At 37.6% G+C, this 72,089-nt stretch overlaps 4 protein-coding genes across 4 annotated transcripts; all 4 read right to left on the minus strand.

The window, feature by feature from the left end:
- Window positions 1–7,685: 7,685 nt before the first annotated feature.
- On the minus strand, window positions 7,686–8,654 carry LOC125409864 (olfactory receptor 8B8-like). Its single transcript, XM_048449045.3, has one exon. It carries the CDS (start codon window positions 8,613–8,615, stop codon window positions 7,686–7,688), a length of 930 nt encoding a protein of 309 aa, XP_048305002.2. The 5' UTR covers window positions 8,616–8,654.
- A 15,872-nt stretch (window positions 8,655–24,526) lies between these two features.
- Window positions 24,527–25,468, minus strand: LOC125409874 (olfactory receptor 8B8-like). The gene has a single exon (XM_048449052.3). It carries the CDS (start codon window positions 25,466–25,468, stop codon window positions 24,527–24,529), a length of 942 nt encoding a protein of 313 aa, XP_048305009.3.
- Window positions 25,469–52,745: 27,277 nt separating this feature from the next.
- Window positions 52,746–55,331, minus strand: LOC125409882 (olfactory receptor 8B8-like). Its single transcript, XM_048449055.3, has 2 exons — window positions 55,316–55,331; window positions 52,746–53,677 (listed from the first exon to the last, which is right to left on the minus strand). The coding sequence occupies exon 2, from the start codon at window positions 53,673–53,675 to the stop codon at window positions 52,746–52,748; it is 930 nt and encodes a 309-aa protein (XP_048305012.3). The 5' UTR covers window positions 53,676–53,677; window positions 55,316–55,331.
- A 9,193-nt stretch (window positions 55,332–64,524) lies between these two features.
- Window positions 64,525–65,466, minus strand: LOC125409895 (olfactory receptor 8B8-like). Its single transcript, XM_048449059.3, has one exon. It carries the CDS (start codon window positions 65,464–65,466, stop codon window positions 64,525–64,527), a length of 942 nt encoding a protein of 313 aa, XP_048305016.2.
- Between the last annotated feature and the right edge of the window lie 6,623 nt (window positions 65,467–72,089).

Consider the following 72,089-nt stretch of genomic DNA (forward strand, 5'->3'; position numbering starts at 1 on the left):
GGATTCAGCCTACTTGGTTGTTAGCCTTCACGATCGACCCAAACTGCCCCTTTGGGTCAATGGTAAATGCTTCGAAGGCATTTTGGACACCAGTGCGGACAAAAATATTATCTCATCGCACTGGTGGCCACGGTCCTGGCCCGTTACCGAGTCGTCTCATGCCCTACAGGGCTTGGGCTACAGTGCAAACCCCACCATTAGCTCCACCAGATTAACCTGGAAAACAGACGAAGGGCAATCGGGATATTTTACACCATATGTCCTCCCCCTGCCATTCAACTTGTGGGGAAGAGACATGATGCAGGGCATGGGATTGACCTTATCTAATACATTTTCATCTCAGGCCCAAGATATTATGATCAAAATGGGTCATAGGCTAGGAAGGGGTTTGGGTCGCTCCCAGCAGGGAATACGGGAGCCAATAAATCCTAAACCTAATGCCGACAAACAGGGCCTGGGTTTTTCCTAGGCGCCACTGGGGCAGCATGGCCCATACCATGGAAAACAGAGACCCCCGTATGGGTTCCCCAATGGCCACTTACTTCTAAAAAACTGGAAGCAATGAATCAGCTAATTAATGAGCAGTTGGCTCTGGGACACATAGAACCATCCACCTCTCCGTGGAATACACCCATTTTTGTCATTAGAAAGAAATCCGGAAGGTGGCACTTGCTGCATGATTTGAGAGCCGTTAATGAACAAATGCACCTCTTTGGGCCTGTGCAGCGAGGACTCCCAGTGCTTTCAGCTTTGCCCAAAAATTGGAGTCTGGTAATAATAGATATTAAGGATTGTTTCTTTTCTATTCCATTGCATCCTGCTGATAGGCCTCACTTTGCTCTTACGATTCCTTCAATTAATCATATAGAGCCTGATAAACGTTTTCAATGGAAAACCCTACCTCAGGATATATGCCTCAGTCCGACCATTTGTCAGATGTTTGTGCAGGAGGCTCTTAAACCGCTTCATGAACGGTTTCCATGTTTGCTCGTGGTTCATTATATGGATGATGTACTTATATGTCATGAGGACTTACAGGTCCTAAAGGAAGCCTACCCACTGCTCGTTAAAAGTTTACAGCTATGGGGTCTTCAAATAGCCGCTGAGAAGGTGCAGATTGCAGACACTGGCCAATTTTTAGGTTCTGTTCTTCTTCCTGAAAAGATTCTGCCTCAAAAAATAAAAATTTATAGGGATGATTTGCAAACATTAAATGATTTCCAAAAATTGTTAGGAGATATTAATTGGCTACGACCGTTTTTAAAAATCCCCTCTGCTGATTTAAAGCCATTATTTGATATCCTGAAAGGAAATACTCATATTACCTCCCCTCGGGCCTTGACACCGGCAGCAGAGGCAGCCTTGTTGCTAATGGAGGAATCCATTAAGGAGGCACAGCTGTGCCATATTGATGAGACTCAACCATTTGCTCTATGCATGTTTAAAACAAGAAAGCTACCCTCTATGCTATGGCAGGATGGACCGTTACTATGGATCCATCCGCATGCTTCTCCTAACAAAAATATTGATTGATATCCCGCCGCTATAGCTCAAATTGTTCTTAAAGGCCTTAAAATGTCTGTTAGTCATTTTGGCAAGCATCCAGAGGTTATGATAATTCCCTATACCTCCTCTCAGGTACAAACTTTGGCCACTGCCTCTGACGATTGGGCCATTTTGGTTACAACCTTTTCGGGGAAAATTGATAATCATTATCCCAAACACCCTCTGCTGCAGTTCGCTGCATGTCATCCCATTGTGTTTCCCCGAATTACATCTTCTGCCCCATTAAAAGACGGGATGACGGTTTATACAGATGGCTCCAAGAATGGTATGGGAGCCTATGTTGTCAGTTCTAAAACATATATAAAGAACTTTTCTGCCACCTCGCCCCAGATGATGGAATGTATGATGGTTTTAGAGGTTCTTCAAAGATTTCCTTGTCCCCTTAATATTGTTTCTGATTCTGCCTATATGATTAACGCTGTTAAATTATTAGAAGCTGCTGAAATTATAAAACCTACTAGTACAATGGCAGCTCTCTTCCAGAGGATACAGGAATGCTTACTAAATAGGAGAGCTCCATTTTTTATCACACACATAAGGGCACATTCGGGGCTTCCAGGCCCAATGAGTTTGGGCAATGACCTGGCTGATCATGCTACGCGGCTTGCTGCAATAGCTCTTGCCTCCCCGTTGCAGACCGCTAAAACCTTTCATGATAAGTTTCATGTTACAGCTGAAACCCTGCACAAACGTTTTTCTCTTACCAGAAAAGAGGCTCACAATATTGTAACCCAATGTCACAGCTGTTGCCAGTTTCTTCCTATCAGACACACTGGCATGAACCCCAGAGGGATTACGCCCTTACAAATATGGCAGATGGACGTAACTCATATCACTGCCTTTAAAAAACTTCAATATGTGCATGTGTCAAATGAATTTGCTCTGACATTATTCATGCCACACCGCTTACAGGAGAAAAAACCTCTTATGTCATTCAACATTGCCTTGAGGCATGGAATGCTTGGGGCAAGCCCACATCTTTAAAAATGGATAATGGGCCTGCCTATACTTCTCAAAATTTTAAGCAATTTTGTGCGCAGATGCAGGTCACCCACATTACAGGCCTGCCTTATAACCCCCAGGGACAAGGTATCATAGAACAGGCGCATCACACACTCAAATCTTATCTACTTAAACAGAAAGGGGGAATATTGACAGAGCTGCCCACGACGCCAAGGGTGGCCATCGCCATGGCTCTGTTCACCATAAAATTTTTAAATTTAAATGATAATGCTCAAAATGCTGCAACACGACATTGTTCGGATCCACAGCGGCCCAAAGATTTGGTTAAATGGAAAGATATGCTTTCTAATGAATGAAAAGGCCCGGATCCCATTTTATTGAGATCCAGGGGAGCTGTTTGTGTCTTCCCACAGGATCAAGAAAGCCCATTCTGGCTGCCAGAGCGATTGACCCAAACAATGAAGAATGATCCACAACACACGGATTCGCCTGAGGACCTGGCTGCTGCTCCTCCTGCCATTTTGCGGATGGATAACAGAATACCGATGGAGGACACTCTCAGCTTACCCGAAGCTGTTACCAGTCAGCCATAGGATGGCGATGTTTCCTCGATTTTTTACAACCAATAAGACTCTCGGGCCCCTCATACCATCCTAGAGATGATTTATAAGCTTGGCCATAGGACTCCAGTCCTGGGCCATGTCTCTCATTCCCCTACTTCAAAGAATGGGTGGGGATGGAAATGTTTTAGAACAGTCCTATGCTATGGATTAATGTTTCTCCTCTGGATGGTCTGCTGACTCAAATCCCAAAATCGTAGGGACAAAATGGTTATTGCACAAGCATTGGCTGCCCTAAAACAGGGGCCTCTACCAATATATGGTTATCTATGCTGAAGCAATAAGGTTTATGCCAACCAGCTCCTGAACCCCTAGGACAATGGTCCATTGCACAGGATGGAATGCTTGGCTTAGCTAGCCCTAAAGGTTGTCGAGCTGAAGAGCATCACACAGAGAATGGCCCTCTCTGAGAGATATGTCGTCCTGCATAAGGGTTTCCTATCATATATTCCCTTTCCCAGAAAAATGTCAGAGGGCAGGCCAGATAAGTTCCAGATGTCATGAACCTAGGGGCAGATTCCATGCAAGCCCATCATAATGTTTTCGCTCTGGGAAATGCGACCTCTATCTTTGCCTTCTGAGGGAGTTGCCTTTCTGCAAAGAAATAAAAAAAGGGGGATACGTTGTCCCGCGCTACCTTCTCGCCAGCAAGAACGACGCGGGGCACTTAGGATACTTTTGCAGTAAAGCTTTAATGCGTCTTGAGAGGGAGAGCATCAGCTTCCAAAGCAGAGACCCAGAATGAGGGGAACCCAGCCCTTATAAAGGAAACAGTCCTCGCTTCTGACGTGTCACTCTTGGATTGGTCCGCTGCCCATTATCCCAGGTGATGCCTCGGAAGTAGGCAGGGATGCAGCGGTAGAGAGTTACCAAGCATGTGCGCTGGGATTAAAGGCGTGTGCTACATCACCTTGAACTCACAGAGGTCTGCCTGTCTCTGCCTCCCAGGCATCGGGACCAAAGGCGTGTACTACCACGCCTTGAGGTTGCAGAGGTCAATCTGCCTCTGCCGCCCAGGCATCAGGACTAAAGGGGTGTACCGCCACACCTTGAGGTCACAGAGGTCAATCTCTACCTTTGTTCCTAGAAGCAATGGAGAATGTGGTCCGGCCCTCCACAATAACCCTTGCCAAATTCAAAAAGAATTAAATTAATGCTACATTAAGATGGTCATTTCTGGCTTTTAGCCACTACCTTGACTTGCTGACTCTATCAATAAGTATTTTTACATTTCAGTATCTCTCATTTAACTCACTGGAACCATTTTACAATAGCCTCTTAAGATGGACTTTGAGCCAGTGAACTGAAATTATCAGAATTATCAGAAAAAAGATTAAATTATATAATCAGAATCATATAAATTACATAATTACAAATAAATTACATAATTAAATTTAAATTATATAATTTATATATAAATTATCAGAAAAAAAGATTAGTCATCAGGAAGTAAATATGATGTCTGTCTTTTGATCATTAGAGTGAGAAATATCATATTTAGTAATTAAATAAGATATTTCCATCATGTATCTAGCTTTGTTTTTAGTTACAAAGCTAAATCTGATTATTATATGTCTATTTAATAAAATAAGTATTTTCCAGAATTAACAAGAAAAATTCATTTATTTCATTAATATTTTGATCATTTCCTTTGCATAAATTTTAAAAATCATTAATATCTCACATTTGAAGACAAATTTTGAAATTTAAAAACTGAGTAAACTCCTTAGACTTATTTTTTATTTTAAAAAGTTTGAAAGACTTCTAATAAGCCTATCCTTCCAATATGGGACAGCTTTTCTTAACAAACTCTTAGTAAAAAAAAAAAAAGCATGTATTCACCTATTCTTTACCGGTCCCCAAAATTGTAGATGAACTCAGATTTGATCAATAGGCTGAATGTTTTCCTTAATATTTTAAAATATGCCCTTTGTTCTTTTCTTTATTTGCTGATTCATGTGTGTTATATGTGAAAATTACATTTGCTTTCTATCTTATGGTTTGAATTGATCTGATAACTATAACAACAAATATATTTTTCGTGAATATATATGAACCTTAAATGACCCCATGTGAATTCCAAGTGTGTATACACAAAAATTCTTCCCCTATTCTATTGCAGCGACAGTGATACCAATATCTATGATCAGTTGCTTCCACTGATACTAGCAATGGCCGCTATGTCAGAACTGTCAGCTGGCTCTAATCGGTACTGAGATGCTGTTAGCCAAGAGTAGTGGCACATGTCTATTATCTCTGTCCTCATAAGACAAAGTCAGGAAGATGACCATTTCATGGCCTCTCTGAGATACACAACACAATCCTGCCTCAAGGCAAAAGTATAAAATAAGAATTGAAAGGCTATGAAGAATCAAGGGTACATTTAGAAAGGAAAGTTGTATGAAATAAGCACTGTTTATATTTCAGGATTATGATACTTAAAACACAATAGGTAGTACCTTTTAACTTTGTATGATTTATTAAATGGGTACCACAACAGTTCTATTACTATCTGTCCAATTTCTTTGACTGAGAGGACAAAGAGTTGAATCTTGCGCAATCCAAATTCAGACCAAACCAGTTCCATTTCACACAGCCTACTGAAGGAATGAAGAGACAGGGCCACAGGGCTCCCACATAACTCCTGGTGCAGGTTCAGCTGGAATCTCACATTGAACCACATTTGTATGTGTTTATCAATAACTAGGAAACATCATCCATTCCACAGAACATGAAAGTTTTTGTTATTTAAGTTTTGTTGTTTCATGAATTTCACTAAAACTTGTTCATGGAACCCGGACTGATTATAAATGAACATCTATTAGGATTCCAAATATGGGGAAGGAAGAAAACAAAGTTCATTATATGATTGATATCAGCTGGATTTTTATTGTGCTTACTGAGATCCATTCTTTTAGCCTGCAAAGCCCCAATTCAACCTCGTGTTGTAATGATTCTTCACACTTGTATACACATCATTCTGCTTAGATTTCTTCTATGTATGTATCTGTGTCTCATAACTATGACTCATGATGGTCAAGATTGTTCCTGCCTTTGAAGCTCAGCTCAACTCGTTTCTCTGTTTAGATGTTCTGAGGGCAACCTTGCATCTGTAAAGTCACCAGTCACCTCCTTAGAAAGGGTCCTGTGACCAAACAACCAAATATGATAAGAATAATAAGACAGTTTTTCTCAGTACAAATACTGACAATTTGCATTAATTTATTCAAAGCTTTGTATGTTATTTTCCCATACAGACTCATAAATATGAAAATCATTTTGCCTCCTTATTAGTTTTTAGCTTTCTGCAATAAGAAGCATCTTCAAACTTCTTCAAAGCTGTATAATTAATTTTTTTTAACCAAAGTCTAGATATCTCTATGTCTAAAATACAGTGGACCAGTACTTTAAATTTAGAACTTCAACAAACTACATCACATTGTGAAGACTTCTGAGAGAGAATGGCAGTAAAATTATAAACAGAAAGAACCATGGGATAACAAATTAAGATCATATAATTTAGCACAAAAACCACAATACTTATATACTGATGAGTAATAAATATCTTAAGTTAAATTCTTTCCAGTTAAGATATAGCATGCCTGCCCTCAAGCCCATAAGAGGAAATCTTAACACAGATTCCCTTTGTACTGAAAAACCTAAAATGTTGTTTTACTTTCAGTCTGCAAGCACTGGAATCACAATGGACTCCTCACTTCCTTTTCACCAAACTGTCAAGGCTATAGAAAAAATAATATATTTAAAAGGGGCATTTCTGCATTCTTTAAAATGCAACTCCCTCCAAATATTTCCATGGGATTATTAACCAAATTATTGAGTCACTATCTCTAAGAATACTGAAATCAGTATCTCAGTGGAATAGCAACATAAAACCTCTAGATGTACCTTGATATAAGATGTCAACACTGTGCTTTGGATGAAGCTTTCTGGAAGAGCACTTGACTAGCAATGAGGAGATCTTGAATAAAACTCCCCAGACACACACTTACAAAAACATAAATATGTATATTTTTGAAAAGACTTCAGGATGTTACCATTTCAGAATGCAATATCATCCAGAGTTTTGTACTTATATGGACATGATTTCTAAGGCTAAAGTGTACCATGCCAGTAGATGGCTGCACTAATGTTTTTATTTTAGTTTTCAATATTAAAAAAGATATATATGATACTGGAAAATTGCAGTATATACTGTTCTCTGTACTCTAAAAGAATGATGACTAAACATCCTTTACTTCTAGATTTTCCTAAATAAATAATTAATTTTGCATAGTATTAAATAATTTTGAGCCCACACTAGTATTTGAATTTTGATATGATTTTACTTGTTTTTACTTTGGCTTTTTTTCAAGTTATGGATTAAATTCATGTAAGCAAATTAAATCTAGGACTTAAATTAAAATTAAATCTACGTAAGCAAATACTCGACTAATAAGTTACTTCTCTAATCCTCTCCTTAGTTGTAAGACACACATACCCTAAGATTTTTCCTTCTATAACAAATACAGATTCTACTTAGGTAAACATGCTTTTCTTCAAAGTTTTTCTCAGTGCAATGTGGACATCCTTATTCCTTAAACTGTAGATGAAAGGGTTTAGCATTGGACTCACAACGGTATAAAAAATGGTAGATATTTTATCTTCATCCCCAGACACACTAGATGGTTTAAGATACATAAAGGCTATAGCTCCAAAGAAAAGAGAAACAGCTACAACATGGGAGCCACAGGTACTAAAGGCTTTTGACCTACCCTCTGCAGAATGGATGCCAAGGATGTTGGAAAGAATCAATGTGTAAGAAATAAAGATAGTCAGGCTAGGTACGATTACATTGACACCCACAACAATGAAAATAACCAATTCATTGATGTAGGTACTTGTGCAAGAGAGCTTCCTGAGAGGAGGTATGTCACACATGTAGTGATTGATGATGTTGCCATCACAAAAGGTCAGACTTAGTACACTACTAGTATTGGCTATGGCTCCCACAATCCCCATCACATAAGCACCCACCATCATCAAGTGACAAATATCATGGGACATGTTGACATGATAAAGAAGGGGCTTACAAATGGCAACATATCTGTCATAAGCCATTGCTGTCAAAATGTAGCATTCGTCAATAGAAAAGAAACAGAAGAAAAAGAGCTGAGTCATACACTCAGCATAGGAGATGGTGTTCTGCTTCACAAAACTCACCAGCATTTTGGGCGTGATGACAGAGGAGTAGCAGAGATCTGTGAAGGAAAGGTTGAAGAGAAAGTAGTACATGGGGGTGTGCAGGTGAGAATTCAAAACAATCAGAACAATCAATCCCAGGTTCCCCACCATGGAGACGACATAGATTCCCAAGAAGAGGAAGAAGAGAGGTAACTGGAGTTCTGACTGCCGTGTCAAACCCAGAAGGATGAACTCCTTCACTGAAGAGTCATTTGCTGAGGTCATTCCTTGCGTTATAACTGTGAGAATAGTATAAAATAGTATTATTAGAATGAGATCTTAGTCCTCTCCAACCTTTACCATGAAAATGAGATTTAGAACCAGAATGGAAGGATAAAGTCAAACTCACTCTTCTCTGTGCCTCTGTTATAGACACTTGAAGACCCTTAATGTCCAGAAATATATAAAAGGTCCACTTCTTTGGAATAATATTGAGGTCACCAATGGCCATTATTACTTCTGCATCATCTCTGTTCTGCTTCTACTTGAAAATTTACCTCCCATTTCAAGTTCAAAGGTAAAATCAAAAGAAAAGTCCCTAAGCATATAACTCACTACTCTCGTAGGGGTATTTTGAGGGGGAAAATCTAGCTTGCCTCCAATTCAACACTTACCTTTGTCCATAGAGAACTCATAAATGAACTTAAAAACTCCTCTCCTTCACCCTCACAAAGGGGCAAGTGAAATGGCACTGATGAACTATAAAGTATATAGCCAAGAAAAATAACTTATTTTCTGCTATTACTAGGCTTGGATTTCTGGTGATAGAGAAAATTAATTTTAGGTAAGTTGAACCAGAGCCCTCATTCCTCAAGATTAAGAAAAGCCATGGGATGGAGACAAGATTTTTTGGTGTCGTCTTTGCCCAGAATGCCTTCTCTATCCAAGAGGTTGGTAAATAGCATCTACTGATGTCACAAGAGCCACTTGTTAATGACTCAAGAGGCTTTTTATGAGTTTGCAATCTTAGGGACCTGATTAGTATTGGAAAATCTTATGTTTTACAGTTATTTTTCCCAAGGGATCAGGTTTCTAGGTACACTGCTTGCAGATGACTTTAATAGTAATAACACTGACTTATTGAATATATCCAGTATTGTTTTGTTTTTATTGTTTGAAAGGTATCTACATATATACAGTGTGTTTTGATTAAGTTCATACCTGATACTTTCCATCCAGTTCCTCTTCTACCCTACCACTATACTTCACATCTTCATCTTTGCTTTTCTCTCACTTTTAAAGCCCACAGAGTTCAGTCAGCACTGACATAATAAATATGTTTGTAGAGACATCTACATGAGGATAAGAAGCCTTTCAAGTGCTACATCCTTGAAACTCACTGTTTCTCCCATTAACCACAAACTGCCAATAGCTCTTCAGATAGAGATAGAACAGCATCATGACCATAATCTCCCTCATTTCTTGAAATTTGTTTGGCTTGATTTTACATAGGTCTTATGAAGACTGATGCAACAACTGTGAGGTCATTTGAGCAGTAAACTTGTAAAGTCCTGAAAACTTTGTTTCAGCATAGTTACCTGTCATCTCTGACTCTAACAATCTTTTCAACCCTCCTTTCCTTATAATCCTGTACACTTGGGAGAAGAGCTATGATGTGGTGATCTTCCTACCTCAAGTTATGGATATCTATGTCAATCACCATCTTCTGCCAAAAGATGCATTTCTGATGAAGACTGAGAGATGCATAATCTATGGCATATATATGTATATATATATATATATATATATATATATAATGGAAATTTATTAAGAGCCAATTTAATTCTATATCCACAGCAGAAAACTCGACAGGGGCACTATCCTATAGACTATGACCTATCTAGTCTCAGGTCATTCCAAGCACTATGCTAGGAATGATATTTGTCTGTGGAGAAAGCTGGAAATCAAAACAAAAAGGGATTAGTAATCCTACAACACGTGTACCAATATAACACAGAAGGTGTATTCTGTCAGGTCAGCAATTATTTTAGCCCTTGGTTTTATAACTAAATAATTGATCATTACTATTTGCCTATAATAACAAGCCTAGGCTTTAGCACTACAGAATATAGACAACAGGGGTGAAGTTTTTAGGCAGAAACAAGCTTTATGGTAGCTTCAGCAACAGAATCTCACCATGAAGTTATGGGCATAATCAAGAGCAGTGGTAATTGCCTTTATTTTAGGGTGCTTATATGGAACAAAACTGGCATACAACTCCAAAAAAAGTAGCCCATTCTTGAATCTCAGTTTTATTTGATAGCCTATGGTGTCGAGGAGGAACAATGCCTTCCAATTAGAGGTAGATCTATTTAATTCATATTTTACACATGAATATATCTTAGGAAGCTCATACAGAAGTAAATATACACACAACTTTCTCAACAGTCTTAATATCAGTTATCTGTCCTCAAACTCCCACTGTATTCTGCCCTCCCATATCCTGTCCCAATCAATTCTCCTGCTGCATTAGTCTCCAGTTTTCCTCCATCTCACCTATGTTCTGGATTAACACACATTTTATTCTTGCACTATGGGTCCCTATAAACAGAAAAATCAAGAAAACTTGTTTAATATACAATTAATTCTTCATACTGTCTATCACTAGATGAACTCCTATATATTTTTATAATGTCCTCTTTCCTACATATTACACATACTACTTAATCAAAGTGTATAATATCAAATGAAATTTGTCTGTTTTCCTCACAGTTACTTTTAAGGCATTTAAAAAAATTAAACCTGGCTGGGCAGTGTTGATGAACGCTTTTAATCTCAGCACTTTGGAGGCAAAAGCAGGTGGAAAAGAAGGAAGAAAGTGGAAGAAAAGGAGGAAGAGAAAGGAAGTTCCCTAAGTTAAGAGTAACTCTGTGAGGAGTTCTGATAAACAAAATATAAAAGGAATATTACAAGAGAGGATTCAACAAGCCTTATAGTAAAAAGAGATTCAGAAAAACAATAGAAACAAATCCTGAAAAACATTAGCCTAAGTGATAACTAAATTATAGAGTTGTCATGAACAGATATTAGAAAGAGTGAGCTTTTGGTTAAATTTTTACATTTAACCTTAAACTGGATATGAAAGTACAATTTTGAAGTAGGAGAATATACCAAAAAGACTAAATGAATTCAGAAACAAACAGCAGAACATGAGAATAATAATCATGACTCATTTCTCTAGTTAATAAATCATAAAATTGATGAAGTCTGTAGATAAAATAAATAACAGAGCAGTAAGAATACCGCCAATTACAAGTTTTTCTATTTAGGATGAAAAGAAATACAACAACTGCTAAAATGAATCTCAATTTTTCCTGACTCTCCAAAATTACTAAGGGATCCAAAATTCCTTAGGGCAAACTTGAAATGTGCCCTGCAGGATGTGTATTCCTTGGGGGTACCAAAGTGATCAAGACTTTGTGATTCATTAAATATTTTCTATAAAATGTTAAAAATGTTTGTTGTTCAGTTTTGTTTTGATTTGATTTTACTTATTCCTCTCTTCCATTAGCATTCAAAGTGACGTCTAGCACTGTGAATGCTAGTCAGTAGGGGAGAAGATTCTAGTTAGGTATCAGCTGGATGTTTCCATGTTCAATGACATAAGCAGTGTCAAGAATAAGCACTTACCATCTGATTCTTGAGAAAATCCAGTAATTGCTTTGTCAGTGGCCTATGGGGCCTGTCTATAGGACCCTATTGGTAAAGAAGTTAATAAAATGAAACCCACTCCAGAGCATGCAGTTTTTAGTTGGTGGCATAAAATGTCTAGTTGAAGTATTGTTTTCTGCATTCTTTGGTGATTCCATTTAAACTCCATTTGTATATATATTAGGAAATTTCTACAATAGAAGGTTCTCATGTGGCTTTTCTAAAATTCTTTAGTGTTTATTGTTTCCCCTCACAATCTCTGAGGAATTCACACACATATTCAGTGTGTTTGGTTATATCAACCCCCATTTATTCTCCAGCTCTTCTTTTAGCCTGGCTTCCATTCCCTCTTCTTAAAACCCACTGAGTCAAACCAGCACTGTTTGTGTCGTCATGGGTATAGAGACATTTATGAAGCATAGACTTCCCTGAAGAAAGCTGACTCTCCTTAACCTAATAGCACTATTAGTTGATACAGGAATACAAAATATGGAGGTAAGAGGCGCTCATGAACCCATACCTCTAATGGAAGAACTACTGAGACATGATAGTTCATAGTAGGAAGGGAGTCATTTTTCTTTAGGGATATAATCCCTGTTAAGTCAATTAAGCTCAAGTGATTGACCTCACACCCATGAGTGTATGTCCAGCACAAGTAAGACTAGGTTGATATTTTAAAACCAAAATAAAAGTAGGACATGAAATTGGGAGAGGTTAGAAAGGTAAGCAATAGATTATGATATGAGAGAGGTTTGGGCAGGAGTCAAATGAATATCATCAAAGTACATTGTAAGACATTCTCATAAGGTTAATAAAAAATATTATGTTAAAAAAGAACCTGAAATATGCCCTTAGTACCTCATAAAAAATATTAATGAAAGAAGAGTTTTCTGTCAAACCCTAACCTAGACTTTATGATGAAAGTCTTTCAAATTTTATACCTCCAATGTACAGGTAGGTAAACATGGAATGAAGGTAGAGAGGTTCCAAGATTCCACTTGAAAGGCTATCTCATTTCTTTCTTTCTTCCATTTGCATTGGGCAGCATCACCCTAATTCAATGATAGCAAATAATATCAAATGTTTACCCTTCCACTAAGACATACAGATCTTCATCTTTCATTCACTCCTGACTCCTTACAAGCCTGACATGTTCAACCTTATTAGTTAGCGCCATCTTAAAATACAAATCTTCATGTTGTACTATGTTTTCAAAACTACAAGAACATAATATTAACTAAGCAGAGTGTTTCTGCCTTAATTCAAATATTTGTCTGTAAATCTAAAATTAGTTCAAATCTATTTTTAATAACTAAATGAAATCAACAATTGTTATGGAATCTTATTTTAATGAGGCCAAGGTATTTTCTTTTGTTTATCCTGAAGAGTATTATTTTAAATAAGTAAAGGAGTATTACTTTTGTTTTCGTGGCATTTTTAATGATGTACAGATGTGTTGTAATTATGTAAAGATGTGTTGCATCTGTTTTGCTTTGCCTGCCTAAAAACCCTGTTTGGTCTAATAAAAAGCTAAAGAGCCAACAGCTAAACAATAGAAAGACAGGGTACTGCTAGGCAGAGAATAAATAGGAGTAGGACTCTAGACTCAAGAGAAAAAAGAGGTAAATGAAAGAATAAGAAGAAGAGAAAGAGGGACACACACAGGGCAAAGGCCAGCCTGCAGATACAGAACTGAGACATGAAGAGAGAGAGAGAGGGAGAGAGAGAGAGAGAGAGAGAGAGAGAGAGAGAGAGAGAGAGAGAGAGAAAGGGACAGGAAAGGAAAGGAAAGGAAAGGAAAGGAAAGGAAAGGAAAGGAAAGGAAAGGAAAGGAAAGGGAAGGGAAGGGAAGGGAAGGGAAGGGAAGGGAAGGGAAGGGAAGGAAAGGAAAAGAAAGGAAAGCGTTGAGGCAAAAGGTAGGTAAAGAAAAACAGGTTAATTAATTTATTTTTTTATTTAGTTACAAATTTTTCTCTGCTCTCCTCTCTTCCTCTCCCCTCCCCTTCAAACATCTCCCATGATCCCCATGCTAACAATTTACTCAGGAGAACTAATTTTTTCTACTTCCCATGTAGAAAGGAGCCATGTATGTCTCTGGTTTTCATTGTTGTCTAGGTTCTCTGAGATTGTGAATTATAGGCTGATTTTCTTTGCTTTATGTTTAAAAACCACTTATGAATGACTACATATGATAATTGTCTTTCTGGGTCTGGGTTACCTCACTCAGTATGATGTTTTCTAGCTCCATGCATTTCCCTGCAAATTTCAAGATATCATTATCTTTTTCTGCTGTGTAGTACTCCATTGTGTAAATGTACCACAATTTTCTTATCCATTGTTTGGTTGAGGGCATTTAGGTTGTTTCCAGATTTTGTCTACGACAAATGATGCTGCTATGAACATAGTTGATCACATGTCCTTGTGGTATGATTGAGAATTCTCTGGGTATATACCCAAAAGTGAAATTGCTATGTCTTGAGGAAAATTGTTTCCTAGTTTTTTGAGAAATCACCATGCTGAATAATCGCCAAAGGAACTGCACCAGCTTGCATTCTAACCAGCAATGCAGAAGTGTTCCCTTTACCCCACAACCTCTCCAGCATAAGTTGTCATTAGTGTTTTTGATTATTGCCATTCTAACAGGTGTAAAATGGAATCTCAGAGTTGTTTTGATTTGCATTTCCCTGATTGCTAAGGATGTTGAGCATTCCCTTAAGTGTCGTTCAGCCATTTTAGATTTCTCTGTTGAGAGTTCTCTGTTTAGGTCTGTACTCCATTCCATTTTTTATTAGATTTTTTTTCTTTCTTTAATAGCCAAAAGAATTCTGTGCATTAAAGGAACTTCTGAAGGAGTAACAATCCCTGAATTTAAACTCTACTACAGAGCTATAGTACTGAAAACAGCCTGGTACTGGCATAAAAAAAAGACAGACAGGAGGACCAAAGGAACTGAATAGAAGACCCAGATATTAATCCACACACGCATGAATACCTAATTTTTGACAAAGAAGCGAAAAATATAAAATGGAAAAAGGACAGTATATTTAACAAATGGTGGTGCTGGCATAGCTGGATATCAACATGCAGAATGAAAATAGATCCATATCTATAACCATGCACAAACTCAAGTCCAAATAGATCAAAGACCTCAATATAAAGCCAGCCACACTGAACCTCATAGAAGAGAAAGTGGGAAGTACACTTGAACTCATTGGCACAGGAGACCCCTTACTAAATATAACCCCAGTAGCACAGACATTGAGAGAAACAATTAACAAATGGGACCTCCTGAAACTGAAAAGCTTCTGTAAGGCAAAGTACATGGTCAAAAAGACAAAATGACAGTCTACAGAATGGGAAATATCAGATGGTGGTCTGATCTCCAAAATATACAAAGAAACAAGTTAATTTATCATAAAAGAGCTAGTCAAAAATCTGTCTAAGTTAAGCCAAGCATTTAAAACTAATAATACATCTCTGTGTCACAATTTGGGAGATGGTTGTTGGTCTAAAAGTAAAACAAAACAAAACAAAAGCCTAGCACAAACAGTAGTTGAGACAATGTAGGAAATTCAGTAAACTTGAAGAATAGCAACAACAGTAAGACACTGTCTGATGAAACACAGATAAGCCCATTAAAAAATAACTGAGCAAAGTTTCAGAGATCCTTCATCCACATTCTGGATAGAGGAATGAATATGCAATTAGGAAAAAAGTGAAGACCAACGGCTAAGAACATCTATGTAAGAGATCACTACTACACAGTGGAATCCCTGAACATTTAATATTCTTCTTTGATAACAAATTTGACTGCCTAATCCACATAAAAATTTATGAAACAGGTCTTTGGAGCTAGGTGATTAGGAACCACCCACAAAGCAGTAAGAACTATAGAATATCATAAGGTTATTTATTTATGGCCTGGTATGCTTTACATAGATATTTATAATTATTCATCAAACTACCAGGAACTTACTTATAGTTTGGGGTTCTAGGAAACCCTAAAGGGAAAACCAAAGCTCAAATAATATATAAGAAAAAAGAGCATTTATTATATCAGCATGCATGTGTGGTCATTCCCTTATACAAAACGGTAACAGCATGAAAAGGAACACGCAGGCTTCTTTTAAACACAGTTACGGAGAGTGTCAAGGATAATTAAGTCATTTCAAATATGACTGGCTAAACAAACATCATATGTTAGTACATTTTTAATTGACTGAGGTTTTGTCTTATCATTTTTGGACATACTTGCACAAGCTTGGGCAACTCTGAATATGCCTCAGAATGGGACTTGCTAGATTTGTCCTTGAGACATTGTGAGGCTGACTTAGGCGCTGTGATGTTTCTCTCTGTCGACCCTGAATGTAGGGGCATTGTAGATAAATAGCTCTTTGTTGGGAGAGACAACTGTTTTGACCTTTTTAGACAAGAGAAACCTAAATTCAGTTGTGATGGTGGAAGAATTTAGCCCATTTATTCCCCAACTGAGCTTGGATCCATCTCAAATCCTTGATATGGGTTTAGGGCCTGATATTGGGAGATTAGCACCATCAGTTTAATGGTACGCAGATAGGAATTATCATTTAGTTAAGGTCCAATGATATAAAAGTGATTAGCCATTAGCATAAATAGAAGGGCCAAAGGCCCTATGATGGTTAACAAAATTCATTATCTAGAAGGAACCAAGAAATGACCCTGGAAACCAGTTATTATTTTATCCTTGATCCCATTTTTGTAATGTTTCTTAGAGTATAGCCAGATTATAATCCTAAATGATTGGTATAGAACTAATAATTTTAAATCCATTAATATAATATCTCTTTGGTTCTGTATGAAGAAGGCCAAGTGTCTTATTAAATTGTAAAACTATTTTAGTTAATTAATCTATCAATTGATAATCTGTGCCCATTTTCTTGATGTGTCAATGGGCATTATAGGTATCCATTTTGTCCCCTGTGTCAGGGAGTTTTTCTTTGACATAGTTTTTCAGTCTAGTAAGGGCAAGGGGCAAGGGATGACATATTCTATTATGTAACTACTTACAACTGAAACTGGGGTGTTGTTTTCAGAACCCAGGAATGGTAAAAGGCTAACCAAATGCTGGTTAATGGTGCATTTGTCAGAGGCATGTAATTATCTGACCCTGATCCAGCTGTAGAGACAGTGAGCAATCATATTGACTGGACTGGTCCACATAAGCTTTCATTAAGTCCAGGGTTCATAGTCATTGGGAGCAGGTTGAAATCAGCAGCTGATGCTTAGATGTGTCTGTCAGTCAAGTGGAATTCTGCCGAGAATGATATGAACTAGGCACAGAAGTTATAACTTAGGAATTTTAAATAAACTTATATTTGGAACTTTTTCATTTGACCTATGACAGGTTGATCCAAGCTTTATGATTTGACTCCCTCAAATTTACATGAAGTTTAGCTTATCAAAAGACAAAAATTTTAGACATACTAGCATTGCCATTGTACTGAAAAATATATTGTAGAAAAAGCAGGAAACAGGTATCTGTAAAACAGGTTTCTACAAAAAGAGTAGACTTATACCTTTGAGTCCTATCAAAAGCTATAGATATGAGTCAAAAGGTACAAACATGTTCTTAGACCGACAAACATCCTAGACTTTTATGTTTTAAAATGTTTTTAGTCCTTCAAAGCACATATAGAATTTAACCCATTTTTATGTAACCATTTTTCAGGGTTACAAGTAGTTATTTCTGAGAACAATCATTGTAAAGCAAGATTTTTTTTCGTAGACTGTTACATCTGAAACCTTTTTGGTTTTCTCCACAGGAAAACTATTAGTTTTTGAGAAAGAAAGACTTGATTTTTCTATACAAAATGAGATAACAAGCAGCCTATAGCCTTGTAGAATAACCTGGTTGCCTACTTCTGTTTATCTGACAGAGTTATAGTTTGCCTAACCAACAATACCATCAGATATCTGAAAAGGATAAATTATAACATGAAATATAATATGAACAAAATGCCTGTGTATCATTTAAAATGAAGGAGATTAGTCCATTACATAGACAGTCAACCCAGGCTCCTGTGGTCTCCATAATGTTAGGACAGAGTCCCCAGGACAGAATCAGTTTTGCATTGTCAGGCCCATGAGGTGAGAGTTTTCCTGCTGAGGTGGAACATGAGGAAGGCTGACTTTCTATTGTCTAGGCAAAGAAGGGCAGTCAGTTCTCCAGTGTCCTGCTTGTCTGCAGTCTATTCTGAGTTCTGGTGTTCTGGTGCATTGGGGCATCTTGCCCAGTACTCAGTGTTACCAACCATCCTGGTTGCATTGCCGTGTTGTTCCATATTTCTTTTGGAGACCTCCAGGTGATTGATAGGAGCTAGAGTCACTGTCTGTCACAGTAAGCTTTTTTTTTAATTTTTTTTCACAGTAAGCTTTTTTATTAAATAATTTAGATGTCATGTTCATCAGATTACTGGTGGATTTGAGGACTATTATCTAATAAATTTATCTGAGCTAGACAAACCTTGACTTAATCTAGAAAATATATCAAGTTTGGTAAATACAAGGCCATTAAGTAACCCTATAAATACATTATTCAAATGGACCCAGACCATAGATGTGATGTTGACAAATTTTAAGAAACAGTTTTTAACTTTTCTATGAAATTCTGAATAGCTTAGAACTTCAGTCCAGCCATTTCACTGACGGCCAATCACCCTACAACTTGGAGGCTGTGCCATGATGAATAACTATTAACCTGTACTGCTAATTATACATTATCTTTTAAAATAAGTATGACATGGGACCTCAGCCTTCCTCCCTCTATTAAAGAGCATGACCAGATTTTTAATACAGACAGTTTATAGTGAATAATCACCAGTCCTTTTTTTAATGATGAAAATCAAAAGAATTAACCTAATAGGTCAAATTTCCAACATATTTTACCATTTCTTTTCAAATTTAGTATTTGCAAGTATGAAAAACCAAAAAGAAACAAGTTCATACCCCTCTGGCCTTCTACAAATTTCTACATGTTCTCAGGTCAAGCTTTTCCTATCCCCAGCCCTCTGGTTCAGGCAGACATTTGGACTTTAGACAAACTCCTTTGTTCCTTTCTTTATTATTCTAGTCTCCCACCTTCTTTTTTGCTTTCTAGACAACATTAAAACTTTTACCAAAATCCTTTAGGTGGTTTCTTTCAGTAGTCAAGGATCTTGTATAGGTACAATAGTGTAAACAAGAGTGTATATATGCATATACATAAGCATATATGTATATATAAACAAAGGATGCTTAAAAACAACTCCCTTAAATGATGACAAATATTTATAACCCACCGAATCTGAACAACTAAAAACCATATAATTTCTTTCCTATGAAAACAAAACCATAATTTTTTGCAAATACTTTTTTACTTTTATTCTAAAACCGGAACATCTTAAAGCTAATAGTCTGGCTTCTTTCAGCAGTTTCTTCTACAGTGTTAAAACAGGAAAAGTTTAAGGTGGGAAATGAGCCAGCTAAAGGTCTTGGTGGAGGGAGGTATTATCACAAGATTGTAAATTGTATCAACAAAGATGAATTTGACTTAGGAAGAGAGTGGGTGTGGTAGCTGCGTGGGCAGTGCAGCAACTGAAGCACACAGAGTCCCTGGTAGTCAGTATTCCTGAAAAAGATCTTTATCTTCCCCAATCAACTAATCCCACACTCCCCACCTGGCATTTGAGTACTAGGATCAGGAGAGTGAAGCTCATTGCCTGTCCTGTGATACAATGAACAGAAACGCACACACACACACACACACACACACACACACACACACACACATATTAACCCACCGGTGTTAATAAAGAAACTGAAAAATGCAGACAGCAGTTTTTCCTGAGCTTGACCCCTGCCCAGATGGCAGAACCCTTCCCTTAAAAGGCTATCATAGTCAGATTGGAGTTCTCCTAACTCCAGCATATGGGAACCTTTGCATCAGTGGCTACCATAAGCAGACTGGAACTCCCTGGTTCTACCAGAAGGGAATTCTGAGCATCCTTAGACTTCCTGACCAGGAGGAATTTAATGACATGTCTGCCCTGCCTCAATAAGTCTCTTTTTTGGTCACTTGACCACCACCAGTTTTTTTTTCTTCATCCAGTCAGCAAACAATAACAAAGACTAAACAAAGACACACCCAGACTCACCGACTGATGGATAACAGAACAAGTGTGTTCTCCTACAAACACTCTACTAATGAGTTTAGGGGTCCCCACTGGTCCCAGGCAATGTACCAAATGTAGGCTCCTAGGAAACACTAAAGAAACACCCCAGATTCAAACAGTATGTAAGAGCAAAGAGCATTTATTATACTAGCATGTATGTGAGGGTCATTTACCTGTACAAAATGGTGACAAACCTCAGAGGAACGTGCAGCCTCCTTTTAAATATGGCTAAGGGGAGTTTCAGGGACAGTTAGGTCATCTCAAACATGACTGTCTAAACAAGCAGCAGTTATATTAATATACATATATTAATTGGCTGAGGTTTACTCTTATCAATTTTGGACACACTTGCACAAGCTTGGGCAAGTCTACACACACCTCAGAAGGGAGTTGCTGGATTTGTCTTTAAGACATTGTGAGACTAACTTAGGTCTTGTGTTTGTTCTCTTCCTCAGCCATGAATGTAAGGGCATTGTGCAAAAATAGCCGTTTATGGCACACAAAGATTAAAAATTGTGTTTTTACCTCTGTGTCACGTCCTGAGGTCTGCCAAAAACATGTTTTAGGCATGTGAAACAGATGGTTTAAGGAAGAGATCATTTTCTTGCAGCTCTGAGGGCTAACAGTCCTTCATCAAGCGTGGGTTATGTGTTTTCTGAGGCTGCTCTGTTTGGTTTACATGTGGTATGCTTTTGCCGTGTTGTCACCAGATCCTTATGTGTATCTCCATCATTTTTTTTTCTTTTTTAAATTTTTTATTCACTTTACATACCAACATTCTCCCATTTCCCCCAACACACACCCCCTTCCCCATCTTCCATCCACACCCCTGAAAGGGGAAGGCCTCCCATGAGGAGTCAACAAAGTCTCCAAGTTGAGGCAAGACCAAGCCTCTCCCCACTGCATCAAGGCTGAGATAGTCATCCTATCATAGGGAATGGGCTCCAAAAAGTCAGCTCATGCACCAGGGACAGATGATGTTCTATCCAGAGGCCCCACAAACAGACCCAGCCACACAGCTGTCACCCACATATCTTAATGTTTATGTGTTCCCATTTCTATTCTCTTAAAGACACTAGTTGGATTGGTTTAGGGCCAACCTTAACATTATTGCAAATCAACTTAAATGAGTTTTAAACTAATCACACCATTAAGAACCAAGTATTGTTACAGTCCACTGTCATGGGGAATGGGACACCGACAAATTTTATGCAAAGCACACCTACATAATAACCAATGTTCTACAAAGAAAGTGAAGACTGTATGGATCTGCACCGACACAGCAATATCAGGATTAGTAAGATTTAATGCTGTGATTCATATAGCGAAGAAATAAAATGAGGCTGTCAAGCCACACTAGCATGATATCACCTACTGTAAGATGGTCAAATTTATTCTTAATAAAAGGATTCTGTTATATGTGCATTTAATTTCCTTTTTTACAGGTGACTCAACAATTTACACTGTATTCAGAGATAAGACATTCAATATAAACTCCATTTTGTAAGTGAGTCTCAGATATAATGACCTGCTTTTATAACTCCTGGTTGTCTTGATTCCTTAGGTTTTATTGCTTTATATTTACTGAATAAAAAGTAAGTATATGAAAATGGTGCTGTTTCTTCAATAAAATACTTTCAAACTTGTCATATATTCACAGGTATTGGTGTTTGTCAGGCATTGAAAGGCATTTATATTCATTTCCAGCGTAAAAAATTATTTTTCTGAACAATTTTAATATTCCCTTAGTTTTTCTCCATTTGTTAATTCATATGTGTTATATGTGACAAATTACATTTGCTTTCTATATATGGTTTGAATTGATCTTACAACTGTAGCAATAAATATATTTTTCATGGATATATATGAATTTTAAATGGCCCTGAGTTTATCCCAAGTGTGTATTAACACAGATTCTCCCCTTATTCAACTGCAGTGACAGTGATACATTATCTATGATCAGGTGCTTACACAGATTACTACCAATGGAAGCGATGTTGGAACTGCTGGCAGCCATCATCAGTGCTGAGTTGTTAAGTCAAGGGTAGTGGCACATGCCTATAGTCTCAGTCCTCAAGAAATAAAGACAGGAGAATGATAATTTCATGCCCACTCTGAAATCCACAACGTATTTCTGTCTCAAGGAAAAAGACCAAAACTATATTTTTGAGAAGATATTGAGTATCAAGTACATACTTACTTCAAGGAAATTACGTAGAAAAAAATACATGTTTATATTTCTGGAGTATTGTATTTAAAACAAAACATGTAACACTTTTAAAATATGTATCAATATTTATTATTTATAATAATGTGAACCTCAGAAGTTTTAACATAACTGTGCAGAATCTAAGACTGATTAAGACTTAAAACACGCAGAAATCATACACAAAGCCAAATCATTTCTGTTGGTCCTTCCATTTGACACAGTTTACTAAACTTATGCTGGCATAGGATCATGGAGCTCCCGCCTAAGTCTTCTGTTGTTTCAGCTGACATCTACTAACATTGACACATTTTTCAGGTGTATACAGTTAGCAAAAAAAAAAATCATTCCTTCAGCAGGGCATGCAAATTTTTATTATTTAAATTTTCTCTTTCATGAACTTCAGTACAATTTTTTTCTAGAAACTCCAATAGTCATAAATGAAAATTGACCATACTTCAGCATATTAGAGAAAAAAAAAGCTGTCAGATGTTTGGTTGATATCACCCAGACTTTTATTGTGCTTATTTGAATCTATTTTTTCCCTTTCAAGCATAATTCAATCTCATGTTAATCACTCTTCACACTTGTATGCACACTCTTCTGCTCAGCTTTCTTCCACAGCATTCATCTGTTTTTCAAAACCATTACTCCTCCTCATCAAGATCAGGAACTGATCTGCCTCTGAAACTCTACTCAGCTCCTCCCTTTATTAGATGTTCTGTTGACAACCACGTCTTCAGTCAAGACACCTGCCACCTCCTCAGAAGCAATCCTTCAACTATCCCACCCAAACAGTAAGACAGTTATTCTCAGAACAATTACATTCTTTAAAGAATTTGCATATTATTTTTCTATAATACACACAAGCAAAAATGTAGTTTTATCACCACCTTAATAGTCTGTAGCCTTCTGAGGTCATAAATATCTTCAGCCTTCCTCGAAGCTACAATTGTAATGATTAAACAAATCCTAAATATCTTGATGTCTAAAGTAGGATAGACAATTTATATTTGTTCTTCAATAAATTCATTCATTGTATATTATAAAAATTAATATGTAAATGGAGAGAAGTTACTAATAATAAATTAAGATTATGTAATTTTTTTGAGGAAAAGACAAAACTCTTTAAACAATGACAACTGAAATTGCTTAGTCAAATTCTCCCCAATAAAGACATAACATATTTTTATACATACATTCTTGCTCTCAGGTCCATAAATAGAAAGCCTATATAGGCTCCCTTTATCCTAAATGACCACAAATGTTTCATTTTTAGTTTACAAATACTAGAATCACAACAGATGCATCAATTCCTCTTTACTAAAATGATTTAAAAATAAAGAGAATCATTCAAAATTATTCATCTATTCCAGGAGGGTTCATACCTGAGTAAATGACTTTAAGACTGCTGAAATTTATATCTCAGAGGCACCGTGACATAGACGTCTAGATGTACACTAGTCAAAGATCTCACAGATGTGCTTAAGGTATAGATGAACAGAAGAGCATTTGCCTAGCATACAAGAGAATATGAATATTATACCCCAAACAAACAACATACAAAAATATTCAAAGATGTAGTTTTAAAAGAGCTCATAATCTTATTATTTCTGAGTATATTATCATCCACTGTTTTGTATATACAAATCTTCATGCTTCCCAAGACAAGAGTGTAAAATACTAGTAGAGGGATGCACAAATGTGTTTGTTCAGTTTTCAATACTGAAAAAAGATGCATATGATTTTGGATAATTACAAAATAAACAATGCTCTCTACTATAAAAGATAATGGATTAATCATTGTTCACTGTATTTACTTCTGAAATTTTCTTTGATAATTAACTTAACTTAATTTTGCATAATGTTAAATTGCTTTAATTCTATGTTATTCTTGTCAGTTGTTTTTGCTTATCTTCTGATATGTTTTGTTTTTTGGACTTTGATGCTGTTGTCATTGAAGTTTTTGAAGACAGTGGGTAAAATCCAGGACCTCACACATATAAGACATGCTATGCAAATGAATGTCCCTTCAGGTCCTATGTGTCACATGTCCTAAGATTTATTTCCACAACAAATACAGATTCTATTTAGTTAAATGTCCTTTTTCTCAAAGTTTTTCTCAATGCAATGTGGACATCCTTATTCCTTAAACTGTAGATGAAAGGATTCAGCATTGGGCCCAAAATGGTATAAAAAATGGAAGATACTTTATCTTCTTCCCCAGCCACACTAGAAGGTTTAAGATACATAAATATTGAGGCTCCAAAGAAAAGAGAGACAGCTATTACATGAGAGCCACAGGTGCTGAAAGCTTTGGACCTCCCCTCTGCAGAACGGATGCCAATGATGCTGGAAAGGATGAACGTGTAAGAAATAAAGACAGTCACACAGGGAACTATTATATTGATTCCCCCAACAATGAAAACCACTAGCTCATTAATGGCAGTATCTGTACAGGAGAGCTTCAGGAGAGGAAGCACATCACACATATAGTGGTTGATGATGTTGCCGTCACAGAAGCTCAGGCTTAGCATGTTACCAGTATGGACTAAGCCTCCAAAAAACCCCATCACATACACACCCACCATCATTGAGTGGCATACCTGATAGGACATGGTGACCTGGTAAAGCAGTGGTTTACAGATGGCAGCATATTTGTCATAAGCCATTGCTGTCAAAATGTAGAATTCATTAATAACAAAGAAGCAGAAGAAAAAGAACTGAGTCATGCACTCTGCGTGGGAGATGGTGTTCTGCTTCACAAAACTCACCAGCATCTTGGGGATTATGACAGAGGAGAAGCAGAGATCTGTGAAGGAAAGGTTGAAGAGAAAGTAGTACATGGGTGTGTGCAGATGAGAGTTCAAAACAATCAGAATAATCAATCCCAGGTTCCCCACCATGGAGACCACATAGATTCCCAAGAAGAAGAAGAAGAGAGGCAGCTGGAGCTCTGGCTGCTGTGTCAAACCCAGCAGGATGAACTCCTTCACAGAAGAGTCATTAACTAAGGCCATTCCTTGCTTCATAGCTGTGGAAACAGAAAGATAATAACATTAAAATGAAATTCCAGTCATCCCCAAACTACCACTTTAAAATGAAATTAAGAACCAGAATCAAATAATAAATTCAAGTTCAGACTTCTCTGTGCTTTTTTCTTTCTACGCTTCATGGGAGTACATGGACAGAAATAAACATAACTTTGTGAAAGGCCATTTCTCTGAGAAGAATATTAAGGGAAGCAGTGGTCATTTTAGTTTCCTCAACATCTATGTTCTTCTATCTTGTAAATCTACCTCCCACTTAAGGTCAGTGATAATCACAAAAGAGAAGGCACAAAATGCATCAAAGATTCAAGGTGGTTTGGATAAGGAAAAACATACATCCAATTCAGTACTTATCCTTGTGGATATAGGACTCATCAGTGGCATCACTGACTCTTTTCTTCTCTCACAGATGGCCAAAGTACTTGTGGCACTGAAGAGCTGTACAGGTGCATAGCCCCAAACATACATATATATAATTTTCTGTTGCTACAATATTTGCCTTTCTGGTGATGAGGGAATTAATTTTTGGACTCACAAAGTCAGAGCAATTGTTTATAGATATTAAGAAAAGTCATGACAGTAGATCATTATTTATAGTGGCGACTTTTCCGAGGTTGTCCTCTTTAGCCTAGAGGTTGTTCAACAGCATCTACTGATGTTAAAGAGCCAAGTGATTATGACTCAAGAGAATTTTATGAGACTCTAATCTTAAGAACCTCATTAAAACTTGAAAGGTTTTTGTATCCTGGTTATTTCCCCCAAGATATTAGGCTTTACTGTCATGGTACTTAGGGACTAGTTCAACAGTAATAACATTAACATTTGGAGGTATATAATTTTTTTGGTTTTACTGTTTGAAAATATTATACATATATACAATATGTTTTCATCAAGTTCTGCCAGAGTCCTTTCCCTGAAATTTCTCTCTCAACCTCCTACTACTATCCTCTCACAACTTCACCCTTTTATCTTATTTTTTTATCTATTGTGTCTACACAGCACTGCCAGTATGCTTATGAATGTAAGGATATCTATGTGAGAATAAGAAGCCTTTCTGGGGCCCCATCGTTTTAACTGACTATATTTCTCCCAGTAGTCACCCACTAACAATAGTTCCACACTTCGAATTGAAGCTTTCTAACCATATCATTACTCAATTCCTGTTATTTTGTAAGATTTTATTTTGCATGAGTCTTACGCCTACTCTTGCAACCACTGTAAGTTTTTAAGTAGACATGTTGAGTATCAATTTTCCTTTTATAATAATTTCAGAGACCTTTTCCACAGAAGTTTTTAATTTTTGGCTTGGTTTATGTGGTAAAATAATCCATTCTAAGATAACATTTTCCCTTTGCATTAAAATTCCCATAGGGGAAATTCTGGAAAGCAATATGACTAAAATGCAATTAAGATTTGGATTCACACTATTCTCATGCATCTCCTGTAATTTTTCTTCAACTACAGTAAATTACTTTTCAGATTCAGCTGTCAATTCTCTGGGATTATTTAAATCTTTGTCACCATGTAAGGCTTTGTTTAAATTAATCTGGTATTATCCCAACAGGCAGTGATAGATTGGAAATGTATCCTAACAATCTTTGAAAGTCATTAAAAGTCTGTAATGGATCTCCCTAATTTGTGACTTTTTTGTTCTAATTTTCTGTAAATTTATTTTATTTTTTATTTTTATTTATTTATTTATTAAAAATTTCCACCTCCTCCCATCCTCCCCTTTCTCCCCCACATCCTCCACTTCCCCTCTCCCTTGCTCTCCAGTCCTAAGAGAAGTCAGGGTGCCCTACCCTGTGGAAAGTCCAATGCCCTCCCATACAGGTCTAGGAAGGTATGCATTCAAACAGACTAGGCTCCCAAAAAGCCAGTACATGCAGTAGAATCAAAATCCGGTGTCATTATCATAGACTTCTCAGTCCACCCTCATTGTCAGCCACATTCAGAGAGTCCGATTTGATCACATGCTCATTCAGTCCCAGTCCAGCTGGAGTTGGTGAGCTCCCATTAGAACAGACACACTGTCTCAGAGGGTGAACCAACCCCTCATGGACCAGACTTCCTTGCTCATCTCCCTCCTTCTGCTCTTCAATTGGACCTTAGGAGCTCAGTCTGTTGCTTTGATGAGGGACTTTGTCTCTATCTCCATCCATTGCTGAACAAAGATTCTATGGTGATATTTGAGATAATCATCAGTGTGTTAGTGGGGCAAGCCCAATTCAGGCACCCTCTACTCTGCTGCCCAAGTACCTAGCTGGGACACCTGGGACACTTGGGACACCTGGGATCCCCTCTAGAGCCAAGTCTCTTGCCAGCCCTAAAATGACTCCCTTAATGTAGATAACTTCTTCCCTGCTCCTATATCTACCCTTCCTCCATCTCCATCCTCCCACTCCCCCAAGTTCTCTTCAGTCTTTCCCTTCTCCCTTCTCTCTCCCCCGCTCCTCTTCCCCCAAGCCCACCCCTACCCCTACCCTCATCCCATGCTCCCAACTTTTGCCCAGCAATCTTGTGTAAATCTATTTTATAACCTAGGTAATTGACAGAATCTCCTCTTTGTGTATTTTCAGGAGCAATTTGTAATCCTCATTTAGAAAAAAAAACATTCTTTATTTCTTCAAGCATTCTTTCTAAAATGTCTACATTTGAATCAGATAGCAAAATGTCATCCATGTAATGGTAAATTATAGATTTAGGAAATTGTTTTAGTATTATTTCCAATGGCTGACTTACAAAGTATTGGCACAAGGTGAGGCTATTGAACATTCCCTATGGAAGGACAGTCCACTTGTGTCTCCTAGTAGGCTGAGAATTATTATAAGTAGGCACTGTGAAGGCAAATTTTTCTCTGTCATTTTCTTGTAAAGGTAGAGTTTAGAGACAATCTTTTAAATTAGTAACTAAAAGAGTACCACTTTTTGGTAATAGAGAATGCAGAGGAATTCCAGACTGCAGAGAGCTCTCATATCCATCAACATTCTCCATTTTTCAGATTTCTTTTTAACAAAAAATACAGGAGAATTCCAAGGGCTGCTTGATTCTTCAATATGGCAAGCAGCTAGATGCTTCTGTACTAGCTGTTCTAAAGCCTGTGGTTTATCTTCTGCTTTAACCCATATTGGTTTCTGAGTTAACCATTTTAAAGGTAGGGTTGTTTGTATCTCTAAGGGTTTGCTAGTTGCTTTGTGTTCTTGTACAGCCTCGGTGGCTGGTGACCTTTGTGTATGGCACCTTATAATATCCTTCCCAGAAATATGAGCTTCTGAGACCCCAGAAATGTTAATCTGTGTATTCCATTGCTGCAGTAGGTCATGACCCCATAAATTCACCACGATATTATCCACCTCAGCCTTCTTCTCTGCCCTTCTGCCTTATGCATTCAACCCATATCATCCTTTTTTTCACTTTAGATGTGGTTCCAATTCCTAGGAATTGAACATCTGCCTCTTGAGAAGCCAATTCGGATGCCAAGATTCTAGAGAAAATATACTCACATCCACACCCATGTCTAGTAATCCCTCAATTACAATGTAATTTATATGCACTCTTAGCTTGTTCTTTGCTCATTTATAGAAGTCTGCCAAATGTTTCCTATTTCCTATTGCAATTTTTTATTCATCTTTAATGTTTATTCCATCATCCAGAACAACATGGTTTTTTACAGTAAGCAATGGATTTTTTAATTTTCTTGGTTAGACATGTCCTCCACAGTGACTGGAAATGACAGGACCACATTTTACTTGGGGGCCTGTGAGAGGTACCTCCAATGAATTTCTCAGTGTTATCAGGTTGCCTTATCTGTCTTTTTTGATCTGCATTCATTGGTACAATATTCAAAGATATGTAACTTTGGAGAAGAGGATTTGCTTTTGTTTCCACAGGAAGTTAGAAGTGGTAGATTCATTCTTGGTTAAGAAAAATAAGGATTGATCAATGAAGAAAATCCGAAAAATACCAATAAGAGCACATGGCCCAGATGATTCAACATTTAAACTTTTTTGTTAGTTTTCTCATATTCTATGAGAAAGTCTCACATGTGTGTTTGACTGTGTGTGCATATATTTAGTACTTTGATGATATTGACTTCTATTCCCTCTCCAGCCTTCTTATAGCCCATCTACCACATCCTTCCCTCAAATTTCATCCTTTTCTTATCACCCATTTAGTCAAATCAGTGCTGTTTCTGTCATCATTGGTATAGAGTCATCCACTGGAGCATGGGCATCCTAAGAAGCCCAGTTTACTAAAAATACTGACTCTCCCTAGGCTAGCAACGTTATTAGGTGATATAGGACTATGAATCATGAAGAAAAGCCTTATGAACCAATCCTAGTAAATGAGAAACTGAGTATTTATAACTCCTAGTATTAATCGAGTCAGTTTTCTTTGCTGATATAAACCCTGTCAAGTCACACTCAAGTGGTTGACCTCACACACATGAGTATATGTCCAGCACATGTAAAACTAGGTGGATTGTTTAAAAACAAATCAAAACCAGGTGATGATGGTGAATGCCTTTAGTCTCAGCACTTGGGAGGCAAAGGCAGTTGGACCTCTGTGTATTCAAGGCCAGCCTGGTCTACAAGGACTAGTTCCGAGATAGCCAGGACTGTTGCACAGAGAAACCTTGTCTCAAAAAAAAAGCAAAAAAAGCAAAAATAGGTCATAAAATTGGGAGAGGATAGGAAGATTAAGAATGAATCTGTATAAGGAATAAGTCAAAGTACATTGTATGATATTCTGCAAAAGTAATTAAAATGTCATACTAGAAAAAAACCTATTGTCATAATTGTTGAATCTGAGAGACTTAGGCAGAGAAGTAAATCTAATAAAAACACATATAACCATAAAAATAAATGCTCATTTAAACAAATCAAATAGTTCCATGAAAATTTGGAGCTAAAATCCTTGAGCACAAAATGCTAGTAACTTCTTTGTGATTTCCTAATGTAAGTCCCACTTCATAAAAATAATATTTGTGGTAGTTAGGTAAATGGGTTCTGCAGCATAATTCATTCATTTTATCCTTGATCAAATCTCAGATCTACCTATTTTGTGTCTTAGTTTCCTCCTTATAAAAGAGAAGCAATAGCAGTAGCATCATGAACTTAAGAAAGTTTTTTTTAAGTCCTTAAAAAGTGTCCAGCATACAGTAACTCAATAGGTAATAACTGCCATTACTTTTGGCATAATAGTGTTAAATATAAATATATTTTATTTATTCAATATGATTATAATATGTTGTTGCATGTAATATTTTCCATTCAATTTTTGATACATGCCAATAATGTAGGTAAAAATATATGAAAAAGACATAGAAATTTTCAAAGGAACTACTGGCAAAGAAACCTGAGAAGTTCCTAAAATTTTGACAATTTTGTCACATCTTATCTAAGTTAATCGTTATGTAGAAGATAAACTTATCAAAAAAGTAAATGCATGTGCAAAATTATTACAAAAGTTCCGGAAAGAAATCAATTTGAGATAAAGAATGCAAGTCCATGGATTGTCTTGGAAAGAAAAGATATGCAAGAGAAAGAAATGGGTGATCTTGGCATTAAGTACATGAGGAGACGGAGCATGGTCTTGCACTGATATAGGCAATGGATGCTGTGCTGAATACAATTACTCTGTGGATACCTACAAATAGTGGCTGCATACAAGAGACATTACATGGTAGAAAGAAAAGGGACACTGTAGAAAACTTGGGGCACTGAAACATAAAAGAGGGAAAAAATCAAAGACAGGTAATCAAAATGACAAAAAAAAATTAAAGGGTAACAGCAGAAAAGTGGAAACAGACATAAAAGAATCAAACCTAGATAGAGCAGTTAGTGAGACTCTGCATGAGGCTATAAATTAGGATTCAGCATGGATACCCAAACCTATATTATCAGAAGATACAAGTTCAAATAAATAATAAATAGGCAAGGATATGAAAATACTAAGTACTCAGATTTGATCATAGATTGAATACACTGAGAATGAAAACTTAGAATCTCACAAGAATGAGAACACAAAACTCTTCACCCAGGAAAACATGAAGCATGATACTTCTGTCGACAAGGTCACTCTGACCTTCTGTTGCACATTCTTGTCTGGAGTAGACACAAATAATCCATGATAGGCCATCATCTTGAAGTATTTCTAGCTGCCCAGTGTGATGGTAATGAGCAGTGTGCTATAAGCAGGTTTTTCTTCTTATACTTTAATCTGTAAGAACACAGTCTTCAGATGCCATTTTGATAACAACTACTCTTTCTCTGTGCTTCTAGAATTTGTTTTCTCTCCCTAATTCTTTTTTATTGTTGTTGTTTTTACATTTTTATTCACTTTGCAAACATATTCATGTTTGGACATATAAATACCAAGTCACATGTGGAGCATTCAGTGGGAGTTATGATTCCATCATGCCATTACAGGTGTACAGGAGACTGAGCTCAGTATTTACCCACTCTTCCATCTAATCAGCCCAATATTCTGACTTTTTTCCAATTTTTTTTATTAATTTATAAAAATTTCCACTTCCGCCCCTCCTCCCAATACCCTCCCACTCCCCCCACTCCCTCTCCTCCTCCCTCTCCAGTACGAAGAGCAGTCAGAATGCCCTGTGGGAAGCTCAAGTTCCTCCCCCGTCCCTCCAGGTCTAGGAAGGTGAGCATCCAAACAGACTAGGATCCCAAAAAGCAAGGACATGCAGACTAAAGAAGTCCCAGTGCCATTATCAATGGCTTCTCAGTCAGGCCTCATGTCAGCCACATTCAGAGAATCCGGTTTGATCACATGCACGTTTAGTCCCAGTCCAGCTGGCCTTGGTGAGCTCTCATTAGATCAGTCCCCTTGTATCAGTGGGTGAGCGCCCCCTTCGCGGTCCTGACTTCCTTGTTCATGGTCTCCCTCCTTCTGCTCCTAATTTGGACCTTGGGGGCTCAGTCCAGTGCTCCAATGTGGGTCTCTGTCTGTATCTCCATCCATCATCGGATGAAAGTTCCCTCTGATCCTGCCTTCCTTGCTCACATTCTCCCTCCTTCTACTTCTCATTTGGACCTAGGAAGTTAAGTCCAGTGTTCCAATGTGGGTCTCTGTTTCTCTCTCCATCCATCGCCAGATGAAGGTTCTATAGTGATATGCAAAATATTCATCAGTATGTTTATGGGCCGAGGCCAGTTCAGGCACCCTCTCCTCTGCTGCCCAGGGAACAATCTGGGGGCCTCTCCTTGGACCTGGGAACCCCTCTAGAATCAAGTCTCTTGCAAACCCTAAAATGGCTCCCTTAGTTGAGATATATACTTCCCTAGTCCCATATCCATCCTTCCTCCTCCCTCCCATTACATTCCCCCAAGCTGTCCCCAATCCTCCCCCTACTCCCTTCTCTCTAAGCATCTCCCCTTCCTTCCACCCCACCACCCACCACCCCCCGTGCATCCAAGGATGGCTGGCAATCTTGTCTACTTCCAATATCCAGAAGGATAACTACATGATTTACTTCAGGTTCACCTTCTCATTTAAATTCTCTAGGATCACAAACTATAGGCTCAAAGATCTCTAATTATGGCTAGAATCCACTTATGATTAAGTACATACCATATTCCTCTTTTTGTGTCTGGGTTACCTCACTCAGTAAAGCGTTTTCTAGTTCCATCCATTTGCACGCAAAATTCAAGATGTCATTGTTTTTTACCGCTGAGTAAAACTCTAATGTGTATATGTTCCAAACTGTCTTTAACCATTCTTCTATTGAGGGGCACCTAGGTTGTTTCCAGGTTCTGGCTATTACAAATAGTGCTGCTATGAACGTAGTTGAACAAATGCTTTTGTAGTATGATAGGGCATCTCTTAGGTATATTCCCAAGAGTGGAATTGCTGGGTCCTGAGGGAGGTTGACTCCCAGTTTCCTGAGAAACTGCCACACTGATTTCCACAGTGGCTGCACAAGTTTGCATTCCCACCAACAATGGATGAGTGTTCCCCTCCCTCCACATCCTCTCCAGCACAGGCTATCATTGGTGTTCTAGAGTTTAGCTATTCTGACAGGTGTAAGATGGTATCTCAATGTTGTTTTGATTTGCATTTCCCTGATCGCTAAGGAGGTTGAGCATGACCTTACGTGTCTTTTGGCCATTCAAAGTTCCTCTGTTGAGAATTCTCTGTTCAGATCAGTACCCCATTTTTTAATTGGATTAATTAGAGTTTTAGTGTCTAATTTCTCGAGTTCTTTGTATATTTTGGAGATCAGACCTTTGTCTGATGAGGGGTTGGTGAAGATCTTCTCCCAGTCCGAAAGGAGCCGTTTTGTCTTACTGACAGTGTCCTTTGCTTTACAGAAGCTTCTCAGTTTCAGGAGGTTTCATTTATTCATTGATTCTCTTATTGTCTGTGCTAATGGGGTTCTACCTAGGAAGTGGTCTCCTGTGCCTATTTTTGTGGACTACTTCCCACTTTCTCTTCTATCAGGTTCAAAGTGGACAGATTAATGTTGAGGTCTTTAATACATTTGGACTTGAGTTTTGTGCATGGTGATAGATATGGATCTACTTTCATTCTTCTACAGGTTGACATCCAGTTATGCCAGCACCATTTGTTAAAGTTGCTATCCTTCTTCCATTGTATAGCTTTAGCTCCCTTGTCGAAAATCAGGTGTTCATAGGTTTGTTGGTTAATATGCGGGTCTTCTATTCGATTCCATAGGTCGACTTCTTTGTTTTTATGCCAATACCAAGCTGTTTTCAATACTGTAGCTGTGTAATAGAGTTTGAAGTCAGGGATGGTAATGCCTCCAGAAGTTCCTTTATTATATAAGATTGTTTTGGCTATCCTGGGTTTTTTGTTTTGCCATATAAAGTTGATTGTTGTTCTCTCAAGGTCTGTGAAGAAGTTTGATGGGATTTTGATGGGGATTGCATTGAATCTATAGATTGGTTTTGGTAGAATTGCCATTTTAACAATGTTGATCCTCCCAATCCAAGAGCAAGGGAGATCTTTCCATTTTCTGGTCTCCTCCTCAATTTCTTTCTTCAAAGACTTAAAGTTCTTGTCAAATGGGTCTTTCACTTCCTTGGTTAGAGTTGTCCCAAGATATTTTATGCTATTTGTGGCTATCGTGAAAGGTGAAGTTTCTCTGATTTCCCTTCGTGCTTCTTTATCCTTTGTGTATAGGAGGGCAACTGATTTTTTGGAGTTGATCTTATACCCTGAGACATTACTAAAGGTGTTTATCCACTGTACGAGTTCTTTGGTAGAGTTTTTGGGGTCGCTTATGTACACTATCATATCATCTGCAAATAACGGGAGTTTAACTTCTTCCTTTCCAATTCGAATCCCCTTGAACGCCTTATGTTGTTGTATTGCTATTGCTAGAACTTCAAGCACTATATTGAAGAGGTATGGAGAGAGTGGACAGCCTTGTCGTGTTCCTGATTTTAGTGGAATCACTTTGAGTTTCTCTCCATTCAATTTGATGTTATCTGTCAGCTTGCTGTAAATAGCTTTCATTATATTTAGGTATGATCCTTGTATTCCCAATCTCTTCAACACCTTTATCATAAAGGGGTGTTGAATTTTGTCAAATGCTTTTTCAGCATCTAATGAAATGATGATATTTTTTTTTCTTTCAGTTTATTTATATGATGGATTACATTGATAGATTTGCGTATGTTGAACCAGCCCTGCTTCTCTGGGATGAAGCCTACTTGATCATAATGGATAGTTTTTCTAATGTGTTCTTGGATTCAGTTTGCCAGTATTTTGTTGAGAATTTTTGCATGATGTTCATGAGTGAGATTGGCCTGTAATTCTCTTTCTTGGTTGTGTCTTTGTGTGGTTTTGGTATCAGGGTGACTGTAGCTTCATAAAAAGAATTTGGCAATGACTCTCCTGTTTCTATATTGTGAAATACATTAAGAAGTATAGGTATTAGCTCTTCTTGGAAGTTCTGGTAGAATTCTGCATTGAAACCATCTGGTCCTGGGCTTTTTTTTTTTTTTTTTTTTTTTTTGGTAAGGAGGTTTTTGATAACCGCTTCTATTTCTTCGCTACTAATAGGTCTGTTTAGATTGTTCACCTGGTCTTGATTTAACTTTGGTAAATGGTACTTATCTAAAAACAAGTCCATTTCTTTTACATTTTCCAACTTTGTGGTATATACGCTTTTGTAGTAAGATCTAATGATTCTCTGAATTTCCTCTGTGTCTGTGGTTATGTCCCCCTTTTCATTTCTGATCTTATTAATTTGCATGTTCTCTGTCTACCATTTAAATAGTTTGGCTAGGGGGTTTGTCAATCTTGTTGATTTTCTCCAAGAACCAACTTTTTGTTTCAATGATTCTCTGGATTGTTTTCTGTGTTTCTCTTTTGTTGATTTCAGTCCTCAGTTTGATTATTTCCAGTCTTCTACTCCTCCTGGGTGAGTTTGTTTCTTTTTTTTTCCAGAGCTTTCAAGTGTGCTGTTAAGTCTCCAATGTGTGCTTTCTCCGTTTTCTTTAATTGGACACTTAGTGCTATGAACTTTCCTCTTAGCACTGCTTTCATTGTGTCCCATAGGTTTGAGTATGTTATGTCTTTATTTTCATTAAATTCAAGGAAGACTTTAATTTCTTTCTTTAGTTCTTCCTTTACCCAGGGGTGATTCAGTAGTTGACTGTTCAGCTTCCATGAGTTTGTAGGCTTTCTGAGGTAAGAACTGTTGCTGAATTTTAACTTTATTCCATGGTGATCCGACAAGACCCAGGTGGTTACTAATTTTTTTGGTATCTGTGGAAATTTGCTTTGTACCAAGTATGTGGTTAGTTTTCTGGAAGGTTCCATGAGCTGCAGAGAAGAAGGTATATGCTTTCCTATTTGGATGGAATGTTCTATAGATATCTGTTAAGCCCATTTGATTCATTACCTCCAATAATTCTCTTATTTCTCTGTTAGGTTTCTGTCTGATTGACCTGTCCATTGGTGAGAGAGGTATGTTGAAGTCTCCTACTATTAGTGTGTGTGGTTTGATGACTGCCTTGAGTTCTAGATGTTTTTCTTTTACATAAGTTGGTGCTTTTATATCAGGGGCATAGATATTCAGGATTGAGACTTCCCCTTGATCGATTGTTCCTGTTATAAGTATAAAATGTCCATCTCCATCTCTTCTGATTGAATTTAGTTTGAAGTCAATTTTGTTGGAAATTAGAATGGCCACACCCGCTTGTTTCTTAGGTCCATTTGCTTGGAAAACCTTTTCCCAACCCTTTACTCTGAGTAGATGTCTGTCTTTGTGGTTGAGGTGTGTTTCTTGTAAACAGAAGTATGTTGGATCATGTTTTCGTATCCAATCTTTTAGTCTGTGCCTTTTTATAGGTGAGTTGAGTCCATTAATATTAAATGATATTAATGACCAGTGGTTGTTGACTCTGGTTATTTTATTTATTTTTTATTTTTTTGTGTGTAGTACAGTTTGTGTGTTTTCCTTCTTTGAGTTGTGCTTGTGAAAGGTTACTAGATGTCTGAGTTATTGTAGGCAGTGTTGGCAATGTTAGATTCCTTGGGTTGCGATTTTCCATCTATTACTTTCTGTAAGGCTGGATTTGTGGCAACGTATTGTTTGAATTTGTTTTTATCCTTTTTTTCTCCATTGATAGTGAATGATAGCTTGCCTGGGTATAGTAGTCTGGGCTTGCAACCATGGTCTCTTAGTTTCTCCAGGACCTTCTGGCTTTCATAGTTTCCATAGAAGAGTCCGGTATAAGTCTGATAGGTTTACCTTTATAAGTTACTTGACCTTTTTCCTTTGCAGCTCCTAATATTCTTTTTTTAATCTGTATGTTTTGTGTTTTGATTATTGTAACATGAGGGGCCAGCTTGCTGGGGTATCTTTCCCGCCCAGTATCCCACAACCGGCAACTCCCAAGGAAAATCAATCGCACAGAGATCTCTATAAGTTATAAAGCTGATTGGCCCATTAGCCCAGGCTTCTTGATAACTCTCATAACTTATGTTGCCCCATTATTCTTACTTACATTAGCCACAGATTATTATATTGCGAGGGGATTTTTTTTTGATTCAGTTTATTCAGTGTTCTGTATGCTTCATGAACCTTCAGAGGAATATCGTTCTTTAGGTTGGGAAAGTTTTCTTCTATAATTTTGTTGAATATATTTTCTGGGCCTTTGATCCACAATTCTTCTCCTTCTTCTACTCCTATTATTCTTAGGTTTGGTCTCTTTATTATGTCCCAGAATTCTTGAATGTTTTGTGATGAGAATTTGTTTGATTTGCTGTTTTCTTTGTTTTTTTTAATTCAATTTAATTTTATTAAATTATAAAAGTTTCCATTTCCGCCCCTCCTCCCAACACCCTCCCACTCCTCCCACTCCCTCTCCTCCTCCCTCTTCGTCCCTAAGGGCAGACAGGGTTTCCTGCCCTGTGAGAAGTTCAAGCTCCTCCCCCTCCCTCCAGGTCCAGGAAGGTGAGAATCTAAACAGACTGGATCCCCAAAATCCAGTATATGCAGGGGAAACAAGACTCAGTGTCATTGTCAATGGCTTTTCAGAAAGACTCCGGGCTAGCCACATTCAGAGAATCTGGTTGGATCACGTCCTCGTTCAGTCCCAGTCCAACTGGCGTTGGTAAGCTCTCATTAGATCCGTCCCCTTGTATCAGTGGGTGATAGCATCCCTCGCAGTCCTTATTTCTTTTTTCATTTTCTTCATCCTTCTGCTTCTCATTTGGACCTTGGGGGACTCAGTCCGGTGCTCTAATGTGGGTCTCCGTCTGTATCGTCATCCATCTCCAGTTGAAGAATCTATGGTGATAAGCAAAATATTCATCAGTATGGTTATGGGCCAAGGCCGGTTCAGGCACCCTCTCCTCTGTCCAGAGAACAATCTGGGGATCTCTCCTTGGACCTGGGATCCCATATATAATCAAGTCTCCTGTAATCCCAAAAATGACTCCCTTAGTTGAACTATATTCTTCCCTGATCCCATATTCATCCTTCCTCCCTCCCCCACATGCCGGTCCACCGAGCTTTGCCCATTCCTCCCCTACTCCCTTCTTTCTAACCGTCTCCCCTTCCAACAACCCTCCCACCACCCCCCATGCACCCGAGGTTACCTGGGACTCTTGTCTATTTCCTACCTCCTGGCGGTTAGCTAAATAATCTTCATCAGGTTCATCTTCTTATTTAGCTTCTCTAGGATCATGAATAACAGGCTCAAAGACCTTTAATTATAGTTAGAATCCACTTATGAGTGAATACATACCGTGTTCCTCTTTTTGGGTTTGGCTTACCTCACTCAGTAAAGCGTTTTCTATTTCCATCCATTTGCATGCAAAATTCAAGATGTCCTTGTTTTTTACCCCTGAGTAAAACTCTAATGTGTATATGTTCCACACCTTTTTTAACCATTCTTCTATTGAGGGGCACCTAGGCTGCTTCCAGGTTCTGGCTATTACAAATAGTGCTGCTATGAACATAGTTGAGCAAATGCTTTTGCAGTATGTTAGGGAATCTCTAGGGTATATTCCCAAGAGTGGAATTGCTGGGTCCTGAGGGAGGTTGACTCCCAGTTTCCTGAGAAACTGCCACACTGATTTCCACAGTGGCTGCACAAGTTTGCATTCCCACCAACAATGGATGAGTGTTCCCCTCATTCCACATCCTCTCCAGCATAGGCTATCAGTGGTGTTTTTGAGTTTGGCTATTCTGACAGGTGTAAGATGATATCTCAAAGTGGTTTTGATTTGCATTTCCCTGATCGCTAAGGAGGTTGAGCATGACCTTAAGTGCCTTTTGGCCATTCGAAATTCATCTGTTGTGAATTCTCTGTTCAGATCAGTACCCCATTTTTTAATTGGGTTAATTAGGGTTTTAGTGTCTAGTTTCTTGAGTTCTTTGTATATTTTGGAGGTCAGACCTTTGTCTGATGAGGGGTTTGTGAAAATCTTCTCCCAGTCGGAAGGAGCCTTTTTGTCTTACTGACAGTGTCCTTTGCTTTACAGAAGCTTCTCAGTTTCAGTAGGTCCCATTTATTCATTGTTTCTCTTATTGTCTGCACTCCTGTGGTTCTGCTTATGAAGTGGTCTCCTGTGCCTATATCTTGTAGACTACTTCCCACTTTCTCTTCTATCAGGTTCAAAGTGGTCGGATTAATGTTGATGTCTTTAATCCATTTGGACCTGAGTTTTGTGCATGGTGATAGATATGGATCTATTTTCATTCTTCTACAGGTTGACATCCAGTTATGCGAGCACCATTTGTTAAAGATGCTATCCTTCTTCCATTGTATACCTTTAGCTCCCTTGTCAAAAATCAGGTGTTCATAAGTTTGTGGGTTAATATCCGGGTCTTCTATTCGATTCCATAGGTCGACTTCTCTGTTGTTATGCCAATACCAAGCTGTTTTCAACACTGTTGCTCTGTAATAGAGTTTGAAGTCAGGGATGGTAATGCCTCCAGAAGTTCCTTTATTGTATAAGATTGTTTTGGCTATCCTGGGTTTTTTGTTTTGCCATATAAACTTGATTATTGTTCTCTCCAGGTCTGTGAAGAAGTTTGGTGGGATTTTGATAGGAATTGCATTGAATCTATAGATTGCTTTTGGTAGAATTGCCATTTTTACTATGTTGATTCTCCCAATCCAAGAGCAGGGGAGGTCTTTCCATTTTCTGGTATCCTCCTCAATTTCTTTCTTCAAGGACTTAAAGTTCTTGTCAAATAGGTCTTTCACTTCCTTGGTTAGAGTAACCCCAAGATATTTTATGCTATTTGTGGCTATCATGAAAGGTGATGTTTCTCTGATTTCCCTCTCTGCTTCTTTGTCCTTTGTGTATAGGAGGGCAACCGATTTTTTGGAGTTGATCTTGTATCCTACCACATTACTAAAGGTGTTTATCAACTGTAGGAGTTCTTTGGTAGAGTTTTTGGGGTCGCTTATGTACTATCATATCATCTGCAAATAACGAAAGTTTCACTTCATCCTTTTCCAATTCGAATCCCCTTGATCCCCTTATGTTGTCTTATTGCTATTGCTAGAACTTCAAGCACTATATTGAAGAGGTATAGAGAGAGTGGACAGCCTTGTCGTGTTCGATTTTAGTGGAATGGCTTTGAGTTTCTCTCCGTTCAATTTGATGTTAGCTGTCGGATTGCTATATATTGCTTTTATTATATTCAGGTATGATCCTCGTAAACCCAATCTCTTCAACACCTTTATCATAAAGGGGTGTTGAATTTTGTCAAATGCTTTCTCAGCATCCAATGAAATGATCATATGGTTTTTTTCTTTCAGTTTATTTATATGATGGATTACATTGATACATTTGCGTATGTTGAACCAACCCTGCATCTCTGGGATGAAGCCCACTTGATCATAATGGATGATTTTTCTAATGTATTCTTGAATTCGGTTTGCCAGTATTTTATTGAGTATTTTTGCATCAATGTTCATGAGTGAGATTGGTCTGTAATTCTCTTTCTTGGTTGTGTCTTTGTGTGGTTTTGGTATCAGGGTAACTGTAGCTTCATAAAAAGAGTTTGGCAATGACTCTTCTGTTTCTATATTGTGAAATACATTAAGGAGTATAGATATTAGCTCTTCCTGGAAGTTCTGGTAGAATTCTGCATTGAAACCATCTGGTCCAGGACTTCTTTTGGTAAGGAGATTTTTTGATAACAGCTTCTAATTCTTCACAACTGACAGGTCTATTTAGATTGTTCACCTGGTCTTGGTTCAACTTTGGTATATGGTACTTATCTAAAAAAAATGTCCATTTCTTTTACATTTTCCAACTTTGTGGCATATAAATTTTCGTAGTAAGATCTAATGATTCTCTGAATTTCCTCTATGTCTGTGGTTATGCCCCCTTTTCATTTCTGACCTTATTAATTTGCAAGTTCTCTCTCTGCCGTTTGATTAGTTTGGATAAGGGTTTGTCAATCTTGTTGATTTTCTCCAAGAACCAGCTTTTTGATTCATTGATTCCTTGGATTGTTTTCTGTATTTCTATTTTGTTGATTTCAGCCCTCAGTTCGATTATTTCCAGTCTTCTAGACCTCCTGGGTTTGTAGAGCTTTCAAGTGTGCTGTTAAGTCTCCAATGTGTGCTTTCTCCATTTTCTTTAATTGGGCACTTAGTGCTATGAACTTTCCTCTTAGCACTGCTTTCATAGTGTCCCATAGGTTTGAGTATGTTGTGTCTTTATTTTCATTAAATTCAAGGAAGACTTTAATTTCTTTCTTTATTTCTTCCTTGACCCAGGGGTGATTCAGTAGTTGACTTTTCAACTTCCATGAATTTGTTGGCATCCTGGGGGTAGCACTGTTGTTGAATTCTAACTTTAATCCATGGTGGTCTGATAAGACACAGGTGGTTACTAATATTTTTTTGTATCTGTGGAAGTTTGCTTTGTTACCGAGTATGTGGTCAATTTTCGAGAAGGTTCCATGAGCTGCAGAGAAGAAGGTATATTCTTTCCTATTTGGGTGGAACGTTCTATAGATGTCTGTTAAGTCCATTTGATTCAATACCTCTAATAATTCTCTTAATTCTCTGCTGGGTTTCTGTCTGATTGACCTGTCTATTATTGAGAGAGGAGTGTTGAAGTCTCCTACTATTAGTGTCTGTGGATTGATGACTGCCTTGAGTTCTAGAAGTGTTTCTTTTACATAAGTAGGAGGCTTTATATTAGGGGCATGGATATTCAGGATTGAGACTTCATCCTGGTTAATTGTTCCTGTTATGAATATAAAATGTCCGTCTCCATCTCTTCTGATTGATTTTAGTTTGAAGTCAATTTTGTTGGAAATTAGAATGGCTACACCTGCTTGTTTCTTAGGTCCGTTTGCTTGAAAAACCTTTTCCCAACCCTTTACTCTGAGTAGATGTCTGTCTTTGTGGTTGAGGTGTGTTTCTTGTAAACAGCAGAATTTTGGATCCTGTTTTCGTATCCAATCTCTTAGTCTGTGCCTTTTTATAGGTGAATTGAGTCCATTAATATTAAGTGATATTAATGGCCAGTGGTTGTTGACTCCGGTTATTATGATTTTTTGTTTGTTTGTTTAATAGAGTTTTTATGTGTCCCTTTTTTGAGTTAAGCTCGTGAAGGGTCGCTAGATGTCTGAGTTATTGTAGGCAGTGTTGGCGATGTTGGATTCCTTGGGTTGCGATTTTCCTTCTATTACTTTCTGTAAGGCTGGGTTTGTGGCTACAAATTGTTTAAATTTGTTCTTATCCTGGAATATTTTGTTTTCTCCATTGACAGTGAATGATAGCTTGGCTGGGTATAGTAGTCTGGGTTTGCATCCATGGTCTCTTAGTTTCTGCAGTACCTCTATCCAGGACCTTCTGGCTTTCATGGTTTCCATAGAGAAGTCTGGTGTAAGTCTGATCGGTTTACCTTTATAAGTTACTTGACCTTTTTCCTTTGCAGCTCTTAATATTCTTTCTTTAATCTGTATGTTTGTGTTTTGATTATTATATGGCGAGGGGATGTGTTTTTTTGATCAAGTCTATTCGGTGTTCTGTATGCTTCTTGAACCTTCATAGGAATATCATTCTTTAAGTTGGGAAAGTTTTCTTCTATAATTTTGTTGAATATATTTTCTGGGCCTTTGATCTGCAGTTCTTCTCCTTCTTCAATCCCTATTATTCTTAGATTTGTTTTTTTTTATTGTGTCCCAGATTTCTTGAATATTTTGTGATGAGAATTTGTTGGATTTGCTGATTTCTTTGATCAGAGCATTTATTTTCTCTATGGTATCTTCAGACTCTGAGATTCGTTCTTCCATCTCTTGTATCCTATTGGTTATGCTTGATTCTGTAGTCTCTGTTCGTTTACCTAGATTTTCCATATCCAGCCGGCCCTCGTTTTGTGTTTTCTTCATTGCATCCATTTCAGTTTTCAATTCTTGAACTGTTTCCATTACCTGTTTGATTGTTTTTTCTTGGTTTCCCAGTGTATCATTCACGGATTTACTCATTTCTTCAAACTTTTTGTTATATTTCTCATCCATTTCTTTACTCATTTCTTCAATCCTTTTGTTGTACTTCTCATCCAGTTCTTTAAGGGAATTATTCATATCCTGTTTAAGGGACTCTATTGCTTTCATCATGGCATTTTTTTCCAATTCTTCTGAATTAAGAGGTTCAAGTCCTTCTATTGTAGGGTCGTTGGGATCTGGTGATTTCATGTTGTTTTTTAGATTGTTGGAGGAGTTCTTGCCTTGGCGTCTGCCCATCTTTTCCTTCAACTGCTCATATTGGATCTTCTGGTACCAGGTCAGGTTCCCTTGTTAAGCAGGGACTTCACTGACAAAATGTCTACCTTTCTGCAGGCAGTCTATTGAAACACAGGCACTCCCTCGTGCCGGGTTGCACTCACAGCCCCGTCCCAGCATGTAAGGGAGCAGCTGTGGGGAGATCTTGTGGCCCCAGGGGGAGGGGAGAAAGAGAGGGAGGTGTACCTGGATGAGGGCTGGGATGGCATTCGGGAGAGCTCAGCAGGGTATAACCACCACTGCAGGGCAACCAGAGAGTCGAGGGGGGTGGGGAAAGTCTGAATTCCTCCTAGCCGAAGTCCTCAGGCCAGGAGCAACTCACCCCTCCTCCAATGGATGTCTGCTAGAAGATCACTGTCTCTTGCTGGCCAGGAATGTGGCTGAGGTGATTCAGGGCCTGCCTGTCAGGCAGGCTCTCAGAGCACAGGAAGTGCCCCTGCCCGGCTGAGCCCACAGCCCAGGCTCAGAGTGCCAGGGAGCAGCTCTGGGGAGATCTTGTGGCCCCAGGGCTGCTGTTTTCTTTGATCAGAGTGTTTATTTTCTCTATGGCGTCTTCAGAATCTGAGATTCATTCTTCTATCTTTTGTATTCTATTGGTTATGCTTTACTCTTTAGTCTCTGTTTGTTTACCTAGATTTTCCATATCCAGTCGGCCCTCAGTTTGTGTTTTCTTCATTGCTTCCTTTTCAGTTTTCAATTCTTGAACTGTTTCCATTACCTGTTTGATTGTTTTTTCTTGGTTTCCCAGAGTATCATTTACAAATTTATTCATTTCTTCAAACTTTTTCTTATACTTCTCATCCATTTCTTTAAGGGAGTTATTCATATCCTGTTTAAGGGACTCTATTGCTTTCATAATGGCACTTTTTTCCACTTCTTCTGTAATAGGGTGTTCAAGTCCTTCTGTTGTAGGGTCACTGGGATCTGGTGTTTTCATGTTGTTTTTCAGATTGTTGGAAGAATTCTTGCCTTGGCGTCTGCCCATCTCTTCCTTCAAATGCTCTCTAATGGATCTTCTGGCATTGGGTCTGGTTCCCTTGATGGGCAGGGACCTCACTGAGAGAAGGCCTACCTTTCTGCAGGCAGGCTATTGAAACACATGAACTCCCTCTTACCAGGTTGCACTTACAGCACAGTCCCAGCGTGCATGCTGGCTGAGCTGGGGAATTTTATGGCCCCAAGGAGGAAGGGAGGAATAAAGGAAGGGGTTCCTGGGTGAAAGTTGGAATGGGATAGGAGGTGAGAGGGCTTAATAGGGTGGAGCAGCCCCTGCAGAGTGACCAGGGAGTCAAGGGGGTCCGGGAATGTCTGAGCTCCTCCTTGCCGGGCTTCTACCATGGGTCAGGAGCAAACTCACCCCTCTGATGGATCTTCTGCTAGAGGATCAGTGCCCCTTGCTGTCCAGGAATCTCGCTGAGCTGACAAGGGGCCTACCTTTCCGCAGGCAGGCTATTGAAAAACAGAGGTTCAGTCTTTTTATGGTGTCCCAGATTTCCTGAATGTTTTGTATTAAAAAAAATTATTGGATTTAATATTTTCTTTGATCAATGAGTCTATTTCCTCTATAGTATCTTCAGCACATGAGATTCTTCTCTCTCTTGTATTCTGTGGGTTATACTTGTCTCTATAGTTTCTGTTCATTTACCCAGATTTTCCATATCCAGAATTCCCTCAGTTTGTGTTTTCTTTATTACCTCTTTTTTTCAGTCTTCAAACCTTAAACTGTTTGATTCTCCTGTTTGTGGTGTGGGAGGTCCTTCCGTCTGTGTGTTATTTTTTCTTGGTTAATGAATAATGAAACTACCTTGGTCTGTTGACAGGGAAGAACTTAGGTAAGCAGGGAAGATGGAACTGAATGCTGGGAGGAAGAAGGCAGAGTCATAGGGAAGCCATGGATCCACCGCCGGAGATAGACATGCTGGATCTTTGCTGGTAGGCCACAACCTCGTGGTGATACATAGATTAATAGAAATGGGTTAAATTAAGATGTAAGAATTTGACAATAAGAAACTAGAGCTAATGAGCCAAGCAATGGCTTAATTAATACAGTTTCCTTGTGGTTATTTCAGGGCTAAGCTAGCCAGGCATCCAGGATGAACAAGTAGCCTTCCTGTTACATGTTTGAAAGTTTTTTTCTTCGTTTTCTTTGGTTTCTTTGAGGGACTTATTAATTTCTTCCAATTTTTATTTGTCTTTTTCTCCATTTCTTTAAGGGAGTTTTTCATTTTTTTAAACATCTTCATCATTTTCATAAAGTTACATTTGAGGTTGTTTTCTTCTGTTTTTTCTTGATTTGAATGATCAAGTCTTCCTGTTGTGTGACCACTGGGTTCTGGTGTTACCATGTTGCTTTTTAGGTTGTTGGGGAAATTCTTGCATTGATGCCTACCCATCTAACCCTTCAAATGAGGCTGGCAGTGCCTTTGCCTCTTGGTCCAATCTTTGCAGTGACTGTTGAGCCTTTTCTTGGTCTGCTTTGTACCATCAATGTCTGTCTCAGAAAGCCTCTGAGGTCTCTATAAGTTTGCTTTCTTGGTCTTCTCTCCTGGTTTGCTCTCTTGGTGCTCTCTCTTTGGTTCTCTCAGTGTTATAGCAAGCTATTGATCACCTCAGTATTCTGGCAAGCTCTGAGCTCTTAGGCAGGGTGTCACTAGTAGCTTCGGTGGTCCAGTTAATGGGATTGGGTTTTGGGGGTGCCTACCCACAGGAAACTCCCTGCTAGGTGCCTAGAAAAGACAAGGTAGTTGGGAGAAGGGTCTGGAGTTTAGTCCCACTTGTAGGTCCCAGAAAGTGGGGTGTCCTGCCATGTGGCTGTTTACTTGCCTCTTAAGTCCCTTCAGTATTGGAACAAATTGTGTTTCAAAGTTCCACCTAGGGTACAGGAGGATAGGCAGGTTTGGGGATGGGGTATGGCTAGTCTTTGGAGGAGCCACTGGATGGTTTTGGGTTTGGGGGGATCCTAGCCACAGGAAGCTCCTTGCTGGCTGGCTAGCAAAGCCAAGGGAGTTGTGGTAGGGGCTGAAGTTTTGTTCCACTGTGGAGGTCTTAGAGAGTGGGGTGCCCCGCCACATGGCTATTCACTCACCTCATAAGTCCCTTCAGTATTGGAGCAAGCTGTGTTTCAGAGTTTCACCAAAGCTGTAGAAAGCTCCTCTACAGTTTCTTATACAGAGGAAATATAAGGAAATTGATGTTGAGCAATTGGAATCATAAAATTTGTATTATTTTTAGACAAAACATATGCAGTGTATATTATTTATATATTTTGCTGTTTCACTTTTTGATTCTATATACAAATAATCAAGTGTCCATATTTAAGAGCTATAAAGAAAAGCTGTACTTTGGTTTTTAGACAAAAAAAGTGAGAAAAATGATTATCTCTTTAGAATATATTTATATTTTATCATACTGATTAATAATTATTTCTTTGCATTTTACAGATTGAAATCAAGTATGTACACTGGGATACAGGCAATTGCTATAACTCTCTGTTTTGTTTCACTGTAATATCCACAGGAAACTGATTCCCAGTCAATGAGCACTCTCTCTCTTCTACAATTCTTCTGCTCTATGTTCCAAGAAGTTGCCTGCACCTTGAGGTGTGGGAGTATGATGCAGATGTCCCATTTACAATTTAGTGATAGTTATTCCTCACTCATCCCTCATTTATTCTACCTCCTCACACTTATAACATCAGGCAAACTCTTTTATGAATGTACTAACTATTAATTTCTATCAACTCATAGGCAAAAAAATGTAAGCAGGTAGCATCTGGAGACTACAAAAAAATGTTTCCACTTTGTTCTAATCTCCTACATGATGACCCTGCTGGTATTTTAAGAGTGTATTAATTTGTGACTTTCTTTTGTTCTGTTACTATAAAAAGCCTCCATAAAATAATTACAACTGTGCAACATGGAATTTGCAACTACTTGAATCCTTATCTCTGAGCTGTAGTCAATCCAGAAAAAACAAGCTCCAATCGCTGTCAAGTGAAATGAGTTTTTGCATTGAGATCAGTCATCATTTAACTTCCAAGAGTTGTCCTATTGTCTGATTGTTTAAAAACAACAGCTGAGAATTTTCCCAAGTGGACAAACATGAACATTTTTATAATGTCCTGATGATTTAATGAACCAAAGTTTTACATGCTAATGAAGTCTAAATGAAACCTTAGTAGCTTCTCTTACTTTCAGCTAACTTGAAAATCACAGCTCTTAGACCACACAGATGAACAACATAACATGTATTTCTTCACTTTATTGTCCTGAAATATGATTATTTCTATGTTATGATGACTGCCTGTTTACCTTAACAAAGCACAAACACTTCAATTCAGCCTTCAGATTGTTCTAGGGTGACAGAATGGGGCATAAGTTTGACATCCCCACATTTGTGGAGTCTGTTCTCTTATTTTTGGATCAAATTTTTTATTTTACATACTAACTTCCTCCCATCCCTCCCCACACATCTCCTTGACATATCCCATCGACTCCCCAAACAGGGTAAGGCCTCCCATGAGGAATCAACAAATTCTGGCACATCAAGTTGAGGCAAGACCAAGCACCTCCCCTCTGTATCCAGACTGAACTTAGCATCCTACCATAGGAAATGGGCTTCAACAGTCAGCTCATGCACCAGGGATAGATGCTGGTCCCACTTTTAGGGGCTCTACAAACAGAACGAACCACATGGCTCTCATTCAACATGTCTTAATGTTTATGTATTACCATTTCTTTTCTCTCAAAGCCACTAGTCTTATTTGTTTAGGGCCAACCTAAACATTATTGCAAATTAGCTTAAAGGAGCTTTAAAATAATCACATCATTAAGAACCTATAAACTGTTACAGTCCACTGTCCTGGGTGTGAAGGCCAAAAGAGGCCAAAGGTCAGAGAGTTTGGGGCTTGTTTCTAGTTCATTCAGGGTCATTGTGCTTTTACCTCAAACAAAGGTCCCACCTAGTTGTAAATCAGAGAGTTTTGCTCTCTCAAGGCTATTGTAAACAGGTGCCAGACCTTGTGATCCTGAAAGAGAGAAGCAGTTGGTTCCTACCTAAAACAAAAGTCTAAGGATCCAACTAAGTTCCAGTTCCCTTTATGGAAATAACTTGGGATTTCACACAAGGAGTGCTTTGCCTACAGTGTTTGGTCTAGGGTGTGAGTCTAGGGCTTGAGTATGATGAATGTAGCCCATGACTTTGAATTGGTATGTTAATGCAGTCTTTTGTCTTACTTCTACTTTGGGGGATCAGGTGTATATTAAGCAGTTGGAAATTAAACATGGGCAAATTTCAGTACTCATTGAAAAACTCCCATCCAATACCATCCTACATGTTTCTGTGTATTATTATTTTCATTGCATCTTCATATTTTTACTGTATTTCTAAATTCCTATGTGTAATGATCTGTTCTGTCTCTTTAAGAGACAAGTCATGCCCACTCCCTCCCCCATCTGCTGAGACAGGCTGATCTTCAGCATCCAATCTGAGTTCTCTCTCTTTTTCTGTCTCCCTCTCGGAGAGACAGCTTTGGCTTCTCCTCTCTCTCTCTCTCTCTCTCTCTCTCTCTCTCTCTCTCTCTCTCTTTCTCTTTCTTCCTCTCTCTCTCCTCTTCTCTTCTCCCATTTTCCCCTCCCTTCCATAAACACTTAATAAATATCCAATATCCAAGTTCACTCTGCATGTCATGCCTATCCATGTCTCTGTCTCTTGCCCACCCACCACGTGTCTCTCTGTCTGGAACCAGCCACTGCTCAAGGACCGGCAGCCGTCTCTACCTGGAACTGACTGCTCTTGGGACCTATTGTCCCCTACCTACTGCCACATGGCCCACTACTACCACTTGGGGACCGCTACTACCACTTGGGCAGTAGGCATTTCTGCTGCCTACTGCCGCCGGGGATCCTGCAGCAATTTTTAATTTTTCCATTACACTATGCCTCCACTTTGAAGAAAGGTATGTTTCTCAAGGTTGGCCCCTGATACCTGGGGAATGAGACACTAACAAAAGTTCGTGCATAACACACCTACAAAATAACCACTGTTCTACAAAGAAAGTGAAGACTGTATGGATCTGAATTGACACAGCAATATCAGAATTAGTAAAACATAATGCTGTGATTCATATCACTAAGAAGGGAACTGAGGCTGTCAATCCACACAAGCATGATAACACCTACTGCTAGGTGATCAACTTTATGCTTATTAAAAGGATCCTGTTATATGTACATCTACATTCCTTTTTACAGATGACTCAACAATTTACCCTGACTTCAGAAATAAGACATTCAATATAAACTCCATTTTGTGAATGAGTCTTAGATATAATAATCTAGCTTCTATGACTCCTGATTGTCTTGATTCTTTAGGTATTATTGCTTTGCATTAACTGAATAAAAAGTAAGTATATGGAAATGGTGCTATTTCCCCAATAAAATACTTTCAAACTGGTTGTATATTCATGGGTATTGGTGCTTGTCTGGCATTGGAAGATATTATATCCATTCCCAGCAGTACAAAAATTTATTTTCCTTAACTATTTTTAAATATTCCCTTAGTTCTTTTTTCCATTTGTTAATTTATATGTGTTGTATGTGCCAAATTACATTTGATTTCTATATCACTATTTAGATTGATCTTACAACTGTAACAATAAATATATTTTTCATGGATATATATGAATTTTAAATGGTCCTGAGTTAACTCCAAGTGTGTATTAACACAAACTCTCCCCCATTCAACTGCAGTGACAGTGATACATTATCTATAATTGAGTGCATACACAGATACTAGCTATGGCAGCTATGTTGGAACAGCCAGCAGCCATCATCAGTGTTCATAGGTTGTTAAGCCAAGGGTGGTGTCACATGCCTATAGTCTCAGTCCTCAAGAGATAAAGACAAGAGGATGATAATTTCATGCCATCTCTGAAATCCACAACATAATTCTGTCTCAAGGCAAAATTTCAAAAGTAAGCAGTGAGAAGATATTGAGTATCAAGTACATACTTACTTCAAGGAAATTAAGTAGAAAAACTTACAAGTTTATAATTCATATATGTATTTAAATATTGTATTTAAAACAAAGCATATAATACTTTTAAAATATGTATCATTATTTATCGTTTATGTAATGTAAAACTCAGAAGTTTTAATAGAAACATGCAGAATCTAAGATTCAAATTAAGATTCAAAACATGAAGAACTCAAACTCAAAACCAAATAATTTCTGTTGGTCCTTCTATTTGACACAGTTTACTAAACTCATGCCAACATAAGCTCATGGAGCACCCACCTAAGTCTTTTTGCCATTTCAGCTGACATCTTCTAACACTGACACATTTTTCAGGTGTGTACAGTTAGCATCATCCCTCCAGCAGGGCATGCAAATTTTTATTATTTAAATTTTTTATTTCATGGATTTCAGTAAAAAATTTTCCTGGAAGCTCCATTAGTTACAAATGAACATTGACCATGCTTCTGGACATTGGAGAAGGAAGGAAAAGCTGTCAGATGTTTGATTGATAACACTCAGACTTTTATTGTGTTTATTTACATCCATTCTTTTCCATTCCTAGTTTATTTCAACTTCATGTTATCACTCTTCACACTTGTATGCACACTCTTCTGCTCAGCCTTTCTTCCACAGCATTCATCTGTTTCCCAAAACCTTTCCTGTCATCATCGAGATTGTTGCTGTCTCTGAAACTCTGCTCTGTTCCTCCATTTACTTAGATGTTCTGTTGGCAACCATACATTCAGTCAAGACACCTGCCACCTCTTCAGAATAAGTCCTTCAACCAGCCCATCCAAAAGAGTAAGACAGTTATTTTCAGTACAATTACATTCTTTCAAGACTTTGCATATTATTTTTCCGTTATACTCACAATCACAAAATCTAGTTTTATCAAAAACTTACTAGTTTGTAGCCTTCTGAGATCATAAATATCTTCAGCCTTTCTCAAGCTACAATCCTTGATAACTTGATGTCTAAAATAGGATAGATGCTCAGTTTATATTTTCTCTTCAATAAACTCATTCATTGTATATTATAAAAATTAAGTTAGAAAATAGAGAGGTGACTAATAATAAATTAAGATTATGTAATTTTTTGAAGACAAGACAAAATACCATTAACAATGACAACTAAAACTGATTAGTCAAATTCTTCCCCATGAATACAAAGTATGTTTTTATACATACATTCTTCCAGTCAGGTCCATAATTAGAAAATATAATATAAGTTCCCTTTATTCTAAAAGACCATAATTGTTTCATTTTTAGTCTGCAAACACTGGAATCATAACAGACTCATCAACTCCTCTTTATTAAACTGATTTAAGGATATAAAGAATAATTCAAAAACAAATCTACAACTATTCCAAGATGATTCTCAATCCCAATTGTGATTAAGATATAGATAAATGAAAGAGCACGTGCCTAGCATACAAGAGAATATGAATATGACACACCAAACAACCTACAAAAATATTCAAAGACGTAGTTTTAAAAGATCTCATGATCATATTATTTCTGAGTATATTATCATTCATTGCTTTGTATATTTAAATCATCATGCCTCCCAAGACTGGAGTGTAACATACTAGTAGCTGGCTGCACAAATGCATTTGATCAGTTTTCAATATTGAAAAATGATACATATGATTTTGGATAATTACAGAATAAATAATGCTTTCTGTCATTAAAAGATAATGGGTTAATCATTCTTCACTGTCTTTACTTCTGAAATTTCCCTTGTTAATTAACTTAATTTAATTTTGTGTAATGTTAAATTGCTTTAATTGCACACTACTTTAGTCAGTTCTGGTTGTCTTCTTTCATGTTTTGCTTTTCGTATTTTGATGTTATTTTAATTGTTGTTATTGAAGTTTCTCAATACAGGGGGTCAAATCCAGGGCCTCATGCATATATACAAATGAATGATCCTTTATGTCCTATGTGTCGCATGACCTAAGATTTACTTCCATAACAAATACAGTTAGGTAAACATTTTTTTCCTCAAAGTTTTTCTCAGTGCAATGTGGACATCCTTGTTCCTTAAACTGTAGATGAAAGGATTCAGCATTGGGCCCAAAATGCTATAAAAAATAGAAGATATTTTATCTTCATCCCCAGCCACACTAGAAGGTTTAAGATACATGAATGCTGCAGCTCCAAAGAAAAGAGAAACAGCTATTACATGAGAGCCACAGGTACTGAAAGCTTTGGACCTCCCCTCTGCAGAACGGATGCCAAGGATGCTGGACAGGATCAAGGTGTAACAAATAAAGACTGTCAGGCAGGGCACTGTTACATTGATACCCGCAACAATGAAAACAACCAGCTCATTAATGGCAGTATGTGTGCAGGAGAGCTTCAGGAGAGGAAGTACATCACACATGTAGTGATTGATGATATTGTCATTACAGAAGCTAAGACTTAACATGTTACCAGTATGGACCAAGCTTCCCACAAACCCCATTACATACACACCTACCATCATCGAGTGGCAGACCTGATAGGACATGGTGACCTGGTAAAGCAGGGGTTTACAGATGGCAGCATATTTGTCGTAAGCCATTGCTGTCAAAATGTAGACTTCATTAATAACAAAGAAGACAAAGAAAAAGAATTGAGTCATGCACTCAGCATGGGAAATAATGTTCTGCTTCACAAAACTAACCAGCATCTTGGGAATTATGACAGAGGAGAGGCAGAGATCTGTGAAGGAAAGGTTGAAGAGAAAGTAGTACATGGGGGTGTGCAGGTGAAGGTTCAAAACAATCAGAACAATCAAGCCCAGGTTCCCCACCACGGAGACCACATAGATTCCCAAGAAGAGGAAGAAGAGAGGCAGCTGGAGCTCTGGCTGCTGTGTCAATCCTAGCAGAATAAACTCCTTCACTGAAGAGTCATTTTTTGAAGCCATTCCTTGCTTCATAGCTGTGAGAACAGAAAGATAATAACATTAAAATGAAATCCCAGTCCTCTCCAAGCTACCACTTTAAAATGAAATTAAGAACCAGAATCAAATGATAAATTCAAGTTCAGACTTCTTTGTGCTTTTGATTTCTACATTTCATGGGAATTAATGTACAGATATAAATATAATCATGTAGAAGGTCATTTCTCTGAGAATAATATTCAAGGAACCAGTGATCATTTTAGGTTCTGCAGAATCTCTGTTCTTCTTCTATCATGTAAATCTTCCTCCCTCTTTAGGTTCAGTGATAATCACAAAAGAGAAGAAACATGGCAGATCAAAGTCTCAAGTTGGATTAAAGACAAACATGTATCCAATTTGATACTTACCCTTGAGCATATAGGACTCATCAGTGACCTCACTGAATCTTCTCTTTGCTCACAGATAGGCAAGTACTCATGGCATTGAAAAGCTGTAAGGTGCATAGCTTCAAACACACATATAGACAATTTTCTGTTGTTATTACATTTGCCTTTCTTTGATGAGGGGAATTAATTTTGGACTGGCAAAGTCAGACCATCATTTCTAGAAATTAAGAGAAGCCATGACAGTAGATCATTATTTACAGTGGTTACTTCTCCAAGGTTGTACTCTCTAGCCTAAAGGCTATTAAATAGTAGCTACTAATGTCAAAAGAACCAAGTGATAATGACTCAAGAGAGTTTTATGAGACTGTAATCTTGGGAACCTCATTAAAACTTGAAAAATTTTTGTTTCCTTGGTATTTCTCCCAAGGTATCAGGCCTCATTGCCACAATACTAGTAAGGACATGGACTTTTGGAGGTATACATTTTTGTTGTGTTTTTATTGTTTTAAAATTTTATACATAGATACAATGTGTTTTCGACAAGTTCACCCCGAATTCCAGCTGCAATTCTTCCCCGACCTCCTACCACTGTTCTCTCACAATTTCACTTTTTTTCCTTATTTTTTTTAACCTACTGTGTCTATTCAACACTGATAGCATGCTTATGAGTGTAAGGATATCTGTGTGAGAATAAGGAGCCTCTCTGGGGCCCCATCCTTGAAAATGACTGTGTTTCTACCACTAGCCACCAAACGACAAGAGTTCCACACCTTGAAGTAAAACTTCATAAAACTTGATAATTGAAGGTATCATTCTTCAATACCTGTGTTTTGTAAGGTTTTATTTTACACAGGTCTTACGCATTCTTTTAAAACCACTGGGAGTATGTTTGAAAAATGAACACGTTGGGTACTCAAAACATAGTTTCAGTGTTTTTATATGTCGCCTCTGGTTTTTACAATCTTCCCATTTCTAATTTACTTTTGACACTTTAGGCTTAGGAAAGGGGTATGATGTGGTGGTCCCATTTAAGATGAGCACTCCCAAATTCTCATTCACTGCCTAATTCCAAGTTATGAATGTCTGCATAAAGCACTATTTATGCCAAAAAATGCTGATGATGGTGGAAATTTGAACTAATCAATGGTTTAATTTATTACGGAAACTTTTTAGAAATCATTTTAACATTATATTCACAGCAGAAAAACAGCCACATGTTACATACTTCCCTAGAGCCTCTGCATATCTACTCTCAGGTAGCTCTTCCCAAGAATATGCTGGGAATGAGCTCTGTCAGTAAAGCAGTCTGAAATGCAAAAAGAAATGCATAACACATGTACCAATACAGCAATAGAGGGTATATTCTGCCAGGTCAGCAATTATTGTGGCTTTTAGGATCCACAGCTATATAAAATTGATTATTACTATTTGCCTGTGATGGAATGCTTACATTATAAATGCTATCAAGCTAGAAAATATGGGTGAAGCTTCTAGGAAGAAATGAGCTTTGTTTCCCTATGTTTTGAATTGAATGTATGGTATCTTCAGCAAAGGGACCTCACCACCAAGTAATGGGCATAAGCAAGAGCAGTATCAATAGCCTGTAATATTGGAGAGTTCTATAGAACACGGTTCATAAATAATTTCTAGGTAGGTATCCTATTCCAGAATCTCAGTTTTAGTTGATGGCCTTCATGTCTAGGAGGAAGGCTAACTCCCAATTAATTCCTTTTTATATATGAATATATCTTAAGAAGCTTATACAGTAGCAGACATACACACAACTCTCTCAAAGGCCTTAATGTCAGTTATCTCTCCTCAAACTCCCTGTCTATTCTGCCCTTCCACTCAGCCCTCCTGCTGCATCAGTCTCAAGTCTCCCTCCATCTCACCTGTGCTCTGGATTTACACCCATTTTATTTCTATCACCTTGAGCACCCCTAAATAGAAAATCAAGAAAACATGTCCAATATACAATGGATTCTTTGTACTTTCTATCAGTAGATGAAATCCTATATATTAGTTTAGAAATTTTTTCTTTCATATATATCACACATATGTCTTAATCAAAGTCTTTAATCTCAAAGGGGTTTTGTCAGTTTTCCTAGCATCTACTTCTGAAGCACTTAAATAATTAAAACTGATATATGAAAGGGGTGCTCTATAAAAATGTATAGAAGAATGAATAAGTAAACATTCTTTCCCAGTTCTCTAAGGATGCATACTGGATATTGTTCACAAAATTTCTCAAAAGGCAAAGAAATATAAGATACCAAGGTTCTTATTTAGAGACAAGAAGGTGGAGAATGATGGCAGTCATAAAAAGTGTTCAGGCACAGCCACCACATAGAGGCCATCAAAGGTAGTTCCATGTTAGAGTTATGAACATCGGAAGAAAGAAAATAAAAAGCTATTGCTCCCATCCATGAATATCACCCTGATCTTTTGAATAATACTAAGAGTACAAGGTGTCTCTTTGCATACAATAGTTGCATAGCCTGAGATCAGAAAAAAATTTGTAACAGTGCAGTATAATGAGGTCTGAAATGCCAAAATCTAGGTTCTGTTCCTTTTATAGTGTCATTGGGATTCAGTAAAATGTTTTATACATTTGTAGCACTAAACTGAAACATCTACAGTACTTAGAAAGATGAATATGGCCTGAGAATACTAGAGAAAATGACTAGAAGGAGAGGGAGAGAAGTAGCCTGAGTTTCAGAGGGAATAACAGCAGTTGGAACAGAAGAAATGGTGAGAAACAGGGTAGTATAAGATAGCAGCAATGAAGGGGAAGAAACGGAGGAAGAGAAAGGAAGGTCCCTGAATTAAGAATAATTCTGTGAGGAGTTCTGATAAACAAAGTACAAAAGAGACATTACTAGAGAGGATTCAACAAGGCTTCTAATGAAAGGGATACAAGTAAACAAAAGACACAAAATCCTTCAAAACTAGCCTAAAGGTTGACTAAATTGTAGAGTTGTCACAAACAGAAGATTTTGCTGGTAGGAGGTTATCTGTTGCCTGTTTTTTGTGGGTGCAGTTAGCTTTCTAGGGTTAGGGTTTTTCTTCTAGTACTTTCTATAGGGATGGATTTGTGGATACATATTGTTTAAATCTGTTTTCTCCATCAATGGTGAAAGAAATCTTTGCTGGGTATTGTCTGGGCTTGCATCTGTGGTCTCTTCGTGTCTGCAGCGCATCTTCCCAGGACCTTCTGGCTTTCATGGTTTCCATTGAGAAGTCAGGTGTAATTCTGATAGATCTACATTTGTATGATACTTGACCCTTTTTTGCAGCTCTTAATATTATTTCTTTGTCCTATATGTTTTGTGTTTTCATTATTATATGGCGAAGGGATTTTTTTTTGTCCAGTATATTTTGGCTTTCTGTAAACTTCTTGTACTTTCATAGGGACATCCTTTTTTAGGTTGGGAAAGTTTTCTTTATATTTTGTCGAATATATTTTCTGTGTCTTTGAGCTGGAGTTCTTTTCCTTCTTCTATACCTATTATTCTTAGATTTGGTCTTTTCATGGTGTCCCAGGTTTCCTGGATGTTTTGTGTTAAAATTTTGTTGGATTTAATGTTTTCCTCTATAGTATATTCAGCACCTGAGATTCTTTCTTCTATCTCTTGTATTCTGTTGGTTATACTTGCCTCTATAGTTCCTGTTCATTTACCCAGATTTTCCATATCCAGAATTCCCTTGGTTTGTGTTATCTTTATTGCCTCTATTTCAGTCTTCAAGTCTTGAACTGTTTTCTTCATCTGTTTGATCGTTTTTTCTTGGTTTTCTTAGGTTTCTTTGAGGAATCTGTTAATTTCTTCAAATTTTTTGTTTGCCTGTCTTCCAATTCTTTAAGGGTGATTTTCATTTCCCCTTTAAGTGTCTCCATCATCTACATAAAGTTACGTTTAAAGTTGTTTTCTTCTGCTTCTTCTGGGTTAGGATGATCAAGTCTTCCTCTTGTGTGATCACTGGGTTCTGGTGTTACTATGTTGATTTTTTGTTGTTGGTTGAATTCTGGCATTGGCGCCTACCCACCTATTCCTTCAAATGAGACTGGCAGTGTCTTTATAGCTTGATCCAATCTTTGCAATGTCTGTCTGAGTCTTTGGGAATTGTTCTTGGTCTGCTCTGTACTGTCAATGTCTGTGTCTCAGGGAGCTACTGAGGCCTCTCTAACCTGTTCTCTTCATCTTCTCCCCTGGTTCACACTCTTGGTCCTCTCTATTGGTCACCTTAGAGTTGTAGCAAGCTCTTGGTCCCCTCTGTATTGTAACAAGCTGTGTTTCAGAGTTCCACTGAGGTTACAAAAGGATAGGTGAGTTTGGGGTTGTGATGGGGCTAGTATCTTGCATCATCCAATTGATGGGTGTTAGGTATTTGGGCAGCCTACCTGCAGGAAACTCTCCTGATGGCTGGCCAGAAAAGCCAAGGCAGTTGGGAGAGGGGCCTGGGATTTTGTCCCACTATGGAGGTCATAGAGAGTGAGGTATACCACCATGTGGCTGGTCACTAATTTCTGGTTCAGTTTTGAAGCAAGCTGTGTTTCAGAGTTCCACCAAGGTTGCAGGAGGATAGGCGTGTTTGGGGTCAGGATGGGACTAGTAGTTTGCATGGTCAGTTGGGTGGTAGAAAGTACCTTAGCTTTGTTTTTAAATCCAAATGTAAATCTGATTGTTTTATGTGTACCTACTCAATAAGTAGATATTTTTTCCAAAATTAACCAGAAAAAAATGTATTTATTTCATTAATATTTTAATCATTTCCTTTGCATAATTGCAAAAATTCATTAATACTTCACATCTGAAAAAAAGTGTTTGAAATTCAAAGACTGAGTAAACACCTTAGGCTTATGTTTCATTTTCAAGAGTTTGTAAGGCTTCTAATAAGCCCATTTTCCAACATTGGATGACTTTTCTTAAGAAAATATTACTAAAAGACATGTGTTCACATATTCTTTACCCCCAAAAAATATTGGAGATGAGCAAAGATAAGAAAACACTAAATATTCAGGTTTGATCAGTAGACTGAATACATTGAGGGACAAAACTTAGAATGTCACAAGAGTGTGATCACAAAACTTGTTTCCCAGTGAAGCATAAGGCATGACTTCAGGCACACAGGTCACTCTGACCTTCTGTGTAACTTTTTTAATACATTAATTCAGCTAAACAAGTCACTTTAGAAGATGCTGCCACGTGAATATGTGCAATTATTATTCATCCACTTAAAACTATATTTCTTTACATAAAATGTGTCTGAAAGTCTATATTTCACTTATAGTCTTTCTCCTTTTTTACTGATTTTCTTTTTGTTTTTGTTTTATTTAGCTGTTTGGTTTATGGGTTGTATATATGGTTGATTGCTTGATTGATTGGTTTATTGGGTTTGAAATACACAGTTTCTTTGTACAGCACATGCCGACTAGAACTCATTACATGGTTCAGGAAAACCTTCAACTGCTCAGCTTTCTGCCTCAGACTCCTTCACCTGGTGGTGAGGAGTAATTGTCTGATTTCTGTCAATCATGTTTTAAATAAATGCTGATTGGCCAGGCAGAAAGTATAGGCAGGTCAACCAGACAGGAAGTAGAGGCAGGGCAAGAAGAACAGGAGAATCCTGAGAAGAAGGAAGCCTATTCCTCCCAGTCCTTCCCAGATCACAGAAGAAGCAGGATGTGACCTGTGGCACAGAAAAAGATACCTAGCCATGTGGCTAACATATACTAGAATAATGGGTTACTAAAAGCTACAACAGCTAATAGAAAGCCTGAGATAATGGGCCAATCACTTTATAACCTAATGTAGACTCTCTGTGTGATTTTCTTTGGGACTAAATGGCTCGGGGACCAGGCAGGAGAGAAACCCCAACAAGCTGTCCCTCAAGTAACAGCCTGGAATTGCAGTATGTAATATACTACGTGCACCACAACTGGCAGGGTTTACTGGTTTGTCCTATTGTTTTGTTTATCTCACTATAGCCTCCTAAAAAATAAAAAATAACTGAGCCTGGATATACTTGCCCATAATACTAACATCTCTAGATGCTAAGCCCTAGCTGGACTCCAAGAAGGGTCCAAGGTCATCATAAGTGAGACTTTTTCCCAAATTCAAAAGTAAAAAGAGGAATGATTATACTTAGAACTCTAATAAAGCACTTTCTAGCATGTATGAAATCCTATGTTTAATACCTGACACACAAAGATGGAAAATGTATTTTTACCATTGTATCATTGTATACGTCTGCCAAATAAAATTTTTTAGGCACATGCAGCAGACAGGATGGTTTAAACAAGAGAGATCATTTTCTTGCAAATCTGGGGCTAAAAGTCCTTTATCAAATGTTGGTTATATGTTTTCTGAGGCGTCATTGCTTGGCATACAAATGACTATGCTTTTGCTGTGTTGCACCAAGCTCTTCCCTTGAATGAGTATGTCAAATTGTAATGTTTATGCCTCCCTATTATTTTTTCTCTTAAGAATACTAATCAGATTGGTTTAGGGACATCCTTAGCATTATTGCAAATTAACTTAAATGAGTTTTTAACTAACCACATCATTAAGAACCCAGTATTGTTACAGTCCACTGTCCTGGGGAAAGGGACACTGACAAAAGTTCCTGCAAGAACACACCTGCATAAGAATTACTGTTCTACAAAGAAAGTGAATGTGCACAGAATTTCACTGAGACAGGAATATCAGGATTAGTAAGACTTGATGTTTTGATTCATATCACTAAGAAAAGAGAGGAAACTGCCAACCACACTGGCCTGAAATTACATATTGCTTGATGGCCTAATTTACTCTTATTAAAAGGATCCTATTATATTTATATATACACTCCTATTTTACAGATAACTCAATTATCTATCCTGTCTTCAAAATTAAGGTATTTAATATATATTCCATTTTGTGAATGAGTCTCAGATAAAATTGCCAAGATTTCTATGACTATTTATTATCTTAATTTCTTAGTGATATTGCTTTGAATTAAGTGAATAAAAGGCTTATAAAAATGGTAGCATTTCTCCAATAAAATCCTTCTAAACTTGCTGTATATTCATGGATACCTGTATGTGTAGCATGAGAGGATACTATATCCATTCCCAGCAGTACAAAAATTAATTTTTCAAATATTTAAAAATATGCCTTTAGTTCTATTCTCTGTATGCTGATTCATATGTACTATATGTGACAAATTATATATGCTTTCTAAATTATAGTTTGAATTGATCTGGCAACTGTAACAATAAATACATTTTCATAGATATGCTTGAACTTTAAATGGCACCATGTAAATCCCAAGTGTGTATTTACACACATTCTCTACCTATTCATTTGCAGCTACAGTAATACCAATATCTATGATCAGTTGCTTACACTGACACTAGCAATGGCTGCTGTGTCAGAACTGTCAGCCGGCCCTCATCAGTGCTGATAATCTATTAGTCAAGAGTTGGTGGGGGAGAATTATCTGTATTCTGTCAATCATATTTTAATAAAACGCTGATTGGCCAGGCAGGCAGTATAGGCAGGAAAGCCAGACAGGAAGTAGAGGTGAAGCAAAGAGACTGGGAGTATTCTAGGAAGCTCCCTCTGTCATTCCTGTGCAGACCACTGAAGAGGCAGCATGTAACTTGCCCAACTGAGAAAGGTACGGAGCCATGTGGCTAATGTAGATAAGGATAATGGGGTAACATAAGTTATAAGAGTTAACAAAAAGCCTGACCTAATGGGCCAATCAGTTTATAATCTTATGGAGTCCTGTGTGTAATTTTCTTTGGGGCATGCCGGCTGTGGGGTACCAGGTGGGAAAGAAACCCCAACAAGCCGGCCCTCGTGCTACAAAGAGCAGTGGCACATGCCTGTTATTTCTGTACTCAAGAGAAAAGTCAAAAAGATGATCATTTCATGACCTTTCTGAGATACACAACACAATCCTGTCTCAAGGCAAAAGGATGAAAATAAGCACTAACAGGCTATGAAAAATCAAGGATAAACTGAGTAAGGAAAGTTGTATGAAATAAGCATGTTTATATTACAGGATTATGATAGTTAAAATACAGGATGTATTACTTTTTAAATTTCTATTATTTATTAAATGTGTACCACAACAGTTTTATTATTAGCTATCCAGAATCTAAGACTGAGAGGATAAAGAATCAAATCTTGAACAATCCAAATTCAAACCTAACCAGTTCCATTGGGCTATCTGTTTCCCACAGCCTACTGTGGGCATGAAAGAGACAGGGCCAGGGTGACCCAGAAAACTCCTGGTACAGTTTCAGCTGGCCTCTACCTGACCCACTCTTTTATGTGTTTATCTTTAGCCAGGAAACATCATTCATTCTACAGAACATGAAAGTTTTCATTACTTAAGATTTGTTGTTTCATGATTTCACTACAAATGGTTCATAGAAACTGGACTGGTTATAAATGAACATCTACTAGGATTCCAAATATGGGGAAGGAAAAAAACGGAGTTCATTATCTGATTGAAATCAGCTGGATTTTTATTGCACTTACTGAGATCCATTCTTTTTGTCTACAAAGCCCCAATTCAGCCTCATGTTATAATTGTTCTTCACACTTGCATACACATCATTTTGCTTAGCCTTCTTCTGTAGCATTCATAAGTTTCCATAACTATTGCTCATAATTGTCAAGATTGTGCCTGCCTTTGAACAGAGTTGTCTTCATAAAGCCAGCTGCCTCCTTCTCAGGAAGAGTCCTATGATCTGACAACCCAATATGAGACAGTTTTTTCTCAATACAAATACTGAGATTTTGTATCAATTTGTTCAAGACTCTGTATGTTGTTTTTCCTACACAAACTCCTAAATATAAAAATTATTTCACCAACTTACTGGTTTTTAGATTTCTGCAATCAGATGCATCTTCAGTCTTCTTCAAAGCTGTATGTTTAACTTTCTTACCAAAGTCTAGATAGCTCTATATCTAAAATAGGATGGACCATCCGTTTAAATTTACAACATCAATAAACTACATCACTTTGAGAAAACTTCTGATACAGAATGAAAGTGAAATTACAAACAGAAAGAACTATGTGATAACTAATGAAGATCATATGATTTATTACAGAAAACACAAAATTTATATACGGATAAACAGTAAACATCTTAAGTTAAATTCTTGCCAAGAAAGACATAGCATGTGTTTATACACACATTCATACCTATCCTCTAGCCCATGAGAGGAAACCCTAATACAGGTTCCCTTTACCCTGAATTACCTAACATAAAGCTGCTGTTTCATTTCCAATCTGCAAGCACTGGAATCACAACAGACTCATCACCTCCTCTTCACCAAACTGCATTAGACTATAAATAAAAAAATATAGTAAAATTGGCATTTTCTCCAAACTTCAGCCTCTCAAGAAACAAAGGAACCTTTAAAATGTTATCCTCTCCAAATATTTACATGGCATTGTTAACCAAATTATTGAGTCACTATCTCTAAGAATACTGAAATCAGTATCTCAGTGGAATAGCAACATAAGACCTCTAGATGTACCCTTGTCTAAGATGTTAACAGTTTAGGATGAGGCTCAAAGGAAGAGCACTTGACAAGCAATGAGGAGACCCGAGTATAAATCCCCAAACACACACTTGCAAAAAAAATAAAATAAAATAAATATGTACATTTAAAAAAGATTTTAGAACCCTACAATCTCTGACTGTAACATCCTGCAGAGTACTTAGTATTGTACTTAAATGATTATGATTTCTAAGACTGGAGTGTACCATACCAGTAGATGGCTGCACTAATATTTTTATTTCAATTTTCTGTACTGAAAATATATACATATAGTTTGGGAAAATTATAGTATAAGCTGTGCTCTATAGGATGATGAATTAATCATTGTTCTCTCCCTTTACTTCTGGATTTTCCTATGTAAATAAATTAATTTCACATAATATTAAATAATTTTGCATCTGCACTATTATCATCATAGGTTTTGAATTTTGACATAAAATAATGTTGTTTTTCCTATGGAGGCTACTTATTTGTTCCCTGCTGCTCAGCCCAAAAATAATCACACAGAAACCATAATATTTGCAATACTGTTTGGCCAGTGTGTTAAGCATATATCCTAAATTAACCCATCTCTTTTAATCTGTGTATTGCCATGAGGCTATGGCTTATGGAGTAAAGTTCTGGCATCTGGTGGGTCTATATGGCTTCTCTCTGGCTCGGCCTTCTTTCTTCCAGCATTCGACTTAGTTTTCCGCACCTAGCTAAGTTCTGCCTTGCTATAGGCCAAATCACTTTATTTATTTATTAACCAATAAAAGCAAAACATAGATAGAAGTATCTTCCACCCCAGACTCTGGGTTCGATACAGAAATGCTTGCATGTAAGCAAATGCTCAGGAAATAGCCTACTTTTCTATACCTCCTCCTAGTTGTAAACCTTACATATCCTAAGATTTTTTTCTTTCATAACAAATGTAGATTCTACTTAAGTAAACATTCTTTTCCTCAAAGTATTTCTCAGTGCAATGTGGACATCCTTATTCCTTAAACTGTAGATGAAAGGGTTTAGCATTGGACTCACGACGGTGTAAAAAACAGTAGATACTTTATCATCATCACCAGACACATTAGAAGGTTTAAGATACATGAAGGCTATTGCTCCAAAGAAAAGAGAAACAGCTACAACATGGGAGCCACAGGTGCTGAAGGCTTTGGACCTACCCTCTGCAGAACGGATACCAAGGATGTTGGAAAGAATCAAGGTGTAAGAAACAAAGATAGTCAGACTGGGCACTATGACATTAAAACCCACAACAATGAAAACCACCAGCTCATTGATGGCAGTATCTGTGCAAGAGAGCTTCAGGAGAGGAGGCATGTCACACAGGTAGTGATTGATAATGTTGCCATCACAAAAGGTCAGACTTAATATGCTACCAGTATGGGTCATGGCTTCAAGAGACCCCATCACATACACACCCACCATCATCAAGAGGCAGACCTTATGGGACATGATGGTATGGTAAAGCAGGGGTTTACAGATGGCAGCATACCTGTCATAGGCCATGGCTGCCAAAATGTAGCATTCATCAATACAAAAGAAACAGAAGAAAAAGATCTGAGTCATGCACTCAGCATGGGAGATAGTGTTCAGCTTCACAAAACTCACCAGCATTTTGGGGGTTACAACAGAAGAGTAGCAGAGATCTGTGAAGGAAAGATTGAAGAGAAAGTAATACATGGGGGTGTGCAGGTGAGGGTTCAAAACAATCAGAACAATCAAGCCCAGGTTCCCCACCATGGAGACCACATAGATTCCCAAGAAGAGGAAGAAGAGAGGAAGCTGGAGCTCTGGCTGCTGTGTCAAGCCCAGCAGGATGAACTCCTTCACAGAAGAGTCATTTTCTGAGGCCATTCCTCGGGTCATAGCTGTGAGAACAGTAAAATGAGTAATATTAGAATGAGATCCCAGCCTCTCCAACCTTTACCATAAACATAAGACTTAGAACCAGAATGGAAGGATAAAGTCAAGCTCACACTTCTCTGTGCCTCTGTTTTCTACATTTTATGAGAGTTAATCTCCAGAAATAATTATGAATATGTGAAAAGTCAATTCCTTTAAAATAATATTGAGGGCACCAATGACCATTATTTGTTCTGAAGCATCTCTGTTCTGTTTATACCTTGAAAATTTACCTCCCAATTCAAGCTCAGAGGTATTATCAAAAGAAAAGACCCGGGGCATAGAACTCATTGGCATTCTCAGTGGTAGTTTGGGGATGGGGAGGAAATCTAGCATGCATCCAATTCAACACTTACCTTTCCCCGTGGGGAACTAAGTGAATTTAGTTCACTAAAATCTTCTCTTCTCCACCCTCACAGAGTGGTAAGTACAAATGGCACTGATGAGCTTTAAAGTCTATAGCCCTGAAAAATAATTTATTTTTGTTATTACTAGACTTAGACTTCTGGTGATGGAGAAAATTAATTTTATATAGGTAAGCCAGAGCCCTCATTCTTCCAGATTAAGGAAAACCATGGGTTGTAGATCATGATTTCAGTGGTGTCTTTGCCCAGAATGTCTTCTCTAGCCCAGAGATTGGTAAATAGCAACTACCAATGTCACAAGAGCCATCTGGTAATGACCCGAGAGGTTTTTATGAGTTTGTAATCTTAGAGACCTTATTAAAATTGTTAAAGCTTATGTTTTCCAGCTATTTCTCCCCAGAGATCAGGCTTCTAGCTACACTACTCACAGATGAATTCATTAGTAATGGCATTGGCTTATTGGAGGTATCTAATGTTTTGTTTTTATTCTTTGAAAGAATTATACATATAAACAATGTAATTTGACCAAGTTCATCCTTGATTTCTTCCCCCTCCAATTCTTCCTCTATCCTCATACCACCATCCCCTCACATCTTCATCTTTGCTTTTCTGTCTTTTTTTAAAGTCATTTGAGTCCAGTCAGCACTGTCTGTATGTATATGTCTGTAGAGACATCTACATGAAGATAAGTAGCCTCTCAATAGCCACATCCTTGAAAATGACTTTTTCTTCAAGCAACCATCAACCACCAATACTTCTTCAACTAGAGATGGAACTTCATGACTATAACCTCCCTCAATGTTTGAATGTTGTTCGGTTTGATTTTACATAAGTCTCTTGCAGACTGTTGCAACAACTGTGAGTTCATTTGAGCAGTGAACTTGTTGAGTCCTAAAAACATTTTTGTTTCAGTGTAGTTACTTGTCATCTCTAACTCTTAAATCTTTTCACCCCTTCTTTCCTTATGAATCCCTAGACTTAGGAGAAGGGTTATGATTTGGCAATCTACCTATTTTCTATGTTAACCACCATCTACTGCCAAAAGAGGCATTTTGTGTATATATATATACACAGTAGAAAACCAATCAAGGGCACTTCCCTAGAGACTATACCTATCTAGTCTCAGGTATCTCACTCTAAGAATGCGTTCTATCGTAGGAATGAGTTCTATTAGTGGTACAAGCCTGAAATCCAAACAAAAAGTACTTAGTTAATCCTACACTTGTACCAATATAACACAGAGGGTGTATTCTGCTCTACAGAATCTAGACAACGGGGACGAAGTTTCTGGACATATACCAGCTTTATTTCTCTATACTAGGATTTGAATATATGGTATCTTCAGCAATAGGCTCTCAAATTGAAGTTATGGGCATAATCAAAAACAGTGGCAATTGCCTTTATTTTGGGCTGCTTAAATGGACCACAACTGGCATACAACTCCAAAAATGGTAGTCCATTCCAATACTTCAGTTTCTATTTGATAGTCTATATTGTCTATGAGGAATTCTGTCTCCCAATTAGAAAGTGACTCTACTTAATTTCTTTTTATACATGAATATATCTTTTTTAATTGATTTTTATTGAACTCTACATTTTTCTCTGCTCCCCTCCCTGCTTACCCTCTCCCCTTCAACCCTCTCCCAAGGTCCCCATTCTTCCAATTTACTCAGGAGATTTTGTCTTTTTCTACTTTCCATGTAGATTAAATCTATGTATGTCTCTCTTAGGGTTCTTATTTGTTGTGTAGGCTCTCTGGGATTGTGATTTGTGGGATGATTTTCTTTGTTTTATGTTTAAAAACCACTTATGAGTGAGGGCATGTGATAATTGTCTTTCTGGGTCTGTTATCTCACTCAAAATGATGTTTTCTAGCCTAAATGCCCCTCAACTGAAGAATGGATAAGGAAAATGTGGTACATTTACAAAATGGAGTATTACACAGCAGAAAAATATAACAACATCTTAAATTTTGCAGACCTGAATTTATCTTAAGAAGTTTATATGGTGGTAGACAAACACAAAGTTTTCTCAAAGATCTTAATGTTAGTTATCTCTCCTCTAACTGCCCCCTCTATTCTACCCTCCCATATCATGTCCAACCCAGTCCTCCTTCTGCATTATTCTCCATTATTACTTCATCACCTGTGCTCTGTATTTAAACACATTTTATTCCTGTCGCTGTAGGCACCCTACAAATAGAGAATCAAGAGAACTTATTTAGTATACAATGAATCTTTCAAACTTTCTAGCACTAGATGAAATTCTATATATTTTTATAATGTCTTCTTTCATGTGTATCACACATACTACTTAATCAAAGTCTATTATGTTAAAGGATTTTGTCTGTTTTCCTTACAGCAACATCTGAAGCACTTAAAACAATTAAACCTGATATATGCAGGGGATGCTCTATAAAGATACATGGAAGAATGAATAAGTTAACATCTTTTTCGGTTCTCTAAGAACACATATGGGATATTGCTCACAAAATTTGCCCCAAAGGCAAAGAAGTATAAGGTATCCATACTCTTATTTATGGACAAAAGGGTAGACAACAATGTCATCCTCAAAGAATGTACAGCCGTAGCCAACACCCACAAACTATCATGGGCAATCCAGATTAGAGTTACAAAGATCAGAAGAAATAAAAATAAAAAGCTATTGCTATCATCCATTAAAATCACCCTGCTTTAGTGAAAAATATTTAAAGTACCCAGTGTCTTTTTCTGTACAACTATTACACAGACTGACATCACAAAAAGTTTATAACAGTACAGCATAATATGGTCTGAAACGCCAAAATCTAAGGTCTGCTCCATTTATGATGTCATTGGGAGTCATGAAAATATTTTATTATTTTCTGTCAGAAAACTGAAATATTACAGTACTCAGGAAGATTACTATGACCTGAGAATACTAGGAAAATGACTAGCACTAGAGAGAGGGAAGAGCATGGGTAGTAAATGCAATTACAGCAGTAGGGATAGAAGAAAAGGAGAGAGACAGGGAGTAAGGAAGTATAGGACAGCAGCAAGGAAAGGGGAAAAAAGGAGGAAGAGAAAGAAAGGTCCCTGGATTAAGAGTAACTCTGTGAGAAGTTCTGATCAACAAAAATATAAAAGAGATACTAGAAGAGAGGATTCAGCAAGTTTTCTAGTAAAAGGGATACAGGAAAACAAAAGGAACAAAACCTTCCAAAACACTAGCCTAAGGGCTGACTAAATTGTAGAGTTGTCACAAACGGAAATTAGAAAAAGTGTGCTTTTGGTTTTCATATTTTACCTTAATCTGCACATGAAAGTACAAGTTTGAAGTATGAGAATGCACAAAGAAGCTAAATCAATTCAGAAACAAATGTCAGAACCAAAGAAGAATCTCAGGTCATTTCTCTGGATAACAAAGATATTCAAAGACTGGAAAGTCTATGAACAAAGTAAATAATAGAGCAGAAAGAATTTTTAAATAAGGAATCTCCCCATTACAGATTTTTCTATTTAGGATGAAAAGAAATACAGCAACTGAGAAAATTAATCTCAATTATTCCTGACTTTCCAAAATTACTATGGGACCAAAATCCCTTAGGGCAAACTGTGCAGATTATATATTCCTTGGGGGCACCAAGGCAATCAAACATTGTGATTCATTATATGTTCTATAAAATGTTAAAAATTTCTGTTGGTTAGTTTTGTTTTGATTTTCTTTTTTACTCATTTCTTTATTCCAGTACCATACAAAGTGACTTCCAGCCCTGTGAATGCTAGTCAGTAGAGGTGAAGATTCTAGTGGGGTAACATCTGGATTTCTCCACATTCAATGACACAAGCAGTGTCAGCAATAAGGCCATCTAATTCTTGAGAATTGCTTTGTCAATGGCGTGTGAGATTTGAGAGGCTTCTCTATATGATCTCTAGGTCAACAAGTTAACATGTTACCCACTCTTGGCCTACGGGTTTTAGTTGGAGGTATAAAATGTCAAGTTGAAATATCATCTTCCACAATATATGGTGACTCCATTTAAATATCATGCATTTGTATTAGGAAATTTCTACAGTAGAATGTTTTCGTATGACTCTTCAAAAAACCTTTAGTGTTAGTTGTCCCTCCCCATATTCTCTGAAACTCCTTATATTTATTCAATGTGTTTTGATTATATCGTCTCCCATTCCCTCTCTAGCTCCTTTTAAACCTGTCTGCCACATCCTCTTCTCAGATTTATGCCCTCTTTTAATAACCCACTGAGTCAAATCAGTGCTGCTTGTGTCATTAATGGGGTGTGGAACCGTTCACTGAAGCATGGGCTTCCCTGAAGAAAGTTGACTCTCCCTAGCCTAGTGGCCCTAATAGTTAATATAGGAATATGAAATATGGAAGTAAGAGGGGCTCATGGATCCATACCCCTAACCTAGAAACTACTGAGAATTGATAGTTCCTAGTGGAGAAAAGAGCCATTTTTCTTTAAGGATATAATTCCTGTTAAGTCAATAATGCTCAAGTGGTTGGCCCCACACCCATGAATATATATCCAGCACAAATAAAACTGGGGGGTTGTTTAAAATGAAAACAAACACAGAACAAGAACTTGTGAGACATTAGGAAGATAATAAATGTATTTGAACATGAAAGGAGTTAGGGGAGGAATAGGTGAATATCAACAAAACACATGGTATGATGCTCCCAAAAACTTAATAAAAATATTATGTTCAAAAAGAACCTTAAATATGCCTCAAGTATATTATATGAAATATTATTGCAAGAAGAGGTTTCTGTCAAACCCTAACCTAGACTTTGTGATGAAAGACCTTCAAATTTAACATCTAATGTACATGTAAATAAACATGGAATGAAGGTAGACAGGTTCCATGATAGCACAGCTATCTCATCTTCTTCTTCCATTTGCATTAGGCCACATTACCCTAAATCAATTTGAACAAAGTATTTCAAATGGTAACCCCTCCACTAACACATATAGAACTTCATATTTTATTCACTCCTGCCTCCTTACAAGCCTGATATGTTCAACCTAATTGGTCAATGCTGATTTAAGACACAAAACTTCATGTTGTACTATATTTTCATAACTATAAAAACATAATATTAACTAAGATGAATGCTTCTGCATAACTTTTAGTCTGTAAATCTAAAATAAATGCAAATCTAATTTTTAATGTACTAAATGTGAAGACATTGTTATGGAATATTACTTTTACTAGGCAAAGATGTGCAACATTTGTTTATGCTGCAGAATATTACTTTAACTATGTAAAGGTGCGTTACTTTTGTTTATGCTGCATTCATTTAATGATGTATGGATATGGGATTAATTGTGTAAAGATGTGTTTCATCTGTTTCAGATGCCCTGCCTAAGGCACCTGATTGGTCTAATGAAAAGCTGAACTGCCAATAGCTAGGCAGGAGAGGGAGATGTGGGGCTGGCAAAAAGAAAGACTAAGTAGGAGGAGAAACCTAGGCTCAAGAGGAAAGAGAAAAGAAAAGAAGGAGGGGAGAAGGAGTGACATGCTCAGGACAAGAAGCCAGGCAAGTGTCAGCCAGCAGTCATAGACTAAGACATGAAGAAAGACATGAAGTAAAAGTAAAATGCCTCACCACAAAAGGTAGATAAAGAGAAACTGGTTAAAAGTTAAAATGTGCCTAAGCTAAGCCAAGTATTCAAAATAGGATAAACTTTTTCTCATAGTTACTAGACGTTTTTTCTCAAAATAAGTATATTCATAGTTTCTAATTTTTAATATACTTCTTTATGATCATGATTTGTTGTGTCAGGTTGTACAGGTAAAACAGACATTTGAAAATCTGGTCGCTTAAAAATTATACTCTTAATTTTGTTTAAAGGTCTACTGGGACAGAAAATACACATTCAAAGGTGATGTTTATTAAGTTTATATTAATTAATCAATCAATCAAGTTTTCTCAGCCTGATCACAGTTCACTTGTACAGCTGATATATACCTTCAGTGAAGTGACTGGATATAAAATAAATTTTAAAAAATTAGTAGCCCTCCTATATACAAATGAAAAAAAGAAAAATAAATAAATAAAATAAAATAAATAAATGATAAGAGAACTGACGAATTAGGGAAACAACACCCGTCTTAATTTTTATTTTTAATTTGGCAAAAAAAAATAGTATGCATTTATGAAGCACAGTAAAATGGTATCACAGAGGGGAACGTTTGCCAGTGGTTAAATTGGTGCATTTAA

Source organism: Myodes glareolus, chromosome 4 (genome assembly GCF_982192425.1).
Source record: "Myodes glareolus chromosome 4, mMyoGla1.1, whole genome shotgun sequence".
In the NCBI taxonomy this organism is placed as follows: Eukaryota; Metazoa; Chordata; class Mammalia; order Rodentia; family Cricetidae; genus Myodes; species Myodes glareolus.

What these genes read in the sequence shown, in the direction of transcription:
- LOC125409864 (XM_048449045.3), bottom strand. Translation starts at nt 8,615, where the DNA reads ATGACCTCAGCAAATGACTCTTCAGTGAAGGAGTTCATCCTTCTGGGT.
- LOC125409874 (XM_048449052.3), bottom strand. Translation starts at nt 25,468, where the DNA reads ATGAAGCAAGGAATGGCCTTAGTTAATGACTCTTCTGTGAAGGAGTTC.
- LOC125409882 (XM_048449055.3), bottom strand. Translation starts at nt 53,675, where the DNA reads ATGGCTTCAAAAAATGACTCTTCAGTGAAGGAGTTTATTCTGCTAGGA.
- LOC125409895 (XM_048449059.3), bottom strand. Translation starts at nt 65,466, where the DNA reads ATGACCCGAGGAATGGCCTCAGAAAATGACTCTTCTGTGAAGGAGTTC.